At 36.1% G+C, this 55,076-nt stretch overlaps 1 protein-coding gene, 1 long non-coding RNA gene and 1 pseudogene across 7 annotated transcripts; all 3 read left to right on the top strand.

The window, feature by feature from the left end:
* The first annotated feature begins 17,735 nt into the window (after positions 1 to 17,735).
* LOC113362323 lies at positions 17,736 to 17,845 on the top strand (annotated as a pseudogene).
* A 3,048-nt stretch (positions 17,846 to 20,893) lies between these two features.
* On the top strand, positions 20,894 to 31,530 carry LOC113360890. Of its 5 annotated transcripts, none has more exons than XR_003364845.1 (11): positions 20,894 to 21,239; positions 21,351 to 21,415; positions 26,928 to 27,068; positions 27,149 to 27,260; positions 27,358 to 27,543; positions 27,641 to 27,692; positions 28,285 to 28,356; positions 28,449 to 28,903; positions 29,268 to 29,672; positions 29,754 to 29,865; positions 31,494 to 31,530. It is a non-coding gene; the product is annotated as an uncharacterized LOC113360890 (long non-coding RNA). The 5 variants fall into 5 exon arrangements; XR_003364848.1 differs by lacking the exon at positions 21,351 to 21,415 and having other exon boundaries at positions 29,268 to 29,371; positions 29,581 to 29,672; XR_003364847.1 differs by lacking the exon at positions 21,351 to 21,415 and having other exon boundaries at positions 28,449 to 28,578; positions 28,796 to 28,903.
* A 761-nt stretch (positions 31,531 to 32,291) lies between these two features.
* LOC113360891 lies at positions 32,292 to 33,456 on the top strand. Of its 2 annotated transcripts, none has more exons than XR_003364849.1 (2): positions 32,292 to 32,332; positions 33,041 to 33,226. XR_003364849.1 is itself a non-coding variant. In XM_026604320.1 (2 exons), exons 1-2 carry the CDS (start codon positions 32,940 to 32,942, stop codon positions 33,424 to 33,426), a joined length of 405 nt encoding a protein of 134 aa, XP_026460105.1. In that variant the 5' UTR covers positions 32,931 to 32,939; the 3' UTR covers positions 33,427 to 33,456. The 2 variants fall into 2 exon arrangements, 1 of the variants encoding a protein (XP_026460105.1); XM_026604320.1 differs by lacking the exon at positions 32,292 to 32,332 and adding an exon at positions 32,931 to 32,958 and having other exon boundaries at positions 33,041 to 33,456.
* Positions 33,457 to 55,076: the final 21,620 nt, after the last annotated feature.

Here is a 55,076-nt window from a genome sequence, read left to right on the forward strand (position 1 = left end):
TTGTCTAATTCAACGTACCAAAGTTAGGGGAAGCAACTGCTACTAAATCTAACGGTGGGAATCTTGTGTTTGTTTGTCAAAAATTGTGTTTCTTTGTCAATCCGTATGTTTTTCCTTAGACCAATCAGAATATTCCACTTTCCCGCCCAAATTTGGTCACGTGTCTGCCCAAGAAATTTTCAGACAATATTTAATGTTTGACCACTGCAACGTTTCCTATCCCATGTTAATTCCCCCCAGTATTTTCACAACGCGCCCAAAATCATTATTCTCTTCACTCTTCACAAAAATAAGAAAACTTTCTCACCAAAAAAAAAGAAAAAAATCTCTCACCTATCGCCATGTCTACAATTGTGAAGCTCTAACCCTAACAATATCTTATCGGAAAACCCTAACAATCTCTCATCAGAAAACCCTAACAATCTCTCATCAGGAAACCCTAACAATCTCTCAATCACTCAAACTCTTCATAAAACCATAACTATCTATTAATCTCAGAGCTCTTCAACTTTGAAGAAAACCCTAACAAATTTTCAAGAAAAGGATTTCACGAAGGGGTAATCTCTCATACTCTCAAATCTTAAGAAAATAAATCTCTTTGTTCCAGTTTTCTATTTTAGTAATTTAGGATTATTTTTCTTCAAATAAATGTTCATATCTTCACATGCAATTTAGGATTTGTTGTTTCCATGATGAAATTGGTATTGGGTCCTATTTAATTTTGGGAATTTTCGATTTTAGGTTTTTTTATGATGATTTTCATTTCGATGATTGTCTCTGCAGCTCATGTTCTAGTTTTTTAGGTCTTTGTTCTGTGCTATAACAAAAAATCCCCCCTTTGTTCGATGCGTGAAGTATAATTTAGAATTCGTAAGAATTTGTGATTTGATAGGTGTAGCCTTATTCTCTTTAGGTGTATGGTTTGATTATATTTGTGCCAAAGCATGAAGTTTATCCACTGTGATTATATTTTTGCAAGGCATAACTGCAATAATGAAGACTAACAAGGAAACAATAAAGAAAAAGCTGGTCAGGGGGTTGGACATAAAGGTAAAGGCTTATCATCTCAATTTCAGTGTAAATAAATTTATTCACCATATCATTTTAACTAACCTATATACATTGTTGTTGCAGATGAAAAACAAACAGTCCAAAACTGATAAAGGTTCTCCATCTGCAGAACCATCCCTTCCACCTGAAAGTAGGCGATCATCACCAAGGAACAAGAAGTTTGCGATAAAGGTAAAGACTTTTCATCTCAATTTCACAACAAACAACTTACCTTCTCATTTTAACTAAGCTACATTTTTTGCAGATGAAAAACAAGCAGAACACTCAACAATCCCCAACTGAAAGTGCTTCACTCACTTCAAAGATGCAAACCCCGACTCAAACCAAGTCCGCAGAACCATCTCTTTCACCTGGAAGTAGGCGATCATCACAAAGGAACAAGAAGTTAGAACCAAGTGATGTTGTTTCTTCTCTAACTAAATGTGCAACAACTCCAAAGCGTCGTCTACAACCTAAAAGTGCTAAAATGTCATCACCAACTACAAAGAGACAGGCTACTAGGAAGAATAATGTGCAATCTGAAAGTGCTCAACATTCACAGACCACAACTACAAAGTCCCAATCAAAAAGCTCTGAAGGAGATACTGAAAAATCTGGAGTGGAGCGAAAGAATGTAAAGCGAAAACTTGACACAAGCAGCACACTCCCATGTCTGAATGTTCAACTTAGGGATCCACACGACACTCTCGCAGATTTTCAAGATGAAGAAGAAGAGGAAGAGGAGGAGGAGGAAGCTGTGGAAGAGGATAACTCTGATCATGTGGAGCCTGATGTGGAAGAAGAGAATGATAATGGTAATGGTGATGAGCCTGAATTGGAAGAAGAAAATGATAATGGTAATGATGATAATGAGGAAGGTGAATAAGGAAAAGAAGCGAAGAAAAGAAAATATGTTCCACGTGGTCCAACCCAGATGTATGCACTGAAGTTAGATTCTGCTGATCCGAAAAGAACAATTTCCTTCAACGCTAATGAACAACCGATTGGTGATCCATCTGTGCAACTTGCCAGTGTGCTAGGGGTGCTTGTTCGGAAACTTCCATTAACGTACAAGGATTGGAGACTTGTCCCTTATGAAGCCAAAGAAAACATATGGACGATAGTCTCGGTTCGCAATTGATAACTCTTTAACTCTTTTCATTCGTCAATAATTATTTAAGTCATAGTCAACAATTATTTAATTCATAGCGTATTCTAATCCAATTATTTAAATTTATTTGTAGAACTGATTCATTGTGCGTGAGTATTACAAAGACTATTATTTTAGCAAGATGGGAACTTATCTTAGAGAAGCAAGGTCAAGGAAAGCTGGTTTGGTACTCGACGCTTTGGATCGGCTACAAGGGGAAGAACAAAAGAAACGGCTGGAGAAGTTAATGCCCAGGACCATGACAGTTAGGGAGTGGGAAGAGTTTGTGAAACATGTAGACTCTATTGAATTCAGAGTAAGTAATTTCTATTATATAGAATGCCTATATATTTGTATTAAAAACTGTAAAGTCTGTCAAATGATTTTTTTACTTTTCTATTCAGGTCAAAAGAATAAAAATGCAAGAAAATCGTTCAAAACACACCACCCCACATACCATAAGTCGAGAAGGTTACGCCCGATTGGAGGTGAAATTGGTATGTTCTACAGTCTTGATATTCACCATGTGAAAGCTATTGCATCGTTAAAAATATAATTGTTTGAAGTTCTCTACAAAGTTTTATCTTAGAAATATTCTGAGATAATACCATGTTGTTATGCTATTCTTGATGACTCATGTATTGATACATTTGTTTGGCAGCAAAAAGAGCAAAACACAACCAAAGAGATTGATAGAGCTATAATCTGGAAAGTTGGTCATAAACAGCGCAAAGGAAAGAAACCACATCCTGGTGTTGTAGAAGCTTTGGTAAGAAATCTTTTCATGTTACTTTGTTTTATTTGTGTGTGCTTGAAAAAGTAAAAAATATCTGATGTTTTACACGCTTACACAGGAAAAACTTGAAAAAGCTCGAGAAAAGTATCATGCTGATTGTGGATCATCCGTAACAGATGATATGGTGAGGACAAGAAAACTAAAGGGAGACTTAAAGGAATTGGTTTTGGAGCGACACGTAAAAAGGTTGTTGCGCAGTCCCACTATAAGATGATGATTAAAGAGTGTCAAGAATCCTATAAAGCATTGAGTGATCGAGTGGTGCAGCTAGAGGTGAGAATTTAACTTGTCTTTTATTAGGTCTCCTTTTCTTGATAAACTCAAACTCGATAATGCCCCTCATACTGCTGATTGGTCTTAATATAGGGAACGAAATCAAAATGTGTCTGCAATGGAGTCTTACCCTCTCACATGTTAAGTCCCAGCAACAATCATGAGGCTAGCACTAGCAGAAATGTTATCTGTAATGAAAGAGTCTCAACTGATACCACTCCAAGTCATGTCAGGAAACAAAATGAGGTTCAATTGCCAAAGAGATTCCAAGTTTGCAAGTTGTTAAGATGGTACAAGGAGGACGAGGTGGTTGCAGAGGCTGAAATTGCTGAAACAGATCCAAGTAAGCAGATACATGGAAAACCAATCGGTCTTGGAGCCTATACTGTATATGTGAAGGTTTCTTATGTGGATGATGCTATTGTCTACCAAGCTACTTCAGAAGTCAGAACTTTTCATGATGCTTTTTCAAATTTTATCACATGGCCCAAAGATAGAATAATCTACCAATAGACTTCTTAATCTTCTGTGATCTTTTTGGAGACTTAACTTTTGGTAACAAACATATCACTGCCACTTTTTTTGTATGTTTTGTGTATATCACATTGGTATATGAATGCTTTAACTCTGGGTTTGGTTTAATTTGAATGAATCTTTCAGTTTAATCCAATTTTTTATTTACATTTCAGTTTAATCTAGTTGTTTATTTACATTTCACAAATAGTAGTGACAAAAGTGAAATATATATTCTGAAATATGGGTTTGATCTTATTCACAAGTATTGTAAAAGATAGTCCTACTACACATAGTATAGTTGTATCAAGGTACTTCTACAATGCTAACAAGTGTACTAACTGTAATATTCACAATACTAATAAGTGTTGTGTTAACAATTTCTGCTACCCATGACAATAATTGTAAAAACAAATGTTCTACAATGCTAACAAGTGTACTTACTGTAATATTCACAATACTAGTAAGTGTTGTGTTAACAATTTCTACTTCAAACCACAATCATTGTAAAATGAAATCTTGCAACATCAGCAGGTGTTGTTCAGAATAGTTATACAACTCAAGGAAGTGTAGTGAGAAGAGTATTCACAATACTAATAGACATTCGTGAAAAGGTTTTCAACTACATAAACTAGATATTGTGAAACAGTTACTTTACAACATAAGTTTGTGTTGTCCAAGATAGTTCGACAATTCATACAAGTGTTGTGCAAATATTATTCATAATACTGGTAATTGTTGTTGCATATGTTTCTAAGATATGCTACTTATGTTGTCCACGATTGTTCTACAATACAAGCAAGAGTTGTGTTAGGTTATCAAAAAAATCGAAAGAGAATCACAACATTGACAGACTATTGTCGAACCATGAATCACATCACCATTTACAACACTTGTCATCCATTGTAGAAAAACTTGGACTTTCTACAATACCCCCGTTCCACAATGCATGGAATGGAGTTGTCGTAGGGGTACTGCAACTCTTATCTTGTGTCGTCAATGATGATTTTTCCCGTAGTGTTAGCTGTCATTCACTATGTATTTCCTTATAAATAGTCGTTCGAGTTGTAAAGAGAGGGGTAGATATTTTTTGAGTAAGAAACAAGTAAATGGGAGAGAGAAATTCTAGAGCAGAGATCATTCTTGATTTCTTTATCTTTTCTTGTAAGAACATTCAAATATTAATCAATAAAATTAAGAGTGTAAACCTAAAAATGAGTTGATTAATAATGAAATCATATGAGGGGTGTAGTGTAGGATTTCCTGCAACTACAACCCTATTATTTTCTTCAAATTTATATTGTCGTCTTTTTGCTACAAGTTCTACTATTTTTAGCATGCATGACTCATGTTTGAAGTATGAGTAATTTAGCGTTCTGGTCGTTGGTATCGAAGCAAAATTAAAACACACAAGAATAAAATGTAAACGAAAAAGCGGAAGATAGTATTGCACCTTGTAAACATGAGCATAGATATTCTAATGTTATTGTGAGATTTACTCTGTGTGTTTCATTGATGGGAAAAATCCTGATTTATACAACTTTACAGGACTCGATAAGGCAACTAAAAATACACCCTATAATATCTAAGATATACACAACAAGAATATATATCCAGTTACAACCGTATAATACAATATCTTGACCATATCTTAACACCCCCCTCAGACTCAAGGTGGTGGAGTACACATCTTGAGTCTGGAAATTAAAAACTGAAGACGAGCTGCAGAGTGAGCCTTGGTGAAAAGATCAGCCACTTGAAATTATGATTTGACATGAGGAAGAGTGATTGTACCTTTCTTGAAATCACGATGAGTAAAGTGACAATCTATCTCGATATATTTTGTACGTTCATGGAAAACATCATTATGTATAATATGAATAGCATCCTTGTTATCACAGTATAATGGTGTAGGAGCAGAAAGTTGAACTTTCATATCACAAAAGAGCCATCGTAACCAAATTAGTTCATACGTGGTATGAGCAAGAGATCTATACTCTGCTTCATCACTAGAACGAGAAACCACACTTTGTTTATTACTTCTCCAGGAAATCAAAGAATCTCCCAATAACACACAATATCCTGTAATGGATCTTCAGTCCGTAATATCCCCAGCCCAATCTGAATCAGAATATGCACGAAGAGTGAGATCAGACTTGGAAGAGAAACACATGCCTTGATACAAATACCCCTTGATGTATCTTAGAATTCTGAGAACAGCTGCATAATGAGTAGACCTTGGAGCAGACATGAACTGACTAACAATGTGAACAACATGAATTATGTTTGGTCTGGTAATGGTTAGATAATTAAGACTCCCCTACTAACTGACGATACAATGTTGGATTGGACAATAGAGTCCCATCTGTAGGACTGTATTTAGTATTCAATTCAAGAGGTGTGTCAACTACCTTATTGTCAGACAACCTCGCTCGTTGTATAATCTCATATGCGTATTTCACTTGTGGTATGAAGTATCCAGTGGAATACGTACCAACTTCAATTCCAAGAAAGTAACTCAAGGATCCAAGATTTTTCATCTTAAAACAGTCACTGACAATACCTTGTGTGTCACTTCCAGTAATAACCATGTCGTCAACATACAGGAGAAGAAAAACAATACCTTTGTCTGATGATCTGATGAACATAGCTGAATCATAAAAGCTTTGTCTGAAACCATACTGAAGAATTGCATTGCTAAACTTCTCAAACCAAGCAGGAGGTGCTTGTCTGAGTCCATACAACGTCCGTCGAAGTTTACATACTTGATTTGGTCAACGAGGCAAACCAGAATGAGGTTGCATGTACACCTCCTCTTGTAACTCGCCATGAAGAAAGGCGTTTTTCACGTCCATTTGATGAATCTTCTATTGTCGTGCTGCAGCAACAACAAGTAATGTACGAACTGTAACCTTTCTAGCCAATGGTGCAAATGTTTCTTCAAAGTCAACACCATACTCTTGTGTATACCCTTTTGCAACAACTCGTGATTTACGTCTTTCAAACTCACCATCTGACTTGGTTTTAACTTTATAGATCCATCTTCTTCCAACAACTGACTTTCCAGGAGGAAGATCCACCATTTCCCATGTCCCTTCCTCTTTATGAGCATCCAATTCATCATTCATTGAATCCTGCCATTCTGGAATGGCTGCTGCTTCTCTGTATGTTTTTGGTTCATAAAATGACAGGATAGAAGACAAAAAACAATGATAATCTGCATAATTAGCTGGTGGTCTTCGATTACGAGGTGGCAAAACAATCTCTTCAGGACAAGGATCTCGTTCCTGAGTCGCACTATCAGGTTGAGTCGTAGAGTGGTCGAGTTCTTCAGGAATTATTGGAAAATTCTCAGTGTTCACTAAGGACTCTGGTGATGGGACAATGATCTCTAATGAAAAGGGATCTAAATACGTAAACCTTTCAAAAATTGATGACTTAATGTTCTGGAGAGTCCAAAAAGGAATCTTTTCCCAGAAGGTGATATGACGTGATACATGCAGTTTGCGGTTAACTGGATCATAGTAACGGTACCCCTTATGCTCAACTCTGTATCCAAGAAAACCATACATGACATTCTTCTGACTAAGTTTGTTTCGTTCTCGTTCAGGTAAAAGAACGAAACATGTGGAACCAAAAGTTTTAAACTCATAGTAGTTAGGTTTGTTTCCATACAGACGCTCATAGGGTGAAATACCACCTATAACAGATGTTGGCACACGATTGATTATATACACTGCTACGAGAACAGATTCACCCCAGAAATTTAAGGGAACTGAGGCTGAAATTAACTGAGTTATGGTTGTTTCAATGATATGACGGCGCTTGTACTCTGCAACTCCGTGTTGTTCTAGTATTTCAGTATAAAAAAGTTGAAGAACAATGCCTTAAGTTTTGAGAAATTCTCGAAAAGGGTTAGATATGTACTCTCCCCTGATCTGCACGTAATGTTTTAATTGGTTTTGAAAATTGAGTTTTTATCATGGTGGAGAAATCAACATATATTTTGAGAAACTCTTCTCTTGAAGAGAATAAATAGACCCAAGTGTAACGAGAAAAATCATCTACAAAGCTGACATAGTATAAAGCTCCACCCTTGGAGGTAATTGGATATTTACCCCAAACATCTGAATGGACAAGTTCAAATGGTTCTTTTGAAACTGTGGTAATGATATTAAAATGAAGTGCTGGTTGCTTAGCCAGTTTACATATGCAATTGGGTTCCTTTTCTATTTGAGTGTCCCCTAGTAAACCTTTGTTGATCATATATGAAAGGCGAGAAAAGGAAACATGACCTAATATAGAATGCCAGAACATGAAAGGAGATATTGAAACTGATCCAGTAGGAATAACATCTACGACATGGCTTTTGGATTTTGCTGGAATAACAAGAGATTGAAGAAGATACAACCGACCAACTCTACGGCCTATCCCAACTAGCTTCCCGATTTTGAGATCCTGTGTTATAACGTTGATCACACAACTGACCAACCGAAATAAGATTCATTGTAATATTTGGTACAAGAATCACATCTGGTACACAAAGGTTATTTGAATTGTTGACCAATCTTATATGACTTTCAGTTACTGTTGATCCATCAACAGTATGTATCTTAGGAGTGATGATAGGAAGAAGAGTATCAAAGAACTTTTGATTAAAAGTCATATGATTTGATGCTCCTGAGTCGAGAAACCATTTGGTTGAATAAATACCCGAGTAGATAGAGAACGCAAATGCAGCTGTAGGATTATTACTAATTCAGAGTGATTGTATAATCATCTCTTGAATGTCAGAAAGGTTTGGTGATGAACTGCTACCAGGTACTAATGCAGATGAGTTTGATGATGGATCATATGGAATTATTGAAGATGACACTGGAGCTGCTGTAAATATGGTTGGTGTACTGAATTTGTTTCCTCCATTAGCATTGAGCCTTCTCATTTTTCTTGAGGTTGGTGAAGTGCATAATCTGGACGAGTGACCAAGTTCCTTGCAATATCCACACTGAGTTATGGGTGTATCAGGTATTGTTCCAGCAGGTGAGGGATTAGTCGATGGGAGATTACAATTCCTTGCAAAGTGTCCAAAAGTCTTGCAGTTATGGCACTGTACTTGAGACATATCACGTTGCACTGAAGCATTTGAGTTTCTTGAAAGATTATTAGAATTGGGACATGAAGGCACAACAAACACTCCTGGTATCTCTAGTGTGATTCTTTTTCTTGTTTCTTCTGCAAGATGTTCAGACAAAGAAGCTTCTACCGTGGGAAGAGGTGAACGATGAAGAACGAATGCCCTAACATACTCAAACTCATCACGTAAAGCCATTAGAAACTGAACTAAACGTGTTTCTTCTCTATACTTCTGCCATAGTTCCAAATCTACGGTCCATATTGATACCTTGAGTGCTAATTGATTCCAAATTAAAGACATCTCGGAATGAAAGTCGGAGACAGACTGATCATGTGATTGTTTCATAGATCTAATATCTTGTTCTAGTTTATATCTCCGAGCAAAGTTGATATGTGTGTACCTTTTTGAAAGAAATTCCCATGCATCTTTGGTTACCTCAAAACTAGTGAGTTGCATGCTTATAGAAGGAATAACTGTGTTTCCAATCCAAAAGAGAATCTTGTGATTATTAATCTCCCATTGTTCTTTTGAATCCTTTGTTTGTGTTTCTTTTGCTTTGCCATCAGTTATTGTGATACCAGAACTGCTTGCCGAGGGAGATTTTTGTGTACCATCAACATACTTCCACGTACTCTTTCCTTTAAGAATATTCCTTCTGAGAAATGACCAGTGATTATAGTTAGCTCCATCAAATCGAACAGTGATAGGTTGAAAATCTTCTCTTGACATGGCTACTTTGTTTTTGAATTTAGAGTTTATACTTTGAAAATGATTTTGATCAGAAGGCAGTGACTATGTTTTCTCAGGATTGTATTGCAGCGGAAAACTGGTTGTCATATCTAACCTAGCTCTGATGACATGTAAACATGAGCATAGAGGTTCTAATGTTGTTGTGAGATTTACTCTATGTGTTTCATTGATAGACAAAAGCCTGATATACAACTTTACATGACTCGATGAGGCAACTAAAAGATACACCCTATAATACCTAGGATATACACAACAACAATATATATGCTGTTACAATATCTTGACCATATGTTAACATTACACACCTATCAGTGTGTTGTTCAATTCATTTGTTCAAAATTAACGGCTGAAAATCAATCAAACACTTGGCACTTGTAGATCAGAAAATCAGCTCCTGTAATTAAGCGACACCACGTACATTGTGGGTGTGAGAACCAATGAGTAGGAGAAGGAACCAATGAGTTGGAGAAGGTCTACGGAGTTCATAGCTTCTGAATTTAATAAGACTCTTTTAAAATGAAATTTCCATCTACCATCAATAGTAATATAATTCGCAAGTTTTGAAAATCTGCTTCTATGGATTCTACCGAGGGAGGGAGGGGAGAAACAACTACCACCGGAGCACTTCCTATCTAAAGATGATGCCAAAAAATAATATTTAAGTCTGAGTGACTGATAATTAACACTTGTCAAAGATTATTTTTTTCGGAATTTGTGGTCGGGACAGCAAATCGGTAAGTTTATCATTTCCGGACAATGTATTATGTCGTTGGGATCAGGTGCTTAATTCATCTTGACAAGTTATTTTACTGATTTATTACTCCATCCGTTACTTTTTAATAGGCTAGTTTCTTTTTCTGAAGAAATTAAGAAAATTAAGAGAACTAATTATTGAAAATGATCCTCTAGACACTTGTCAACAAAAAAGTGAAGTGAAATGGTCCTCATGACACTTGTCAGCCAAAAAAATAAGTGAAATGGTCCACATTACACTTGTCATCGAAAGAAGATAAAAAGAAAGTGGTCCCAGAAAATTAAAGTGACATTTGACGTTCCCAATTAGAAAACTGACATATTTTTTTGAAATATTTATTTATAGAAACTGACCTATTAAAAAGTAACGGAGGGAGTATACTAAGAGAAATTTTCTATTTAGTCCACTAAATCCGATCCAGGTTATTATGTAGTCCAGCTGCAAAAAAAAATATCCGGAGGTCCAAAAAACATTTAAAAAGTTAAAAGTACTTGACTGCCCTCACCACTCACGTGTGTACATTTATTCCTCGTTCTTCTTCTTTATATTTCAGACGAAATGCATCTTCTTCTTCATTGTTTTCATCTACAGACGAGAACTTTTTCCTTCTTCTCAATCAACAACACCAAAAACAAAAATCAACCTAAACCCATGCTTAATCATCACTAAAAATCGATCATTATAGGCAACAAAAACCAAAAATCTCTAATCAATCTTCTTCAGGAAACCCTAACTCCATTTTCAGCAACCCTAACCGTTCCAATAATTTTCAATCTGAGAAAATGGTTACCAAAAGGGAGATTAAACGAACAACTAGAGAAGTAATTGTAGAAGAAACTCCTTCACCAGCAAAAACCAGAAGGAAAAACTGTCGTTAATTAATCAACAACAAAAACCAAGGAAAACCCGCTGCAAATTTACCACAACGAGAAGTATGACAACAGCTTTTGAATCTGATATTCCTTCATCAACAAAATGAATGAAAACGACGGTACTCCTTCACCAGAAGCTAAAGGAAAGAAATCAAATTTAATAATGAAAAAGGTAAACATCTATTCAAACTTTTAGACTACATACCAATATGTGGTGTTGGTAGATTTGAAAAATGTAGAAATTCTTTTGCACGTGGAAAATCTGTTATGTTTTGTGTGTTTGATATGATATATAGTGATACATATTAATTTGTAGTGATTTTTTGCATTGGTGTGTGTTTGTAATCAATATTATGTAGTGAATTACATATCAATATGTAGTGTGATTTTTTGCATGATCTGTTTGTTATCAATATGTAGTGATTTATTGAACATGAATATGTAGTAATTCCTTAATTATTATGGCAGTAGCATTGTTGTGTTGTTATGAATATGTAGTGATTTATTGAATATCATATGTAGTAATTCTTAATAACGAGGGGACGCTGCCCCCTCGACCCCCATAAATGGTGATACTATTCATATCAATATGATATGTAGTGATATTTGCATTCTGTTACTTTGTTATGGGAGTAGCATTGTTGTGTTTGTTATGAATATGTAATGATGCATTGTGTTACTTTGTCAAGTAGCAATATGATTGATATACATATCAGTGGAAAGTATACATATTGTTATGTAGTGTATATTCCATCTAGATATGTAGGTTATTTGTACGATATGAACAAATACTTATTGACATGTATATTATGAAACAGTACATATTGACATGTACTATGTGAAAAACATCTTTTATGCTTGGGGAAGAATCAATACATATTGATAGGTACAGTTGGTACTTTATCTTACATAGTTATTAGGTACATATCACTGTGTTGTTGAAGCCCGGCGAGAGAATTATTGAACTTGACCTTCCACATGGTGGGCATCTTTCTTACGGTATCAGGTGCGTCTAGTTATTCTCACTCAATCGTTCCAATTTAACTTGGTGTCAAAATATTGATATGTATATTGGATATCTAGTAGGACATATTGACATGTGTTGTAGGATTGAGAGTTAGGTACATATATGTTTGTTGGATATCTAGTAGAACATGTTGATATGTGGTGTAGGAACTTGAGAGATTTAGGTACATATTGGTATGTATTTGGATATCAAGTAGGTACAAGTTATATGTACTACCCTGCAAAGTGTAAAAATGTACATACTAATATGTACTAATGAACCGAGTACTTAGATCCAACAATATATGGTAGTATTTACTAGATAAAATACCTAATTATTCACCTAGTATATATTGATACAAAAATGCAGGAGACTTATTCTTAGTTGACAGTACAAGAGAGCCTAGAATTTTGTGGACGCCATTTTATTATGATTTGTTGTTTACTTTCAATTATGGTATATACTGTTTGAAAAAAACAATTATCTGTGGATATTGATATGTATAGGTTGAATAACTTGTTTACAATGTTTTAGTATCATTTCGACACCACCCGTAAGACTTATTGGGGACAAGAGACTTACATTCTTAAACCTATCAGGGAGATGAGAGAGAGAAAAGGAAGTAAACATCGAAGAATCCAACATTCACCTAGTGTGGAACACCTCAACAAGGGACATCGCCAATCACGTGTGGTACGTATATCTCATTCTTCTTCTTTATTTTTTCGAAGTTGTTCTTTTTCGGACGAAAACTTCATCTACTTTCTCAGACGAAAACTTCTATTCTTGTCAATCAACAACATCAACAACTAATTCAACCTAGAAACATGCTTTAGGTAGAAAGGTAGTTTATCCATGTGGGATATGTTACAGTACATATCAATATTTAGATGTTGTGGGTCTTTATGTAGCTTTAGGTACATATTTAGATGTACTGCGAGTTTTGTTCACTAATAGCTTTAGGTAGATATTTAAAATATATTAATAGAATCCAGTAAATATTTAAATGTACTGAGAGTCTTTGCGGAAATCAGTGTATAAACACATACTGTACCTGATGGTACATATTGATAAGTACTGATTGGAAAACTGACTATTGATATGTATTAATTGATAGGTACATATTGATATGTACTAATGGATACTTATATTACATATGTATTAGGTACATATATCAAAATGTATTACCTTGCAAAAGTAAAAGTAAAAATGTTCTTGTGCTTTGTCACTTTGGTCCATCAATATCTTGGGTTCTTGTCATGTATTTTCATCGTTTTTCAATACATATGTATTAAGTACACAGTATATGTTATTTTGCAAATTTATGTAAGAATATATTGATGTGCAACTGATAAAAAAACTGTCTTACAGTACATATCCATCAGTACATACTGATATGTACCTAGAAATTCATATTACACATGTACTTGTGATTTGTTACTTAGGTCGAATGATATATTGGGTTTTTGTCGGTAAATATATTCTCATCATTTGTAGTATGTTTTGCAGTCATTTCCCATAACAAGATTCGTGAAGAAGAGTTAGGATCCGCATTGCTCGCAAGTGGAAAGATGATGAAGATGCAAAGGAAGAGCTCTACTCACTTATAATTGTAGCATAAACTTTTGCAGAAGGTCTCAAGGGTTTGGGCACTAACGTCGTTGAAGAAGCTGATGATTAGAGTTGATGTTAAATATTGGTGTTTATTTTTTTTTAGCTAGAACCTAAAGAAAGTTAGATTAATATTAATATTTTAGTTCTTTTTCAGATCTTTTTTTTTCTGATTGAATTCTTAGTTTTGGAAACAACATCCTTTAGGATAAATATACACTTCTTTTTTGTCGACAATAATGTTCGCAGTCATAATGTCCAACAGAGAAACTGTACTTGTCAAATAAGATCAAGCTTGTTTTGTATAACACGCACTTCATTAGTGTCTACCAGGGATGGAATCAGTAATATAAATATATATAAAACTCTTAAGAATTCCGAGAAAATCAATACAACGAAAATATTGTATGGTTTAGCTATTAATTGGGTTTGTTTACAAAGATATCATCCCTTTTGAGATGCGAGAATCATCTCCATCCAACTGATGTTTCTTGTCTTCTTCTTCTTTGCACCTGTATATTTTCTATAATCTTCAATGACTTCACTCACATTCCTGAACCTAAAAGAAATTATTCCGTAAAATCCCTAATATTGATTGCCGAACATGAAAAGAAATTTCTTGACCAATTGTCTGCCAAATCTGCCTGAACACATGGGAATAAAACATACATATTAGATTACTTAACCTAAAAGAGATCAATAACAGAATATCAAGAGGCTAGTCATCCACATCAATGTTCCTAAAAATTAGATTAACCGAACTGCGAAAAGTTGAGGACAACATTAAGTGAAATCCCAGTACATATTGATATGTACTGAGTGAAACCCAATGCAAGGAAACGCCGCTTTTCATCTCACAATAAACATAAGTCATTATATTCCATATACATGTTCTTATGAAAGTACATCAAAAATAAATTGTACATATACATACGTTTCTCTTTCTTTCACAACCTATAGTATACACACTGATCCAAGGATTGTGGTGCTGCTTTTGAGGAAACCCCATATAAAAACATCTTCAGAATTTGTGTATGGATTTAATGAGTGGCTACACTAGTCACTCGGTTAAAAATTTCTTGTTTACACCACACACCAATTGTTTTTTATATTCATTATAAAAATTAGAGTACATATACAAACGTACTGAAAAAAGTTAGTAGGTATTGATATGTACTGTGAAAACCTTGTACATATTGATATGTGCCGAGTAAAAACTAGTAGACATCGATATGTACTCCAAAAAACAATTGTGGTTAGTTCTAAAATACATGTTAATACTATCAAAATAGAGTTAAACAGTTGACCTCCATTACATAAGTATGTTGAATTAATATTAGAAGCCATGAAATCAGATGCATTTAGATTTTAGAAAAAAGATATATCATCATGTCTCCTAAAGGTTTGCACCTATTTGTTATTATTAATAAAGAGGAATACAGTTTTACCTGATCAAAAAGGAATATAATCTATCATGCTCATTGAGTCTAAAAGTCCAACTCCATCAGAAACCCAAGCTCCACAAGTGCAGACCCTTGAATCAGCAGCACCGCGAAACGATGAATGGAAGCAAAACCTTTAAAAATCCCGATTTACATATAACATCTAAAACAAAACTAGTAAGTTATGGAAATAATATTTACCCGAATAGAATGAATGAAGAAGCATGCCTCTTTAGCTTATTTATACTACACTAGTTTCACCCTTTATCTTATTTTTCTTTTGTTGGTTCTCTTTTGTTTTCTGCAATTTGCGAAGTTTTTTAAGGGAATGAATCTCATACAATATAGCAGATTATAAAAATTGGAAACCAATAAATTTCTAAAGAGATTCAAAATGAAAAAAAAAACAGTGCATCTATATATATGTATTGAAAAAAACAAGAACTAAAAACCCAGTACATATTGATGTGTACCAAGTGAAAACCCAATACATATTGGTACATTCTGAGTGAAAACACAGTACATATTCATAAGTAGTGAGTAAAATCCTGACTACTGGACTACATCAACATCAAACTTGACTACTAGAGTACTGGGAAACGAATCAAAAGAAAACCCAAGAACCATCATAAGGATACCAATTAACTGTTGCATCAAAAAACTGCTTTCACTTTCTGGAAAATACAGCTAGTAAAATATGTATAATACGACTAACTTTGTCAAGCTAAGACCAATCAGTATTGATCAACGAAGAAGAATGCCAATTAAATTAGACATACCCGTAGGAAGAGAAATAGCTTCTTTTGCACTTGTTCCTTTTCTGATATCATCCATTCTTCTTTTTTTTATCATCAATTCATTTATGATGCAAATATGATCATCTCGGATCTAAAAAAAAATCTATTCCCTGAATCATGAAATTGACTAATGCTTTTACTAACATAATAAACAACACTCAATTTTCTCACTTTACGTGTAAATGAATTGTTTAGAAAACTGAAAACTAATTAATCTTCATGAGCAAAAGAAATAACAGATCTTTAAATCCAATGAAATTAATTCTGCATAAAATATTTTATCATCAAAAAAGCTCCAAAAAATCAAATTGATCAACATAAACCAACCGCTCCATCAAATAAAAGGTTAAAATTAACCACATTTAAATCAAAATTAAACACGGATTGAAGATAACCTAACGTCAAATCAGAAAAAATAAAGTTCATTCACCTACCATAGAACAACCAAAAGATAAACTTTGAAAACCCTAAAAATGATTTCTCCTTTTTAAACAACACTAAAAGATGTTTAAGATCAAGATTAGAAGAATTATAAGAAGACTTAGCTTTTGGAAAAGAAACAATTGTCCATCATTATCGCGATTTTGAAAAAACCTAGTCTTCATGAATATCCAGAGATGCTTTGATGTACGAAATTGAAACGAAGAAATGAAGTTTTCTGTATTCAAGGCTGCCTCAAATAATGTTTCTATACGTAGGGATGTTTTGGGAATTTACCAAAAAGGAAATAATAAGTCCGCACGTGTGCCGAATTAGAGAGTACAAGATCTGGTCCAAAAACATGTTTCTGGACCAGCGATTAAATTTTTTATGGTGCTGGACTACACATTAACGGGTTCTCTTATAACTGGATTAACCAGTAATTCCTAGATTATAAATTCACATCCGGCTGCTCATGCAAGTTTCGTACATTAAAAGATGAAATCGATACTTTCAAAAAGATGCTCTGTTCCTGTTGCATTTTGTGAGACCCATTCTTCTAGCTAGTACATTGGTTGACAATACTGCTGAGATAAACTGATGTCCCATCGATAACAGCATCAGTTAGTAGGTAATGCTTTTTATACGTCTGAGAATGCTACAGCTGGGAAAGCAGGGCCTAGTTCAAATCTGGGACATGAGGTGGCATAATTTTAATGGTTAGGGGAATAATTTTAGCATCGGGATTAGTAGAGGGGTGAAGACGGGAACGATTGAAGGTCCAGATTCATTGTCCCATATCTGGACAATAACAGTTGTCCCGGTTCTAGAATTTTCGTTTCTATACATGACTAAAAGGTAGGAAGCTACGAGGCAGGCAATTTCACATCCTAGCTAGTCAGAACTCCTTGGTATAGGTAATTGAGATTGTGAAATGGAGATATATAGGTGATGCTAGGTTTTTTTTTTTGAAGGATCAGTTACACCTCTTGTCGTCGGTTGAATTCAACTTCATCCAAAAGGAGGCCAATTCAATGCCTCATTCCTTAGCAGCGTATGTTGTTCAACACCATCTGACTGATCAGTGGTTACTCTCCCTTCCTTCGTGTATCACTCATTTTTTTAGTGAGCTTTTTCCATCTTTGTAGTTTTTCATTGATTTTTTATTGTTTCTTCCTTCAAAAAATAAAAATAAAAAAATGGAACGATACAGAGAAGATTAGCATGGCCCCTGCGCAGGGATGACATGCACAAATCGAGAAATGGTCCAAATTTTTTGCTCGTCTCCAAATGCACTGCAACGCATGTTGGCAAAGAAGTCAATGCTTATTTAGGGGATTTTCAGTTTGGAGTGGGTGTCAAATGTAGTGGAGAGGCGATCTTACATGTTGTTAATCGCATGATTGAGGAGAAAGGGGACCCGGACAATCTTTCCATGTTACTGGTAGATTTCTCGAATGATTTTAACCTCATTGACCGGTCATCCATATTTTCTGAGGTACGCAATTTGTGCCCATCGATTTCTCGATGGGTTGAATTTTGTTACGCTTCTCCTACTCGTTTATATTACCTGGATCATGTCCTCGCCTCTTCCCAGGGTGTACAACAAGGGGATCATCTTGGGCCTTTGTTCATTTCTCTTACTCTTCACCCCTTGGTTAACAAAAAATTGTCGTGCAATGTGAGCTTGAATTGCAAGCCTGGTACTTGGATGATGGTACCTTAATAGGAGATACTCTAATGGTTGCAAAGGCTTTGAAGATCATTCAAGATTATGGGGGTGAAAGGGGTTTGCATTTGAATATAGCCAAGACGGAACTGTTTTGGCCCTCTCCAGACCCTACAGCTTTGGTTCCAGGCGTTTTCCCTCCCAATATCAATAGGCTAACTAAGGGTGTGAAGCTTTTGGGTGGTCCGGTCATCCTTGATGCTCAATTCAATAAAGATTTGGTTGTTAGTAGAGTGCGTCATACTATGGCCCTCATTGATGCTGTAGAAAAATTAGAAGACCCTCAAGGTGAATTTCTTTTTTTTTTCGGAATTGCACCATGTGTTTCGTGACTTTATTTATCCTTGAGAACAACTAAACCTGATTTTTTACAAGAAACTCAAGACTTATTTGACGCTCGTCTGTTTCAATTCCTTAGACACATCATTTCTAGTGATGGCCCTGGCTACGGACTCCTTCATCAAAGGCTTTCTACATTGCCATTCAAATATGGAGGTATGGGTGTGTACACTATACAGGATACCAAACATTATTGTTTTCTTGCATCTTGTTTACAAACCCTAGAGCTGCAGTCCACGATTTTGAGGTGGGCTGGAATCAGTAGTAGTGGCCCCTTTTTTCAGCGAGCTTTGGACTCCTTCAACTCATTGTATGTCGTCGTTTCTCCTCTTTTCTCAAGTAATTTTTCCACCCATTCCATGAACTCCTTGGAAAATATTTACTTTTATGCTGTGAAGGAAAACGTACCCACCAGTTATATTATGTTGGAGTGTGATTCTGTTTTATGGCACTACAACCAAACAAAACATGCATGGGACTTTTTGATGGCGATTCCAATTGTGGGGCTCAATCAAACTGTTGGAGCTACGCAATTCAGTGCAATTCTCCGGTACAGATTTGGGATCCCTCTCTTCAAGGAGAATGGTGCTTGTCCTTTCTGTAAGAGAGATATGGACATTTTTGGTTATCATGCCTTGCATTGTGCGAATGAAGTTGGGCTTAAATTTAGACATGATTTGGTGCGAGACACTGTTGCAGACATGTGTTACCATGCGCGTTTGCCGGCTAGGAAGGAGGTTGACTTGGGGATTCTTGATCATAATGGCACTGCTTTGAGACCGGCTGACATACTTGTGCATAATTGGGATAATGGTCGTGATGTGTGTTTGGATGTGACTGGTGTTTCTCCTTTTACCGGTGGTGGACTTCGTACCTTTGCCTCGGGTCTCGCCATTAAGAATGTTGTTACTCGTAAGAATTTTAAATATTTAGAGAAATGCACGTCTCATGGTTTTGGTTTTGAGAAACTTTCCTTTACCACATTAGGGGAATTGGGTGATGATTTCATAGACTTTCTGAAACGTTTGCGTAATTATATGGCTAGCCATGATGCTAATGTTCGGGTCGGAGAATTTCTTTTTCATAGGTTAGGCGTAGTTATTCAAAAAGGTGTTAGAGCACAGCTTGTTGCTAGGCTTCCGACCAATTTCTTACCGGATGATAGTCTTTCCGAGTTGTAATAATTATTATGGTATACGTTATACATAAAATATTATATATAAATAAAAAACAGAGGTCCTCTAAAAAAACAACTAGGGATTAGATATTCGTGTCATACTTATTAGGAACAGTTACGGCAATGAATTTAGATTCTTTGAAGTACATTTGATTCTTTATGAAGAAAAGGGGTATACAAGGAAAAAGAGTACCCATTTTCTAGTGTGCCCATATCTTTACAATGTCACAAGATCATCAGTACCAAAAGATTATCGAGTAGTTGAGAGGTTCGCAGAGTTTACACGATATCATTCACCAAAATGAAATGTACTAGCTACCTCTAGCTAGCAAGGGTGGAATTCGTGCGTTTCACGTAAGTCATCGGCATCTAATTCTAAACCACTCAAGTGGATCCCAATTGAAAATGTCGTGATTATAAAGTGTTAAGTATCCGCTCAAATCATCTTGCTCTTTCTCTTCCTCTTCCTCTTATCTCCACTTTCGATCTCAAGAAAAACAGACGACTTGATTATCACTACTTTGGTTTTCTAAAAATTTCTTCATAATTCCAAGTTGTTTGAGTGATAAAGGGCTCACGGTACTATATAGAAAAAAAGAGAGCAATGACAAGGAAGAAAAGAAGAGATAGGTTTTCGTACCATGTTGAAGTGATCAGTTGTATAATCATTACACTACACCAAATTTCCAGATTCGTAACAGCAATTCGTAACGGCCTTTTGGCCGTTACAAAATTGGCCGTTACGAAAAAATTCGTAACAGATGAAACCCGTTCTAATTTTATAAAAATTCGTAACAGAGACCAGCCAATACGAATATTTTTATAAGCGTGCTAGCCACACGCTTGGCTACACCTGGGTCGTAACACTTGCAATTTGTGTGTGTGTCATTCACACGCGTACTACTGTGTTTCCACCCAAGATAAGTAACACTAGAGTATATTTCCACCTATGCATGTGCCATTCACATGGGTGATTCTTTTCATCCCATGCCTTCGTGAGAATCGACGGATCGATTTTTCATTTCCCATATCTCTTTTATCCTTTTCTTCTCCTGCCTGTAAACCCTAGTGAAACTTCATCTTCATCTTCAATAATCGACAACCAAGAAACATCACAGAAAGCTCTCAATCATCGACTTTTCTTCTCGTTTTTCATTTCTTTTCTCTCTCTTTTATCATCGGTTTTTCGATTTTAGGGTTTTTCATCGTCTGTTAATATAGTTCAGGATTTTGATTTCATAGATATGTACAAGTCTTTCATCATCTGTAGGGTTTTAGTTTTTTCGATTTTTCATGTATGTTGATTTGAAGATGATTTGGTATCATTGAAGGAAGAAGAAGATAACTCATGGACCCAATTAGTTTTTTTACACCATACAAATCGAGAGAAAAAGGCTTCAATAAAAATCATGGATCGTCAAAATGGGTAAGTTCTTCAAACCCAAACATCATTTTTCAGTTTATTTCACATCTATGTTTTCAAATTTTTGTTTAATCGCAATATTGAAATTTAGGGTTTTTGTAAAACTGATTTCAGGGTTTTGAGAATTAGGGATTTTGTTTAAAACATGAAATCTCTTGGAATTAAACCAACAGAATTAGGTGCGGTTAGTTTAATTTTAGTTTGTCTCTGTTTTATCTTTCTGGGTTTTAGTTATCAATTGAAAATGGGAAAATTAGGCTAAGGCCCAACCCATGGATAACCCATAATATGAGACCCTTAATTAAAAGAAGTTTAAATCTAGGCCCCAAAATTTAAAAGTCGTTGATACCCTTATGCATATTGTCAAGCCCATAATTAAATAAAATTTAAATTTAGGCCCAAAATTATTAAAATATTATGTGATGATGTTCCAACCACCTCCGACCACCACAGTCACATCACCTCCGACCACCAACACCAACTACCTCCGACCACCACCACCGCCGCCAGCCACCGCCAACCACCTCCAACCACCGCCGCCACCAACCACAACCGTCAAACCACCTCCGACAACCACCAACCGCCACCTCGGATCACCACCGCCGCCACCATCCACCTCCGACCACCATCTCCATTGACAACCACCTCCCACCACCACCACCAACATATGGCATGTGTATCCCGAAGTTACACATGTCATAGTTACACATGCATATGCCATGTGTAACGCAAAGTTACACTTGTATATATATGTGTCCTCAGTGTTACACATGTGTACGCAGAAGTTACACATGCGTATATGTGTACTTATTAGTTATACAACAAAACTACACATAGAAAATACATGTATTACTTTAATTTTCAATAATTCGTTTGTTTATCAATAATAGTAATTGCTTGTTATTCACAACAAACGAGTCAAAAAACTAGATATGTAAAACGAAATCATCGAAATAAGCCGCTATATCTTAGAAATAAGCCACGATATCCTACAATAAAAATGTACTCTTCCCTTCTTGTCTTCCTCGATTCCAAAATGCTTGGATATCTGAAAGAAATTAAACACCCATGGGATTAGGTTGGGATGAAGAAAAAAAACTGAATTTGTAGAGCATATGCCATGTAACCAACTTAAAGTAATCAGAAAAAAGAAAACTATGAAGAGAGATGTGTAATCAGAAATTACACATGCATATGGCATGTGTAACTTTCAGTTACACATACATATAACTTGTGTAACCGTAAGTTACACATGCACCCGACTAGTGTAACAGTAATTCAATCACTAAAACCAGAAGTTACATATTCAATCAGTATGTGTAAGTAAAAGTTACACATCTAATTAGCATGTCTAACTAGAAATTACACATCTATTTAGCTTGTGTAACTAGAAGTTACACATCTAATTAGCATGCGTAACTAGAAATTACACATTTATTTAGCTTGTGTAACTAGAAATTACGCATCAATTAAGAAATTCCTATCATTAAAATCCAAGGTTCCAAACATGATTCCATGAGTGAAAATGTGAAAACCCATCTTAAGACGACAAATATCAGCATATGCTATCTTGTTTCTTGTCCCAACAGTAACATATGGAGGAAAAAAAAAATCCTACTTACATGTTTAGTCGGTACTCATCATCAATTTTTTCTCTTTCAAATTATTTGCAGCTTCGGCATCAAGCTTCATACAACATGAGACTTTGCAAGTAACTTCTCCCCTCATTTGAAACTGGAATACAAGTGAGAGATTTCAGTTTCAAAACAGAATACAACATCAAACGATTGGTGACGAACATCAACCTTCTAAGCAAAAGCATTTAAGAAATGATAAAATATAAAAATAAAAATGATACAGGAAGTGGAGGCTCACTGTGTAAATAATAACCTCTCCTAAATTCTCAGCAGTGTTCATAATTTTTGTGCGCTTACAGTATTTGAGAAAATAATACTGATGATAGTTAAGTTGGGCTCCTGTGGAAGAAAGCTTGTCGACTTTCACTTGAATACCATCATCCTGTACAAAACACCAAGGCCAATTAGATGAACACACGATAACTGACAAAACTTAACAAAATAGAAAACTAGATAAAATGCCTACAATTTTACTAGTTAAAATAAAAATTCTTCATTGTAACTCTAAAAAACAGAAAACTTAAACAAAAAACTTCAAAAACAAAACATAGACAACCTCACTCACAGAATGCTATTCCTAAATTTTAATTTGATTACACAAGAAACCATGCCCTAATCAAGTAAGGACTTCTACAAGGAAACACCATCGGTTCAAACAAAACAAATAATATCTTGTACGAAGTCAAACACTACAACATAATCGATTGAAACTCTATTACACTTACATTTTGCCACTTTCGTACGTCGCCACATGAACTTACCTGAAACAACAACATGAAACTTTATAATCAAATCTAGAACTATCTAGGTCTTAACACTACTTCAATAAAATGAAGTATCAAAAAAAACCCTAAATTAAATCAAAAATCTTACTAGTCGATTTGTAGATTCAGAAAACATAATCAGTAAAATGCATTAACCAATCGAGATCCCACTTTATACCACCACTGTACAAATACAAGTAGGTTCTAAAACACATGTAAGCATACTCATGTTATAACATTTAATTATAAGCTCTCATCCTCACTTATGCTAAGTAGCTAGTGCTTCGTTGCCTGCAGATTATTAGACGGAAACCAAAAGACTGGGAATATCCCAGATTCAATTACGCTGCTTCCAAATCTTGTGGTTTTGTGAGTACCTTTCCTGCAACTCCTTATTTGTTACCTCATGTTGTTTAAACTCATTTATCTTTCCTATTTCCCCCAACCGTATCGAATAACATATAAAGATCTTTCCTATTTTGTATGTGTAAACTGCTGTTACACATACAAAATGCATGTGTAATAAATAGTTACATATGAATATGGCATGTGTAACCATTAGTTACACATGCATATTAGCATGTGTAGCTAAGAGTTACACATCCAGTAATTATTTGGAGGAGCAATCATTAGAAAGTTAAGAAACTCACATTCCATCTGAGCGATGCAACATTCTTATTAGTCTGATTAATGTCACCCTTAGTACTCCAACACATGCCTATAGCTTGTATGCGCAGTAGCAAGTAAACATTAACTAACCTGCAAAAATCAGTAAGCTAGAAAAAACTACTAGTAAACAACAAACTGACGCAATTCAATGTGTCAAGTTGAAAAGAAGAAAGAAACTCAACAAATTCAGTTGCAAAATGATATAACCCAGAATAACAAAATCAGGGACTACTGAAGGGGAAATATACAAGTCGCAGATTCAGGTTAGACGCAGTACAGGGAAGCTAAGTAATCAAGCTTCCTGCAATTATAATAGCTACTAGTAACTAATGATTCAAAAAACAGGACCTTATGCACTTGTAACAGTTACAGAGAAATCAAATTAGAAACTAGATAAAGACAACACATGAAAAAGAAACCAGAATTTATATAATTCATGCACCTATACTAAACAAAGTAGATACATGCTCAATAGAGGACTTAACAGGCCAGCCCTGGAAATCAGCAGATATAGGTACATACTAGAAATATCCATCACCCTTATTATGATATACCAGATTTCTCAGAAATAAAAAACAAAAATCTTCAAAATACTCAAAACTATACACAAAGGCATCAACAGGATTGAAAGACAGAATTAAGAGGATTTATTATGATACCGGATTTATTTTTAGTAATTATAAACCATCCTCATCTTACTATTTCTTCAATTTCCTTGTCTTTTAATTGCATATAGCATTTATATCTTTGACTTTGCCTCCGCTTCTTCAACCTTTGAACATGAACTGAAATCTCCCTAATCGGATTTTCCTTTTTCTATCTCAGGAGAGGAATTATAGGGAGCTCTTCGACTATTCTCCTCTGGGAAACACCATCAAAGAGCTTAGACAAAGATACAAAGACGATAAAAATTACTAAATAAATTGATCATGGACATATATAAGTTCAGATCAGATCGAAAATCAAAAGTAAGTAAATATTCAAATCTATTCAGAGGGTAATAAGGATTAAGATGCTCTAATCAAGAACCACAAGTTCAATTGTCGATCGAGATTACAAATTAAGAGACAGATCAATTTATAACCGTAAGCCTAGAAAATTTGTCGACAAATATTTTTCAAATTTCTTAACTCAAACACGAAGATTGGGATAAGATGATAATCGATCTATACTATGATCATGAATTAATCAATGAACAGCACAGTAAATGATTTGTTGACAAATAGTTACATATGAATATGGCATGTGTAACCATTAGTTACACATGCATATTAGCATGTGTAGCTAAAAGTTACACATCCAGTAATTATTTGGAGGAGCAATCATTAGAAAGTTAAGAAACTCACATTCCATCTGAGCGATGCAACATTCTTATTAGTCTGATTAATGTCACCCTTAGTACTCCAACACATGCCTATAGCTTGTATGCGCAGTAGCAAGTAAACATTAACTAACCTGCAAAAATCAGTAAGCTAGAAAAAAACTACTAGTAAACAACAAACTGACGCAATTCAATGTGTCAAGTTGAAAAGAAGAAAGAAACTCAACAAATTCAGTTGCAAAATGATATAACCCAGAATAACAAAATCAGGGACTACTGAAGGGGAAATATACAAGTCGCAGATTCAGGTTAGACGCAGTACAGGGAAGCTAAGTAATCAAGCTTCCTGCAATTATAGTAGCTACTAGTAACCAATGATTCAAAAAACAGGACCTTATGCACTTGTAACAATTATAGGGAAATCAAATTAGAAACTAGATAAAGACAACACATGAAAAAGAAACCAGGATTAAAATGCTCTAATCAAGAATCACAAGTTCAATTGTCGATCGAGATTACAAATTAAGAGACAGATCAATTTCTAACAGTAAGCCTAGAAAATTTGTCGACAAATATTTTTCAAATTTCTTAACTCAAACACGAAGATTGGGATAAGATGATAATCGATCTATACTATGATCATGAATTAATCAATGAATTTCAGTTGAAATCAAAGTTAATTAGATTTTCAAGAGACGTAAGAATTAGTTTCTTCTGAGTTTTATTTCCGAATCAATTTCTGAATCACGTAATAAGAAATTTCAATTGATCTAAATAGGATTAGAAGGGAGAAACTTATCTTTCTCAACTTTTTGTTGTTGAATCTTTGGATCTAATTGTTGATGACAATCTTCATCGTCTCTGCATCTCGATTTCGACTTACTCAGAAACCAATGAAGATCCAGATACATCGTCAGTAGATACATAAGTAGAGATCAAAGAATCTTATCATTTCTTCCTCTTCGTAGTACATCGAATCAAGAAAACCCTAGAAAATGAATCTAATCTCTGGTTTTCGCTCTGGTTTTAGATGGAGAGAGAAAATGAAATAAAAAAATGAAACTGAACATAAGCCGGATACAATTCATCAAATGTAGATGGGGTATTTTAGGTATTTTAAAACTGTAGTTTTATTGGTAAGCCCTAATATTAAAAGTTTTGGGCCTAGCAATATCAAAATGTGAAAGTATGGAGTTGGGAGAAAAGGATCCATTTTGTGGGGCTTGTATATATTGAACCCATATAGTAGGGTGGTTCTAGTATTTTTCACATTGAAAATTTGGTTTTACGTTGATTGTAGGAGCTGTAGCAGCTTCAGGGGGAGGTGGTTCTGTAGGGAGTTGAGTAGATTCTGAAGCAGAGGCTATGAAGATGAATCTGACGAATCAAAATCAGAAAAGCGAATGATTAAGATGATGAAGAAGATGAGATTAGTGGAGAGGTTTGTTCTTTGAAACCTTTAAGAGTAATAATTCATTATTTCTTTGAAGTCATCTGAAATTATTAACATTTGTTTTCTAGATGTCCTGCTTAGGTCTGGGGCTTATACAACAGTGAGAGGAATGACGCTAAAGGATTTTATTCTCTACTTTTAATCTGGCATCAGTTGTGTAGCTATGACATATGTTTACGTGTGAGTCCCTTATCCACTTCGCATTCTATGATTACCTTTAAAAATAAGTGCTGCCGAAAAGGTTTCCGTAACTAATTTACGTGTCTACATATTTTAGGATGGCTCTTTAGGAGAGGAATGACCAGAACTCTAATTCATTCGGTTCTCGGATTTATATTGTTGTTTTGAATGTTATGCTGTTTTGCAAGTATTTCTTTCGCTGCTTCTTAAGTTTCCGGCTTCTCACACTTTGTCAAAAAGGACTAATCAGTCCTCCTTTCAGTTATCCAATAGGATTTATGAGGTATTTTTCTTCCCGATTGACCTTTTAGATCATAGTTGTACAAGAACTGCCAGGAAAGACTTGCTTGTGCATGTTTATTGAGACTGCTGTTTTTCAGAAGCGATATTTGTGCGTCGTGGCCTGTTTGAGAGGATGAGTAACTATTTGAGGTAACCACTAACCCAAATGTGCATATACTCCAATAATTTTATGTGCACGATTCGTTGGCTTGTTCTATCTGATATAGGTGTGGTTTCCATGATTAATACATACAGTCAAAACCTTAATGTAATGCTATTATGCTCAGTTCTGTAGTGACGTAAAGGAATATCATTGAGCTGTTAACACATAATGACAATATACTGAATTAGTGTGTAACATTCTTTTCTACTGCTTGACTCTCTCCAACACTAAGGCATTGTGGAATATAGATACATGTACTATTAGTATTTATGATTCCTAAGCACTTGGAAACTGCTTAAGTCTGGGGATATATTTTATGTTTTCTTGAATCTAAATGTAAATACAAATAGAGCATTATCATGAGAGGAATGAATAATAATTTAATATATATATATATATATATATATATATATATTTTACTGAACTTCTGTCTTCACCTTCTATGTATCATTTTCAGCTGGTATATGTGGCTTCGGGTTAATATGTTTGAAATTCTTGAGTTTATATTTGAATTATATTTCAGCTGGTATGTATGGCTTCAGGATTTATGATATCATTCTGTGCTTCCTTGTGATGCAGACTTGGCCTGTCCAAACTCCAAGACTCGTTGCATCTAAACATGCCGCTGATACACCTCTTCTAACTGGGCAGGTGACTTGCATCATCTTTGGCAGAGTCCCGCTCAATGAATCATGTCATTACAAGTTTGGTTGTTTCTAACAAATCCCATGTTCTACATGCAGCGTGTTATTGATGCTCTTTTTTCCTCAGTTCTTTGAGGTACTTGTGCCATTCCTGGAGCATTTGGTTGTGGAAAGGCAGTCATCAGTCAAGCTCGTTCTAAGATGGGTTTGCTGTTTCCCCTTGATTTAGGTGTTTTAGTTGTTGGAAACTCTGATCTGATTTATTGTTATGAAGCATAGTTTCTCTGTTTATATGCGTAGTACTCTAATTCAGATACTGCGGTTTATGTTGGTTGTGGAGAAAGAGGAAATGAGATAGCTGATCTGTTTATACTTTTGTACTTCCAAATATTCTCAAGTTTGTTATTCAAGTTCTGATGTAACATTTTTATTACTTAATAATTCAGGTTGTTATGGATTTCCCTCATCTGACCATGACATTAGCTGATGGCCAACTCTTGTAGCTTACACATCTAACTTGCCTGTGGTTGCTCAAGAGTCCTCTATTTATACAGGTAATTTCTTGGCTCTGCTTATATAGTTTTGCTTATCATCTTATTATTCATTTTATAACCTATCTCGACTTTATTTGATTTTTTTTGTTTTGTTTCGTTAACTGTTTTGAATAAAGAACTTACTTTAACAAGAAGTGGCGCATAAATAGAACACCTTCCACATTTTTCTTTTCTTAAATTGCATGAAGTGCAAACTCTACCTTTTAGATAGTGTTATAGTTGATTATGTGGTATCTGGTGATGTATCTTTTTGTAATGCTATTATATGGTGTTCCGTTCTGGTCATAGCTATAGATGGTTGTCATAAACATACAAGTGATTTGCTTTATATATTGAAAAACTTATCTAATTATGGCGATTCCAGGAATCACAGTTGCTGAATACTTCCGAGATATGGGTTTTCTTACAAAGTTATTATGATGGCTGATTTTACATCTCGATGGGTAGAGGCTTTGCGTGAAATTTCAGGTCTGGTAATCACAACTCTTGGTTATCTGTGTTAAACTTGCGACCTATTATTCATCATATTCATATTCTTCTGATCCTTTCTCTATTTTTAGAATTATTGTGCTTCAGCTTTACATGTTTATGAATTTGATATTCAACTCTGCTTCATCAGACCCTTCCGTCCTTTTTTTATTTTTTGTTTGCTATTTGTGGTGTTGGTTCTCGAAAAGATTCGGATGAGGCATTTTGTTCTTGAGCTTCTTAAAGAAATCCCATCTCCATCTATTTTTCCTTTCCTTGTGCGAGGCTTGCCCAATTGCAGGTGATACCTAAATGTTTTATAAAATTTCTTTTGGTTTCTGTGCATCTACTTTTGGTCCTGAGAATGACTTTGTAATTGCAGACTTCGCGAGTTGCCTGGCTCAGCTGACGATAATTTTTATGAGAAGCTTCTAGTACCTGGTCTCAAAGTGGATGGGCTAGAATGAGAATCTTGTTTCCAACCTTTTCCAGTGGTTAGTAAATTTTCTATCTGTTGTTACACCTATGCTGAAAGTGCATTATTTGTGATGTCATGTCAATGTTAAGAGTTCAGTCGGGAACATAGCATAGGATAAATACTCAGCGGGATCTGCATTAATGAATAACGCGACCAGGAGCTTAAAGTAAAATTCATAGAATATTTTGGATTGTTGCTACATGCACCAATATAATTCTAATAAATCTCTTAAATATTGAATTACATAGTTCATATGTAAGCAGTGAGGTATAGACACTCATCGTCTTCTTAACAACTCTACTTCTTTGTAGAAAGCATGCATACAAATATGATTTTACGATTTTAGCCCTGAACTAAAAACCACCCTCAACACCGCTAGTTATACTTTTGTTCATAGTAAGTTATCTCCTTCAGAGTATGATCGATCTGAAACTTCAAAGCATTCCTTTGGTTCACAAAGTCTTAACGGTAGATATAAAATCATTGTCATTGTTGAAAAAGCGGGGATCTAACAACCACACCCAATATTTCGCTTAGCAATCTGTATGGACAAACTCCAGTATACTTTCTAGAGAATCAACTAGACAGTCATACTCAATCTAGACAAAAAGTATATCAAAGAGTTTTTATCTCTATCTCTCGATTTAAATCTTACTCAAGCAAACTGCGAGTCTCAATTTAAATACAAGGGAGATAAACTTGGATGGTACCAAAGACCAATATCCAAGTGTCAATCAATTTAAATCAACAACCAAAAGGTCGGATATTCTAATTGATTGAACAATGCATAACCTGTTTTATTTCAATTATATAAACAAATATAATGCGGAAAAAAAATAACACAAACACCAGAATTTTTTTAACGAGGAAACCGTAAATGCAGAAACAAATAATGGCTCATTATAAAGCATACATATCATAGAACATTATCAGGTGTAAAAAGGAACAAAATATTTCAGGTTAATTTTACGAAAGCAAAGCGTGTACAGCTTGCCTATGCTTTTTGTTAAAAATTCGGTTTTGCTCTTTGGACCTTCGATTCCAGTCAGAACTAGATAAATGATGGCTCATTAGAAAGCTTACATATAATAGAACAATATCAAGTTTAAAAAGGAATAAAATATTTCAGTTCATTTTTAGGTAAGCAAAGCGTGTACAGCTGCCTACGCTTTTCGTTAAAAATTCGGTTTTGCTCTTTGAACCTTCAATTTCAGTCAGAAATAGACAAATAATGTCTCATTAGAAAGCATATATATCATTGAACAATATCAAGTGTAAAAAGGGACAAAATATTATTCTATAATATGTAAGCTTTTTAATGAGCCATCATTTGTCTAGTTCTGACTGGAATTGAAGGTCCAAAGAGCAAAACCGAATTTTTAACGAAAAGCATAGGCAGCTGTACATGCTTTGCTTTCGTAAAAATGACCTGAAATATTTTGTTCCTTTTTACACCTGATATTTTTCTATGATATGTATGCTTTCTAATGAGCCAATATTATTCTATAATATGTAAGCTTTGTAATGAGCCATCATTTGTCTAGTTCTGACTGGAATTGAAGGTCCAAAGAGCAAAACCGCTCACTTTATATTTCTTTATTTTTCTTTATTCTTTTGTTCGCTGACTCTTGCGACATTCTACAGATCCAAAAACTGAAAGATAGTTATAACAGGACTGAGAAGACTAGTACCTTGTTATCTCTTCGCTCATACACAGATGAGGTAAGAAATATTCTCTTATGATTTTAAACAGTACACTGTTGCTTCCATTTCTTATTTCTATCTGTGTGTGAAGATTATTGCTGAAATAGAAGAACCTGCCAATGTTGCGAAGACTGGTGATAAAGGTAAAGGTGCTCTTCGTAGGGAAAAACCAATTGCTCCTCCTTCAAAGAAAAGAAAAGTATGTTCTTCCTCTCTTTCAAATATTGCTTCTCATGAAAACTCTGAGAATGATGAGGATGATGAGGATAATGATGACCTTGCTGCAAATGAAGATTCTCCGTCTGAATCTTCTATGGCTAAGCTCTCTGGCCTCTTTTATGATTCTTTGCAAGGAATGGGAGATAATCAATTTGCTAACACCTGTAAAGCTCTCGCTACAATTTGGGATGTTCCTTTGTTGGATGGTGATAATTCTTCTCGAAGTTTCTATATCAGTGACTCCCAATTTCCTGCATTCTCTTAATAGTCTGGTATGCTTTCATCCTTTTACTCTTCATTGTTGTAACTCAAAATCTATTTCTATTTTAATACTTTTTATATTTTCTCGCAGGCTGGAAAAACTTCTTTCGCTGTTGCCTCAGATCTAGAGAGGAGACGTGAAAATCTTGAAAAGAAGAATCTTCAATTTCGCACAAAGAATGAGGAACTGGAAGCTGAAGTCAAATGTCTTCGCGAGAAAAACAAACAACTAGAAATTGATTCTTCTTCGTATAAGAACAAAATCTCTAGTCTTCAGCAAGCTAATAATCAGCTCTATGGTTTGTTACTTTTCTCCTCTCCTCTCATTCATTCATCCTGTTGATTTATCTTATTTAATTGATCCTTTTTGCAGACATTTATGGTCTTTCTGATGAAGCTACCATTCTTCGTTCATTTCCTAATGCCTTGGATAATGATACCCTTCTTGAGCGTCTTAATAAATCTGTAAATAGTTTCTCAAATGATAAAAATTCATCTCTTTTTCTGAATGAACTAAGATCCAAATTTCGCCTCTTAGAAATTGACCATATATCTAGTTTAGGCTTAGCCAACCGATTTAAGCGTCTCCTCCTTAATTCTAAAGAGAAAATCAATGAGTTGAGAACCAAAATTAGTAGTCTCATAGATGATAAGGATTGCATCTCTGATCAAGGTGCTAAGGCTTTGGCGAAATTCCAAGAGACCCTTCTTGAAGTTCAACTTGAACGAGATGAAGCTAACCGCAAGAATACCGACCTCTGTGAAAGAGAAAACCAAATTCGTTCTCGTCTTCTTATAAGTAATGAGGATGAATTCGCTTGGGCTGCGAAAATCTTAGACGATGCCAGAAAAGATTTAGGTGTAAATGTTAGTCTCCAAGTTGAGCATACAGCCTTGATTAGAGATATGATTTCTGACAGAGAAGGTTATTAACTGTTCTCCAATACTAATGTTTTGTTTCTTATAAATTTTCATCAAGTTATTAATTGATTGCCTTTTGCTCGCAGATTCTGAAAGTAGATATCGAAAAAGGATTGAGGAACTTGAAGATGAAAAAGTGGAACTGGCAAAGAATATTTCTTCTTGCAACGACAAGTATTCTAGATTAAAGAATCAAATCAAGATCACTGTTGCGAACTTTAAGAATGATGCTATGCATTTTCGCAATCAAACTATTCAAATGGTTTGTGATGACCATAGTATTCCTCATTCTGATTATCCTTGTCTCTTGGAGGAGATCCCAAAGAACATTCCCAGTCTGATTATTTCTGATAGCGAAGCTGATGATGAAGAATCTGATGGTGATGAAGGTTCTGATGGAGATGAAAGTTCTGATGCAGACGAAGAAGGGAACAAGTCTGATGAAGATGATGAAGGATCAACTAAGAAGTAGTCTTTGTTTCTTTCTTTAATCTTCTGTAATACTTGTACATTTATTCCTCCTTTCTGTATATTTGCGAATTCTTTTGGTTTCCATATTCCTTAATATATGAGTTTCTTTCATTTTGACCTGCATTCATTAAAACAATTCTTCCTTGCAATATGGTTAATCAATATAATCATTAATTTTTTAATTTTTGCGTAAATCTATCATGTGGAGACAAATAACATTTTCTTTCATTCATTCCCATACTTGCCTCTGTTATTTGTATCCAAATGAGAGTTTTGCAGATTTTTCTTATTTTGTGCCTCAACTTCGCAGTTGTTTATTATGATTTTCGCAATCTTATGCGAAGTGAATTTTGATTCTTTTCAAAATCTCATTCCTGTGTGGTCTTATTTTGCCTTCCTAATTAAAGGTCTTATTATGCCACCTCTTGTCATTGCGACAAAATCGCAGGACGTCTTGCACTTTCATGCAAAAACCCATTGATCTTGCCTTAACTTTTTCTTTTGTATTATGGCCTCTTCAGGAATGTTGCGACAATATGACAGGCCTAAATATTCTTGCGAAAATAAAGCCCCATGACATTGTCTTGCGACGAAATCGCAGGACGTCTTCGCACTTTCATGCGAAAACCCATTGATCTCGTCTTATCTTTTCTTTTGTATTATTGCCTCTTCAGGATTGTTGCAAAATATGACAAGCCTTAATACCCTTGCGAGTAAAAAGCCTCATGACATTTGCGTCTTAAGACACTTATCATCTCCCTAATGGAGGGTGCCGCCCTTATCTTCCCCCTGGTTTCCCCTTCAAGGAGGCGTACTTCTACCATACAAGGTTAGCTCCTCCCATCCAGTATTAACAACAACCAGTTGTTTTCGCAGCCTCTTATCCCTTTTACCTATAGGTCTTATGGTTACGAGACTGCACCCTAAGTGGGGTTTTCTTCGGGCCGAGTGCAGTATAAGCCAAGACTTGTCAAGAATGGCAAGGTGCGCTTCAAACGCCCCTGGCACGCTTGATTCAACCGTGTACCTCGGCGCCTTGATCAGATTCTGCACTCCTTTGGAGAGTCCTTATTACCTTAGTCGCCCAACCTAAATCATATGTTTAAGCTGAGAATCCAAGGTGCCTCTCACGGATGGGCTTTATTGACCCCAAATCTCCATGACTCAGGTTCCGGTGGCGGTGTAGCCTTTCCCTGAGTCATGCAACAGGTACCCCCTTATATGACGTACTTTAGGTATTACATTTTCCTCTTGCAAAATTTTATTCACGAACTAGGGTGTACGCCATAAAGGTTCGCCCCTTTCTCTTTTGTCATTTTTCTCTGATTGTCTTTTGTAGAATTCATTATCTCTGCGAGATTCTTGCACATCATCATATTGTATTTTCATTTCGCAGTCTCAATTTTGTCATTCAATAAAATGTATTTTTGAGAATTTTATTTATTGCGAGAGTGTCGCAACAAATCTATCATTCATACATTACCTTTGCTATCCTCTGCTTCTTTGTTATTTTCTGCTACTATTTCCTTGGTAGTGGTATGTTTACCATTTTTTTATTCTAAGCTAGCATTAGGTTCGCAACATTTCTTGTTCTTTTCTTTCGACTGCATCCACCATCAACCTCTCACTTCTTTGTGTCTCTTTGATTTTGTGTCGCTAATTTTCCTTCTTGTTTGCTCTTCCTTCGCAAGATTCTATCTCAGTTTCGTAACACCTCTTTCCTTCAACCCAATCTCCCTTTATGGTTCCTACACCGCTGGAGTGAGGGAATTTAATGCACTGGTGGAAAGTTGAAGCTACACATAGAATCCCATGTAGCCAAGGTCGACCAATTAATGCATTGTAGGGTGATTCTACATCAACGACACAGAATAGGATTTCAGAAGATATTCCCTTCAATGGAATTCGCATAGTAACCTCCCCTTTAGGCTTGTTGGAAGTACCATTAAAACCACATATCTTATATGTTGATGGTATAAGATCATCATCTCTTCCTCCCATAGTTTTATAAGTATTATAAAATAAGATGTTCACAGAGCTTCCAGTATCGATTAGAATCCTATTAATTGCCCATGAATCTTCAGCTTCATCATCCTCATCTTCTTTCGGTTTTGGATTAATTTCTAATTTTACTACCAATGGATTATCATGTACCTCTTCACCTTCGGGGATTTCTTCTGCGGTAAAAGAAATAATCTGTTTCTGCCATTCCTCTAGTGGCGAGATTTTCGCAATATTTATAATTTCTCTTCCATCGTTATCTCTTGCAAACACTCTACTCAAAACATTGTCATGAAAATCTTCAATTGTCTTGTATGAATGTACGATAGAGTGACAAAATAGATTCTTTGCTTTTGCACCAACTTCTATGAAGAATGTTTCCTTCTTTTTCATCCTGTTTACTTTGTGATGTTCTGGCGGTGGTGGCAATGGTTGAGATTGTGGGTGCCCTACCAAAAAGTGGTTTAGTTTTCCTTGATCTATCATTCTCAGAATAATTCTTTTTACATTTCTGCAATCATTTGTTGTATGTCCATGAAAATGATGATAAGAACAAAGCTAATGACTTCTGTGGTTTGGAGGTGGTTCCGTTCCCATGTTCCATAGTGTTGGTATATTCTCCATCAAAATTATAGCTTCCCATATTTTCTCCACACTTGCATTTAGAGGTGGCATCTTGATTTCTTCCCATACTACCTTGTGACCTCCTTGTCCTCTATTATAGTTTTGTCTTTGACCTCCATAAGTTTCTTGTGGTTGATCGAGTCTTTGAATCTTGTTATTTCCACCACGATTGTAGAAATTTCTTTCTCCTTCATACTCCTCTTGATCTCGGCTTCCCATAGCCACCAGTTTATGTTGATTGTTACCCGTCACATTCTCTTGTTGTACTTCCAAAGTATTCGCTACTGTGTTTATTAGCTTGGGTAATAAGCTTGCATTCGCTGTTTGTGAACTAGTGTTCGCAACTGGGTATGATTCCATTTCATTTTGCCTTTCCTCTAGAGCAATATATTCTTCTTGAAGTTCTCGCAATTCAGTCATTGTGATCCTATTCTTGACTCTGAAAATTTGGACATACAATAGGTTGGCTGCAAAAATAGCATTGATAAATGATAATATAAGATATCTCTCATCTACACGGTCAGCCATTTCGCTACACATAGTCCTCCATCTTTTAGTTAGGTGCTTCAAACTTTCGCCAATCCTTTGTTTTAATCCAAACACATCTTCAATACCAGGTCGCGAAGAATTATTACTTATATATTCGCCCAGGAATGTAGTCTGCAAATGATTGAAGGATGTTATTGTATTATTTGGTAGACCTTCGAACCATTCTAACGCCTCCCTTGTTAAGCTGGATGCGAAATACTTGCATAATACAACATCATGATTTTCACATTGCAACATGCACCTCACGTAGGCTTTAATGTGTTGAATTGCACAAGTTGTTCCATCAAAAATGTTGGTTAATGCGGGCAAATTGCATTTCGGTGGTATTCCTCCTAGTTGTACTTCCCTTGTAAATGGAGTTTTCGCAGCTTCTTCTATAGCTTCATCCAATTGTCTTCTGCCTACTTCTCCTCTATTATTTAGCATTCCTCTCATTTCTTCTAACTCTTTCAAGATTTGTTTATTTACACCTGAATTTTGATCCATTGGTCTTTTTAATTTCGCCTCCCTTCTTCTGCGTTCATGTCTTTCTTCTCTCGCGAAATTTTGCATTTCTTCTTCATTATCCTCATCTCGTCTTCTTCTGCGAGTCTCTTCTTCATCTCTATCTTGAATTCGCATATGATTATGTCTCTCGTTTTCCCCTTCATGATTTTGTTCATTTCTTATTAATTCCATTCGCTGTCTTTCAGCCATCCTCTGTATTCTATCATACTCTTCATTGATTTTACCGTTATTCCGGTTTTGAGTACGCCTTCTTTCTCGATTGTCGTGATTGTTCTGGAGAATTGTCTCCTGAATCTCCCGTTCTTCCATTTCCGCTCTAAATCTTTCACATTCGCAAATTAAATGTGCTTGTTCAGCATAATGTCTTTCAATTTCTTCTTCAATCGCCTGTTGATTTCTTTGAGTTTCTCTTTCATGTAAAATTATCCTTCCTTCCTCTCGATTTCCTTCGCCATCTTGGTCATTTCGTCCCTGACGTTGTCTTGAAGGATGCTAATGAGCGAAAGCCTTTTCTTGCTGATCTCTTGAACTTATGAACTTCTGAGAGATGTGAGGTTTATACTTTGGTTTTGATATTTAGATGGTTTTGGATTGACTGATGGTTAAGGATTTTCTTGTAGATTTGATAGAGATTTTCTTTTGCGAAATATGAACTGAATTTTGATAAATTGCTGAATTCAAATACTGATTGCAAGTATTGCAACTGTTTTGGAGGAATTGAAATACAAATGAAAGAAAATCCTAAATGTTAAATCCCAACGCCATGAGTGCTTCAAACGCCCAATACCTTAAATATCCAATAATTTCAGATAAACGCCTTGAGCCAATTTTCGTGAATTACTGGTAGGGTTCTGCCATCTGTGTTGGTCAATTTGTAGTATCCTCCGGCCACGGACTCAGCGACCATGAATGGTCCTTCCCAATTGGAGTTCCTTGTAGAATGAAGACCGCGCTAAACTGCTTTGAGAACCAGGTCCCCTTCATGAAACTTGTTTGGCTTGGTCGATCGTGCCTTGAATATCTTCCACTGATTCGGAATTCCCTGTTTGATGGAATTCCACGATTGTGGCCCGTATGGACACTCGCGCGGAAGAGAGTATCCAGCATAGTGTTGATCATGTTTAGCCAAGTCTTCAGCAATAAACCTCTCGATGGAGTGACCGATTTGAAGAAGTTCCGAACCCAACCATTGAGTGTAATATTGCTGAGGTGAAGTTACCCACTCGTAGCTTTTGATGACTGCTAAATTATTCATGGGGAGAAGTCCTTGGACCATAGTAGCGTATTTGAACATTGGTAATATTGGATCAAGATGAGGAATAAGACTTGCCTGAGCTCGAAACCTTCTGATAAAGGAGTGCGGAGTTTATCCGAGTTCTTGCCTAAGCCCCATCAGAGCTGTTACTTCTTCCAGATGCTCAAACGGTGGTGCGTCCTCTGCTTCGTCTTCCGACTCGTAATCCTTGTCGATAACAGGATGTGTTGAAGGCATCATTGTCCTTTCAGCACGAATCCAAGTTCTCCCAAGGATCATATCGTATCCAGGGTCTTCCCGGATTATGAAAAACCTGGCCTCAGTGCAGATCAATCCTTCCGTAACTTTGAGAGTGATGAAGCCGTATGCGTTTCTGGAGATTCCTTCGTGGTCCTTGATTGCTATGGGAGCGTGGGTGGTTTCCCATCGAGTGATACCAGCAGCTCTGAGAGTTTTCAAAGGGATGATGTTGACGGATGTACCAACATCGATGAACGCCCTCTTGAACTCATTTCCTTCAATGTGCACTATGGTGAGCAGTCCCCAGTCATACATTTCCGTGTCGGTGGCTGAAGGTCCGGTGGTAGTCTCTTGGATCAGCGGACGTCTTCCGGACACGATGTGGTTCAGTGCAGCAAACATGTCTTTCCTTTGAGATTTCGAAAGATACAACAGCTCGCAGACATGTTCGATCAGAGATTGGACCGTTTCCTTGACAGGAGGTTCAGAGATGGTAAAAGTTCTGATTGGGAGGGGTTTTTTGTGCACCCCCTCAGTCCCCAGGTTGAGCTCTCCTCATTCGACCTTTTCTTTGAATATGCGCTTCAAAATTTTGCAATCACTCGTGGGATGGCTGACGTATCTATGGAAGCGACAATACTGAGGATTTTCCATGGCCTCTTCAGTTGGTTCCTTCTTGACATAAGGCAATTTGATCGCGCCGTCTTGAATCCAGGCATCGAGTAGTATATTAACTTCTTCCATTGAACAGGGAAAATCAGGTGCTTCTGGATCTTCCGTATGCTGAGGAGGGATTTTCGAATTCTCCTTCTTGTGTGTCTTTGAAGGGGTGGAGGAAGTATGCTTGTGTTGTGGTTCTGCTTTTCGCTTACTCCCTTCCGCGACAGCATTTGTTGAAGGTTGCAGGTTATACTGCTTGTTGATCAGACGCCTGCTTCCTCGAGTGTCTTTTGAATCTTCAGTTTTTGTAGACTTTGCTCTTTCCAAAAGAGCAGGTGCAGTGGTTGCCGACCTCTTCGCAACTTCGTGAAGCTTTGAGAAAGTCTGGAATCGAAGGTTTTCTAGTAAGGCCATGTAGACCGGGAGCATGCCATTGACGCACAAGTCCACCAGTTGTTGTTTCGTGACGTTTGGGTCATGACAATCCAGGGCTTGGACTCTGAACCTTTTCACATAATCATTGGGATTTTCACTGACCCTTTGAAACATTCTTCCAAGGTCGGAGAGGGTGACTTGTTCTGACACGAAGAAGTATTTCCAGTAAAATGCGTTAACCATTTCTCCCCAATTGTTGATGGTCCTTGGTGTGATGCTGTTATACCAGGTGTATGCCTTGCCTTTCAGAGATTTTGAGAATTCCTTGAGACGGACGACATGATTATGTTCATGTTCTCCCAAGGCTTCGAGAAAACGAGAGACATGTTCCCGAGCATTGCCAGTTCCATCATACAAGGTGAAAGTTGGAGAAACGTAACCTTTGGGGAGTGGAATCCTTTGCGTAGCGGCAGGTTAAGGAGGTTGATGACGATGGTCATGCGATGTCTTTCCTTTTCCATGGTTCTCCAAGAGGTGCTCCAGATCCTCACGAGTGATGAAATTCGGTGATCCCTTCGCTGATGAGTTGTCGGCAGCAATTTTATGGACTTCGTCGTCTTCTACTGTATGAATTGGAATTACTTCAGGACCGTCGTCCGAGGATTTCTCCTTTTCCTTTTCCTTCTATTGATTCTTCTCTGACATCTTGTCAGTAAGAGTTTTGAGATAATTACACAGCTCTTTCTATGTAACAGCCATGTCAGTCTGGTTCTTTGCAAGAGTCTCCTGCGTTTTGATAAGATCAGCGATAGTAGGCGGTGGATCTCCTCTGACTTATTCAGGGTGTCGTCCGGACAGTGGATGACCTTCAGCGTGAGGAGGAGTAGAGTCACCACCATCGGTGTTGGAAGTCGGAATTGTCTCCGGGATATTCTGATTGTTGTTGTTGCTAGTGCTAGCACGGTTTGTGTTAGGATTTGTAACTGAACCTGACCTGAGATTAACCATCTTGTGAAATTGTGAGATTTCAACCGAGAGATTAATCTCCCACTTTGGTCGCCAATCTGTACATGGGAAAAAACGATTTGCTGGTTTTTAAGGAATTGAGGAGACGACCGTACGGAGGAGACTCCTCGAACCGAGCGAAATGTTAAACCTCACACAGATGCACCACTGCAAAGGGGGTGCTTTAGATTCATGAGATCAATATGTAGTACTCCGGCCTAAATCAAGACAATGACCGTTCCAAAGTAAATTCGGTCACAAGAGAGGATGGGTTGATCTATAGGAGGGAAGCTGAGAAATGTGTGGAATCAATGGTAATCAAAGATTGTGGGTGTGTGAATTCTGAATATGATAAGCTCTGAGTGATTGAAATTGCTTAATTGAGAGTAGTTGCTCAATTGATGGGTTGATGATCTCGTGTTGTCGATGAGACGTGAGATTGATGATACTGATGATGATTCAATCATGATTAGAGACTTATTTATATTGCTGGAATTGTAGACACCATGATTCCATGAAGTGTGAAAGTTGATGGAATCAAGGAGTGGGGAAGTGGAGATCGTGTTTGAAACCAGTTGCTCAACGTGTGGAGACTTGGTCGATTTTCCACCCACTACCTCGTGAATTTCTTCAACTGATTGCACGACTTGCTCACATTCCATCGTGTGTTTGAACACACGTGCCGTAGACCGCCAGACCAAAAACCCTAAGTGAATCCCCCCAAGTGACACGATTGACGTCTCGTGGTTTGTTAGTCAATTGATGACTTCGTGGTTTGATGGGACGATGAGTCCATGTAATCGTTGAGTTGAACATGATGTTCTGAAACTCATGAATTGAACATGTCATGAGACAGAGGTATAGTTCTTACGATGAAGTGAGCAAGTATTGCTCATTCGATGGATCGTTGAATATTGATTGTTGAGCAAATATTCCTCATCTGAGCAAGTGCTGCTCATGTGATGAATTGTTGAATATTTGATCGTCTGAGCATGTGTTGCTCATCTGATGGATTGTTGGCAGCGTACCAAAAATATTAATTAGAATATTAGTCGTTGAACAAAGCATAATTAATAAAATTGATGACCATGAGGCCGTTGTAAAATTATTAAGGTTGGAATCTGGAATGATGATCCTTGGATTCAGAAACCCTAATTTGATGATCAATTCATGGTTGTCAGAATTTCGACCATGGGACGAAGGAGGGAGAGGATACATGGGACCGTGGATCAACCATGTAGTGTCCATATGCTCATGTGAGCAAATACGAAGAACTCCTGAAGAGTTGACGATTTGTTGGTGGAAGAATGATTAAATGCTGGTTTAATCATTTATTCAAAAAATGCTCGTCTGAGCCTTAGGTGAGAAAACCTAATTAATTATGACGAGGCGAGGGACCGACCATGGAGTCATGAAACCGGCCCTGGGTTGTCCCGTGGCCGCCTGACGATCACTTCATGAAAATCCAAAGTGTTTGGGAGAGTTTTGGACCTAATACGAGCAATTGTGCAAATTAGGTCAATACTGTGAAAATTGATGGGACCGGCTTCCGTGAGCCAAAGAGCCAATCTTGGTCGGTCAAGATAGCGTGCTCGTGTCCCCAAGGCGTCCGCTTCTCAGTCCTGAGAATTTCGATATTTTCTGGCGTGCAATTGAGCATCCATTCAAGAAATTATGCCAAAATCAGGGTTTCGACGAAACTGAGGAAAACACCATGAGATGATGAAAAATAATTATAAAATAAGGAATGAGGAGGCGTGGGACCGCCATGGTCAAGGCATGGTCGGACGGTCGTGACCACGGTCCCGTGGTGCCTTTTCCTTAATTGTATAATATTTTGATGATTTTATGAAAAATTCATGAATTTTGAGAAATTTGATGAATTTTGGGAGTTTCCATGAATTGAAGGAGTTTTCATGAGTTCAAGGAAGCAAAAGATATTAAAATAATAAAACAAGGGCGTGTGGGACCGTGGAAGGCATGACCGGCCGGCTAGGGCCCGATCCCACAAGTTTCCCTAATTTTATAATGATTTTATGAAAAATTCATGAATTTTGAGAAATTTGATGAATTTAGGGAGTTTCCATGAACTGAAGGAGTTTTCATGAGTTCAGGGAAGCAAAAAATATTAAAATAATAAAAACAAGGGCGTGCGGGACCGTGGAGGCATGACCGGCCGTCTTGGGCCCGGTCCCACGAGTTTTCATAATTTTTTAATATTTTTTACATATTTTTGATGATTTGAGGGAATTTTTCCTAATTTGAGAGAAATACCATGAAATCAAGGAATTTGATGAATTCAAGGAAAACTAATAATAAAATAATAAAACAAAGGATTTTGGACCGGCTAGGGCATGGCTGGCCGGCCAAGGCCCGGTCCCACAAGTTTTCATAATTTATTTTATTTTATTATTATTTGATGATTTGTGCAAAAATACCATGAAATCAAGGAGTTTTTTCATGAAATTAGAGAAATAATAGTAATAATAACAAAATAATAAGGAACCGTGGGTGTGGGGCCGGTTGGGACCAAGGCATGGCCGGTTGGCCAATGGTCATGCCCCACACTCCTTTCCTTAATTTTTATTTTATTTTTATGGATTTATGGAAGTACCATGAAATCGAGGAGTTTCCTCGAGACGAAGGAGATTTGATAAAATGAGAGGATTTTCATCAAATCATGGAAAATAATAAAAATGCATTAAAAGTATAAAACTGGCGCGGGATTGACCACGACACGGTCGGTCGGTCGTGTGTCCGTGCTCCCAGCACCTTGGTCAATATTTTTAATTATTTATTATTTTCTTCTTTATTTTGTATATGTTCATCGTTTCGTTGTATTTTTGAAATACTCGCTCGTGCGGTGACGGTTAGTGTATCATCGTTGAATATACCTTCACCATTTGAATCGGGGCTTACTTAGACGTAGCTCAGACGCCCGGTTGTTGATTATTTATTAATAATTGTGGAATTCAGTGGAGAATAATTCACAAAACTGAGTAATAAGATGTTTATTATTAATTCATAGGATCAGCTGAGGATTCGACTACGTATTCAGAATAATAAAGTGAACATTACCATTCCATGGGATCGTAGATTCGACCATAGAATCGAAGTAACTAAAGTTTATCTATTACCATTTATGAGACCAGTCGTGGATTCGATCATGAAATCGGAGTAATGAGATAATGTAGTTATTGCTATTCTATGAGATCAAGCTGTGGATTCGATCATAGAATCAGAACAATTGTTATTGTCATTACATGGGACCATTCGTGGATTCGACCATGGAATAGGAGCGATTGTAATTAGGAATAATTAACTTTGTGGCTCTATACTAGCAGAGCAAGCTGTCTAGGAGCATTAATTATCCTGATACGAGCTTGCCGGTAAGTCATATCCTTTATATAGTCAGGGTAAACTTGTTGTTTGTTCCTGGAGACGTTATCGCTAGCAGAGCAAGCTGTCTAGGAGCCGTCCATCTCGTGATGCTATATAGAAATAATCACTGAAAGTATTCAGTATTCATGAGATATGACGTTGTCCAGTCGTGAGACTACATATCTACATGTACTCTGAGAGAAAGTACTCTCCGTTGAGAATTCGATGAGAGACCCGTGTCTCGATACTCACATCTGATTGCTGAATCAGAGCTTCGTATAATTACGAGTTTGTGAATTTAGCCTTTGTCGAAAATCCACCATCTACAACAGTCGACGTCTATGTCCAAGTCAAACGGTCCACTGGACTGGTCAAATCGGGTCAAATCCTGGTTATACTGAGTTAACTCAGTCAGAAGACTGATTCAGGTAAATCAACTACACATATTTAACTCAGTCAGATAGACTGAGTCAGAAACACTAGGTGGAGTCAGCTAAGCTGGAAACATTCTAGCCAAATCCATTGTACAGGTCAACATATGATGCATAAGCCAAAGCTCAATTGCAGAAACAAATACTATGTCTACAAAAGAATTATAACTCATTCAATCAAAACAATGCTCTGTAACTCAATTACAACACTAAACTCAGCTTACCTGCAAAAGCAGTAGCCGCAAGCTCTCAAAGAGACTACCCACTGATTCTACAATCATCACAATCAATTATACTTCTTTAGAGATTCTTCCCTGCAATACATTCATCTAAACCCAAATCCATTTAAGATTCAGTCACAATATCCTCAGTTGCAGTACAACAAAAAACTTATCTATCACCATCCATATCATTGCAATTCTATTAACTCAAACCTCTTTGTAACAAATATAACTTCTTTTAAAATCACCACCCTTGTGACTCTGCCATATCAGTTTCTCCACCACCATCTCAACAGCAAACCACCAAATCCTTAAACATCAACATAAACCTAAACTACAATAACAGCTTTACAACAAAATCACATCCACTGTACATCATTTATCTTCAACACAACCAAATGCACAACACTTCAACCATCATATTAGCTTCTTCCTTGTCCTGTATACACTGCCTGCACTACCATAAATCAATATTTCCATCACCTCAAATTCCTCAAACCAACACCCCCTTTTCAATCTCGTCCTACACAACCTGTAAAATCAGTAACACCAATCTCCTTGTCTCAAACACACAGTTTAAGTTCGTGTTCTTCTCAAACCTTTAAACACCAGATTCATCTGCCTCAAACATTATTTTATAATCCTACCAATATTGCAACGTCAACTCAAATCAGCCATACTCCTTCACCACCAGTTATTCTCAAAGTCTCGTGTCCATTCCCCCCCACACACAACCAACTCAATTCTTATTTCAATTGTCAACCACAAATATTCAATCAATAAAACTACGTAACTTCACCAATCAAACCAGAAGAGCAATTACCTTAAGAAGATTCCACTCAAACAATTGAACTTAGGTTCTTCTTCTCCTTTAACTAGATTCAGAAATTCATCTCATACTCAACAACCCATCAACTCAATTCCACTAACGCCCAACAATTCTTTCCATCTTGATTTCAAACCTCAATAATCCAAATCCCTAATTTACTAAATTAGGGAAGAACACACGAACCCTAATTTTTATTTCTTAGATTCATCACTGAATCAACTTCATAACTCTAATCAAACGAATACCCATGCTTCCTCATCTAACAGTAGCTCTATATATCATCTTCTAGATCTTCAGAACATTAATTAAATCCGTAAACTGTAAGCTCTTCCCGGATTTGAAGACTAATCGATCTGCTTCATATTTAGAGACCACATCATCTTCTCCATCATCTATCAACATCACCAGATGATTCTCCCCAATTAATTATCACTCATACCACTCATACCGAACACCTCAGAAGAACATAGGAAGAAGAAGAAAGGGCAAATTAATAAAGTAACCAGCTTTCTATCGTTTAATAAATCGGCCAAATAATTTAAATCTTTTATAAAGTGGCCTTTCTGTTAGATATAACACATGGTCCCACCTAAATGGTCCACCAAGATGACTTAGTCATTCCAGGGGTCTAAAATTACCACTATATCCTCACCCTTATATTATCGATTCTTCTTTTCGTTTCTTTCTTCTTGTTTATGTTTGTCTCTCTCTGTATCTAAATTCTTCTCGTCGAATTCAGGTGATTGATGAAAATGGAAGTGATCAAGCGTGAACACAAGAGATTATTAGTGAAGAAGAAGAATGGTTTATTAGTGATATTTGGAAATTTTGAAGTTTTTAGGGTTTTACTAGATGCAACAGCGAAGATGAAGTACAAATCGTAGATGAAGTTGAAATCGGGGATGAAGAAATCACAAGCCAGGTAAGAATTTTAGAACCCACACATTAATTAACTTAGTATTTGATGAAAACTCATGTTTAGATGGTGAAATCAATTGATTTCGATTGATTTGAATTCTAGGGTTTGGGGATCTTTCTTTTTTTGTTTAATCAATTGACTTGATTTGAAGCTGTGATTGAAGCATCGATGTAGAGAAGAACAAAGTGGGAGAAATACTGATGGGTTTGAATTATTTGAACTCAAGAAGAGAAAAGTACAAGATCGAGTTCGTAGATAAACTAGGAAGTTAGGGTTTGTCAAGATGATGTGAAATGGAAGATATGATGTTAATACATAAGACATGAAAGAAATTGGGGAGATTGACATAAATTAGGGTTTGAAGTGTAGTTCAAGTAGTTGCTGGGTATCTCTGATAGATTTGAAGGAATGAGATTGTTCTTGAATTCAAATTGACAAGTATTAGGATATTTTGATGTTCTGCTGCTTTAGATAATGATGAGCAGGTGTTGGTAGTGACTGGAAAGGATGTAAAATGGATAGTTGTTAACCAAGCAATAATCAGGTTATGAGAAGTTGCTTGAGTTGAGCTCAAGTTATGGGTAGTTTTGAGCTGAGATGATAGCTCAAGTGGTGTTGTTGTTTTTCATAAAGGAAGAAGAGTTGTGGCGGTTGATTGGATAAGAAGATGGTGTTACAGCTGAAATGAAATTACAGGTGCAGTTGCAATTGGTGGTTGTTACAGGGAGAAAATGAGAAGTGACTGTCGTTGTTGTCTCATGTTGCAAGTGTGCATAGATGGTGTGATCATCAAGTTGTTGCAGGTGTTCTAAGTTCAACAAAATGCAAGGATTAATGGGTTTGATTTGTTTCTGTTGTTGCTTACAGGAAGAAGAAGATTAAGAGATCTTCTTGAAGCTGAGACGACATTTGTGCTATAATTAGGTTCCATGTCAGTTAAGATGAGAAGGAGAGTAAGAGGATAGCTTTGTTTGAATGAGTCTTGGCTGAAGAGAAATGGAGTAGTTCTGGTGGTGTTGGAATTGCAGTATATGGGTTTGTGGTGCTATTGAAGGTTGTTGTGATTTAGTGGAGCTGATAGGTTCTGATACAGATGAAATGAAAGTGCATTGGGTTGCAGGCTATGTAGTCGATTTCGGCCATTTCGGCCGAAATTTCGGCGAAATTCCGGATTTCGGTCCAAGAAGACACGATTTTGTTAATTTCGGCTGGACGAAATCTTTACGAAAATTTCGGCCGGAAACGCGTTTTTCGGTCGGAATTGATTTGTCTTGGCCGGATTTTTTTTTTCTTTTTAAATTGAGTGGACTAATCTCACGTACAAAAATTAAAAAGATTAATTCACTCACTAGTATTATTGTTTGTTGTTGTGTTTTAATTTCTTGAGCTAAAATTATTATTTGGTGTTGATGATGAGAAAGGTGAACAACCAGATTTACTAATACTATGTTTCTTTTAAGTGATTATCAATACGAGGATATAAAATATGAAACCGAGATTTTACCGAGATTTTAAAACGGAATTTCCCCAAGACAAAGTTGTACCAGTATCTCGGTGTCGACCGAGACAATCCGAAATCCGAAATTGACTACCTTGGTTGCAGGTCAAAGATAACAAGAATAATATGTTGGTATTGTGTTACACAGAAGCTACAGAAATGACTTAGATGTATGCTAGGATCGTGAAGGGGTGAAGAGTATAATGGCTTGCATATGACTCAGGCGAGTTGACTCACCAATCCAGACTGACTCACCGAGGGTTTAATTGTCTTTTACTAAGAAGGTTAACTGACACGTGTGCATTTAACGGCTGTTAACCGTTTTTTGAAGAAAAAAAATGGGATGGAAAATGTCATTCTCGGCCACTTTATATAAACATTCGAAAAAACAGACATTTTCTGAAATATATTACAAATACACGACCACTTTATTAAAAAAACCCAAGAAAAAATGAAGAAGAAGAAGAAAAGAAAATAAGCTTATCTTCTCGATTGGTTCTGATAAGGCCAAAGACCAATGATAAAGGAACCCACTCAAATGTTAAGGGCAGTCGGGTCGGTTAACTGCCTTCAAACAAAACTGGTGATATCTTCTTCATCCGATATTCAATTGACACGTTCGAGTAGTCCATATCGCATAACTTTTCGAGATCTATTCAATAATACTAGTTTCGTATCTATCTCGTTGTTAGATTAATTCCTATTAATTAACGTTCGTGTTAAACTAATCGAGTTATTATCCACTAATACGTCTCTTGACTAGTCTAATAGCGTTGACGAGTTTGTGTACCTCTACAATATTCGTTATTCATGACCTTGTCAACCCAATGGACCGGGCCTTGACTAAATAGTTGACCAGACTTTGACTAAACCAATTCGACTCGAATATGACCTTTTGGACTCAGAAGTACTTGAGCATCATTAAAGGGTCTTTGGTGTGGAAGTTTGTATGCACAAGTAAAATCCCTCCGTCATAAAAATATTTTACCTATGACATTGCACCGTTCAAAGAGAAAGCCATACCTTATGTATGAAAACGTGGGGGTACCAAAATACACCACCAACTTTTTCTTAGTCAACCTGTATGGACTAAACTCAAATACGATTTCGAGAGTTCAACTTAATGAATCTCAATCAGGAAATATATGAAGAGATTATATCTCTTTCTCTCACAATCAGAATGTAAACACAGACAAGTCTGTGAACCTGATTATATCGTGAGAGTACTTGGACGATTCCAATGATCAATATCTAAGAATCAATCAAGTCGTATCCAACAATTGCGATGGACTTATCTACTTGATTTGATTTTATGTACAACTTGTGATATTTCAATTATAAAGAAAAACAATATAATGCGGAAAACAAATAACACACACCATAAATTTTGTTAACGAGGAAACCGCAAATGCAGAAAAACCCCGAGACCTAATCCAGATTTGAGCACCAAACAGTATTAAGTCGTTACAGACACTGGCATATTATCAGAACTTCAGACTGGAGTGTAGTTGAGAGCGAATTAAACCGACACAACAATTCAGTTATAGTGGCGCTCCTTACTCATCTTGAATCCCAGTAAGACTCCGTGCTATTGATTCCCTTAGCTGATATTCTTTGCAGCCTAAGAGTTGCTTCAACTCAATAAAAAACTTTAAACCAATCGGCCTCCCACATATAAGCATATATGTGATTTTCGTTCTGATCAAAGATCAAGGTGAGGTAGGTAATCGATTGCAATAGACAAAGTCTAGCAAACCTTAAATCCGCTTTTATGACTCCCGAAGAGAAGCCTAGATTATTATTCACCTCACAAGTATAACTTGTGGAATCACAAAGTCTGAGACGAAGAAACTTTGTGATTTTTATCTATCTTTGCTTTAGATTTAAGCTAAGGAAGCTTTCAAATCAAGTAATCAATAATCACCGTTAGATGAAAAACTTGACTTGAGATTAACATAACAGAATATACACTCTGATTAGGATTAATCATAACCGAACCGTGTACGATGACTTGTTCATGAAATGTTAGCCGAAACTAGCCAATTTAAGAATATGCTTAACCATTTTCATATAACACTTTAAGACTTTAATCTTGAGTCACAAATGTGATCAATCATGTCTATATAGTGTTTTTAGAGAGTTATTCAAGTACCGATTATCTCATAGAAATAATTCTGATGCATCTGAAAATATTTTACAGGGGAAGTACGTCTACCTGGTAGGTGTACAACAACTGTTCATGTGTATTTTTGTCATGGTATGTGTACCGGGTATGTATACCCTTAAGACAAAAACAGGTTTAGAATCCACAGATCTTTTATGGTTTGCATACTGGGTATGTGTACCTTTTCGGTTTTGAAACCAACTGATCTTTTCCGGTTTGCATACTAGGTATGCGTGCCTCCTGGTTCATAAGTTAACAGACTTTTTTATGGTATGGTAACCGGGTATACGTACCAAAAATTCACTGCCAAACTATAGCTAAGTCGGTACGTGTACTGGGTACATGTACTGCGGCTCTGGATTTATAAAAATTCTCCCCGTATGTGAAGTGGTTTGCATACTATCCTGTATACGGATTTACATTATTTATATATCTTTCTAATAATCAATGTGAAACATTCCCGAATAACATCAATGACACATGTCACTATTACAGGCTATTTTCGAATGATTAAATCTTGAATTTTAATTAGGTCATAAACAATAAATTGCTTTTAACCAAATTCATCAAGTATGAACAAATGTTCTTAAGCTTAGCATATTTCGAAAACGATATTCAAGATAAATTTACTCGAAATTTCAATTATGCATGTACTGTCTAATTTAGTTATGCGACAATGTCTCATATACAGAAAGATGAAAAATTGAGAAATATGTGGTTCAGTCTTTGATACTCAACTACACACTTCTATCATAATCCGAGACTTGACTAAATGTAGACTAGAAATCAATATATAGTTTTGACAACAAGCTTGAGATAGCAACACTTGTGAGTTCGACCGAGCAATGCTCTAACAATTTTCCCTTTGTCAATTTTAGTGACAAAACTATCAATACATATGTATTAAAAATAAAGCTTGAAAACTCCAGAATTCACCATGCTTGATTTCCTTGGTTCTTCAACTCATTGAATTCTTCGTTACTTTAAGTTGCAATGATTCTGAACGTGTTCAACTCAGCATCGTTATTGTTGAAGATCCGTAGCGATAACAACTTTGAAAACAAATATTTTCAGTTGTCGTTATACAAAAAATAATATTATTATCTTCTCTAAAGTTCAATTGTATCACAACTTTAAAGTAATACTACGGTGAAATGTTTCTCCCCTTTAGTTAATACTTACATCTTTTGCATAATAGGTGAAACCTATATATGTTGATTCACATACCCTTACATAATGATCCGTGAACCATATGCAAAACTACTAATTAATTCTCCCCCTTTTTATCAATAAAAATTGGCAAAGGTACGAAAACCATGGGTTCGTAATGAATTCTATCATAAGATACTTCAAGATTTAAAGGAAACGCATATCAACTTTTATTTACATGATATCACAGAGTATAAAATACTTAGCGCTCATCTAGGAGAGTTAAGATACAAGCATCCCCTATAAATTCCATATCCACTCTCCCCATAAAGATATACCCAATAAGCACAAGTTCATTAAGAACTCTCCCCCATTTGATGTCATTCCAAGAGAACAACATGAGCGACCTTTCTTTAATGAAAAAGAAGGATTTTGTTGGACATTAACAAATTGCATGGATTTGTATCCTAAACATCGACATAAATTAATCTCAACGCCAGTGTGATCACGAATAGATCAATACTACGAAAAATTCTCACAAAGCTTGTTCTATTTTTAGTTCATAAAACTTAATAGATTTAACTTTTGAGCATATATGAGATATCAGTCCAATTCACAAAAAGTAAAGGACACATATATATCATTTGAATTTGCAATACATTAAACCAATAATGATTTAAATACTGCGAGTTCATCTTCCAAAAACTCTAGAATTTAAATAAATAAATCTAAAACACGCAAGATGAAAATTGTTGGAAATAGCTTGTGTAATCACAATATTTATTATACCAACCCTAGTTATCCTTCTTGAACACAGGAATAAATTCTCACAAGAAGTTTCTTAGTACATAAACGACAACAAAATAAGCTAGATTTTTCCAGACTCTTCATTAGTATTGAGACCTTTGAATTTGTCATCAACTATATCCACGATCTCTTCAGAGAAAATATCCTCATTGAGAAGATCATGAACATGTGATTTCATGAGAACAAGGTCAGCAGAAACCTTTTTCAACTCAGTTCGTAACATATCTAGACCTTTTAGTGTTTCAACAAGTTCCAGGTTTGCTTCCTCAAATTGTTTAAGAAAATCATAAACAACATTAGAAGAGATCATCTCTTCACGCTAAACATCTTAATGAGCATAGGCGAAATAACAATTCACACCAGGAAAATCTTCAGATGATTCAACCACTTTGTCATCAACCAGATTTCTCTTCTTTCCTTTCAACACCACTGCAAATAGCTTCTTCCATGCTTTCAAGAATCGTGACATATTATACATGGTTGGTTGCGGAACTCCTTGGATGAGAGTTTCTCAACACAATTTAGGGTCTTTAAACAGGTTTGTAACATGTATTCTCTGGGATGGGGGTCGGTTCATGACCTTGCCTAGAAAATATGGTTTTTATATGGAAACCCTAAAGGACAGGATATTACCTAGGGTACGCAAAACGATGTCCCTATTTGTTTTAAAACAAGGTTTTTTTCAAGGAGAAAAAGGAATCTTTAGAGAGCACAAAGTATTTTTCTGTGCTGCAATTTTCTACCTTTTTCTATGATGTATATACTCCTTATTCAATATAATTATTAGCTCAATAAACACATGAGTTTAGAGAACAAGAGTATTAATATTCATGAAATTAAAATCATTGAATGCTTGTGTTTTCTGGAACCTGGCTCAACATGAAATTTTAGCAATCTTGTCAATAAGGGTGATCATAGAAATACGTAAAGGTTGCAATACGAAAAAGATTATAGCTCATCACACAAAGCACTACTTGACAAATAGTACACTTGTTACACAACAATTCCTTATCCAGCAGGATTTTTTATGGATAAGGTTCCGAGACTTGTGAATAGTTTGCACAAGGGTGATACAAACTCTCACCAGAGGGATTATGCTGACGTTTAACCTTGTTGAGAAAATTATTTTCGGACACGAAAAGTGATCATGGAAATTACTATCATCATGGAAAGAGACAAGATTAGAATCCTTACCTGAGGAAGATTGTCTGGAAGATGATGACAGCTTATCAATAAGATCTTTATATCTTGTAATCATCAAATTCATGTTAGCTCGATGAAAACACCAATTTTCTCAGGAGGAGTACGAGTATTCTTACAAACCCATATTTGTGACGTATTTTGTAAGTTCTTCTTTAACAGATTTTGTGTACTACCTTTTTGACTTGTTTGAATATACGTGGACCAAGCAGAACTGGCATTCCTTGAAGCAAATTTGCTTGAATGTGTTTTCAACCCAAGTGGTTTAGACATTCGAATATCAGTCACACCCTTCAAAATTAAATCTAAGGTGTTTTTGAGTCGGCCAAACTGATAGTTTTCCAACCTCAGTTTATACTTTCTTTGAACATGTCCTTTAGTGTTGCAATAAAAGCACACTTTCTGAGTTTCAATGAAATCAGAATAGTTAATTTTATCATACTCGTTTTGTGAAGAAATCTTCCTCCTTAGAGACTCAGTTTTTTCTTGGTCAGATAAATTTAACTGATCATCTCTTGGCAAAGTACTAATACTTTTTTTATCAGTTTTTGAGTGCGATTTTGTTAGCTTATCGTGAACAACTATTGTTCTTACTTTCTCTAACTCATCGCCATTTGCAGAATTTATGTTCATGGTAATTTCTTTAGATTCACTACCGCAATGTGGAGTAGTGTTCTTACTCAACAATCTTCAATCTCTAAGGCGTTATCTTTAAGTTTAGCCTCAAGTAAGATAATTTTCAATTTCACTTTGGCATGTTGTTCAAAAAGAATCCTAGTTCTAGAATCACGTTCATAAATTATACCAATGAGATTATTGACTTTGTGTTTCAGCCGATTGACCTCAGAAGACCGAAATCCTACATGTTTTAAAATTTCAGTACTTTCCTTGGCTGCTTCCCGTTCTACTTGTGAGTCAGACTCATCCGTAAGAATATAGGAATAACACTTATCAATATTCAACTGTTTTATGGGAACAAAGTGTTCATCTATACGAGAGTTTGAAAACTCACTCTTTTACGGAAACCATAACAACAATATCTTTTAAACTGGTATAACATTTATGAGAGATTTCGTATTTGTCCATATATTCAGATTGCTTCAAACAAAAATTCGTGTATTTGCCTGCTTTTAATCGCTATTAATCGCTAGAATTGCGGGTCACTTGATGAGATAGTCTTCCCGTCATTAGGGGGAGATATAGAAATTGATTTTTCCAAGGGAGTGACATGAATTCTCGTGGTGTGTTCCCTCTTTGTCTCAAATTGATTCTTGTTCTCCATAAAGGTAATCGTGAAGTTAAAAAGAATTATTGATCGATTTTCAGAATGTGCATTGACATCGCTAAAGTGACAAGATCACAAACACCAACTGCTAATATGTCTGTGAGGCTATACATCCTCAGTAAGGGGTACACCATAGACTCAGGTGTTTCAACTATGATTGGAGGAAGTGTAGTTGAGGCCATGGCTCCATAAAAATCGCCAGGATCGATTAATGTTCACCTAGAAAAGAAATAGGTGAACAAGGCACACACCTAATTTATATCATTAATTAAACAATCTCATTATATTGTCCCTGATTATGTCCATTAATCAAACTGGAGGACGGTCCGAAGTTTAAAGATTCCAGAGAAAATGAAATCCTAAAGCATATTGCGAGCATAATAATGATTATTATTTTCATATACAGTTGCTCAAGGAAATTGGGACCGAACCATGCTTCTTATTGTTTAAATGTCAACAAAGAACATATTTGGCCTACACAATCCAGGTAGAACTTAGTTCTTTAACAAGTATACAAGTATTTGGTGTGTTAGTGCGAACCAACCAAGTGT

Source organism: Papaver somniferum, chromosome 3 (assembly GCF_003573695.1).
Source record: "Papaver somniferum cultivar HN1 chromosome 3, ASM357369v1, whole genome shotgun sequence".
NCBI lineage: Eukaryota > Viridiplantae > Streptophyta > Magnoliopsida > Ranunculales > Papaveraceae > Papaver > Papaver somniferum.